Below are 72089 nucleotides of genomic sequence, written 5' to 3' on the forward strand. Positions count from 1 at the left end.
TTTTTTTTCCTGACTAGCATTTTGTTATTACCTCACCGTCTACTTGAAACAAATTGTATGCAGTTTTCCATTCCTGTAGCATACGGCTGCTGCCTACGAGCGCTTGAGCACTTCGTGTGCCTTGGCGGACAGCCACAGGCGACACTGAAGAATGGTTTCCTGGATGAGTAGTAGAGAATCTTGCTTTTATCCATTTTTCTACTTGAATTCAACTTTTAAGGCGGGCCCGGGTTAGATCTTTTTTTCTTTGTTCCCTCCTCCCTCCCTTCTCTGCCCTCCCTCTCTTACTTCCTGTTTCTTTGTTGCGATCTCCCCTTAGTTGGTAACTGATGCCTTCAGTATTCCTAGAGGTTCTTGTCAAGCCCTGATAATGGAACACTCATGCAGACAACACCAGGTGTTCCTAGCTTTTGCCTTCTCCTGAATCCTCCCCTGTTTTTCAAGTTATTTTGAGTAGGGACCCATTCGTCCTTTTGCTTTGCACTTCTGGCTGTAGAGAATTCCTCAAAGCAGAAAATGTGTTGGTGTATAAGCCTCATCACTCATGTTGAGACCTCGTGTGGATTTCTGTTTTGGAAAAATAACAGCTTTTACTTAGCGATAATTGAGATGAGGGCTGGGTGTAATTTCCTGCTGCAAAGGAGGGGGTTGGGGAAAGGAGCAGATGCTTTGAGAATGTAGACTGAGGCAGTGATAGCAAGAGGTGGTGGGGACCCTCTGGAGAGAGAGGTGGATGACAGACAGGAGGGAACTGAGGAGTATCGGGGCCAGGGAACGTGCTGTCTCAAGACCTCTAGAGCACAGGAGGCAGGGACAAGAGTGGAGCCTCTTACCCATCTGAGGCCCCTCAATTCCTCTGTGCCCCAGCTCCCTCTTCTACTTCCAACCCTTTCCTCTCAGGAAGCCACGAGTGGGCTGGGTGGCAAGGCAACTGGCTGAGTTGTGTAGGAGAAGCAGCTGGAAGAGGTGAGCCATCTACAGCTGACATCGTCCCCTTTCTGTTTAGGGCCTCTGTGGCCATCTACGTGTCTAGGCGCTCCGCACAGACTGCAGTCTCACCCAACTGCTGTTCCGTCGTTTGATCAATTGGTTGAATTTATTGACCTACCATCGGGTTACTTATTTTTGCCTAACATTACATGGCCTAAATACTTGTGTTCTGAACCTATTGCTGATTTATAGAGTATTAGTCTACTGTATTCCCAAGGGCAAGTAAGAGATCATGTTTTTGATGAGCATCTAAATATTTTGCATTCTAGAAATCCAAAAAGAGATGAGAGAAACGTATGTGTAATATATACATGTTTGTATATGAAATATACACATGGGTATATATGTATATATTTGCAAACACATGTATATATATTCACACAATATGTGTATATATATATATACACATACACACAAATATGCATATATTACATATAATGTTTAAATGGAAACTTGACATCCATTACTTATTATGGAGCTTATTAAATTATGTATGAAAATGAATGGAATATCACATTTTCAGTATTTATATATAGTAGTGGAAGTCTTTAAACACCAAATCTTACTGTTGATTAAGAAATTGAATTAAGTGCCGTCTTAATGGCAAATTAATATAAATTTGCTATCATATGTTTTGTTGCCATTTGGGAAAATTATACTATCAACCAGTGTTAAATAGAAAAGCTCCAAATCAATTATAAATTGAGAACTAATAGCAAAGGCTGAATGTGCTCTGCATAATATTTAAAAATGCCTTGATTCTAATTAAGTCTCTTCTATCAGACATCCCTCGCCCTTAATGCCTCTTTCAGAAGACAGTCTGTTATGACGAGGATGTGAAGTCAGGAAGAAACACAGCCACTGTAGGCGCGATGAGCCTTAGTCTACTCCTTCCAGGCTGGTGTCGGCCACTCCGGGCAGCTGGGGCCTGGCTGAGGCCCCGGCTGGCAGCCCCTCTGCTGCTGCTGCTGGTGGGGGCTGCCTGCTGGGCTCGGGTCCAGGCATCCCAGCTGGGACTTGCTCACCTGCTGGGGCGGTTGGAGCAGGACCATGTGCCTCCATCACCTTGAGGGAGGCCTCGGCTGGGGACTGTGGGGCCTGATCAGAAGCTTCTGCCTCTGGCTGCTGGGGCAGCTGATCAGCCTGCGCTCCAGCGCAGGGACCCTTGCCTTGGGCCTCTGCTCCCGACTCTGCAGGGGGACTACTGGCCCCAGAGGGAGATTCTGCCTCATTGCCTCCTTCAGCCTCAGCCTGGGGACTTGGGGGAGCCAGGGGACTCTCTGAATGGCATAAAGGGCTCAGAGGGGGTTGCTCCGGCTCCTTGAGGGCCGTGTCACCATCCCCTTGAGGAGAGCCGAATTCTGGCTGGAGTTCTTTGGACCGGTCGAGGGTCGACTCTGGACGATGAATGATCATGAAGGCTGCAGCCAGATTTTTCACAGCATCATGAACTCTGTTGGCTTCCTCGGCATCAGCCTCTTCCCCCACAGAGACAGCTGACTCAGGCTCTTCGTCGGAGGTGTACTGACTTTGGTCATCCTTTTCAGGCATTTTCGCTTCACGAATTTTTTTGTAGAGTTCATTTCTCTCTTCTTGTAAAGCTCGACAGAGATTCTCTAGCCTCCCAATTTTCATCACGAAGCACTCATATTCTTTAGCTCTCAATGCTTTCTGTGATTTGAAAACACACACACATAAAAAGACATGAAAAGCAACAGTGTCAGGATGCCCTCTGGAGATGAGCAAAACCGTTTCTCCAGGAATTTGTCTACCAAGCTCTGGGGCCCGGCCACAGAGCGGTGGCTGCACAGACACTTGATCACAGACATCACTTGTCTTTTTGTATTGTATGTGAGACTCTGGTAGAATTTTAATCACTATATTCTTTTCCTTAGGAAAGAAAGATGGCAAAGCTTCTCTCTGCTTCAGTCCAGGGCCTCTAAAATCGTAAAGTAGATGAATTTTCTGCTTCTAAGACTTAGGAGGCGTAAGCAAAAGCTTGTGGCAAAATGAATGAGATGGACTGAGACTTGGCCGTCAGCAATGCCGTATCCATTCTATAGATAAACTGCTATGTGCTAATCCAGCAACTGTTCAATTTATGTTGAGGAATGATAAGCACATCTCTTTGGAATTGATTGCAATTTGGGCTGAATTGTTAGAACAGTCATCATAACCAGAGAAACTCACCACACGCTAATTCATGAGGCCGGCTGCTCAAAGTCTTCCATTCTCCTTTTCTCTAGAAGTGCCAGTTTGTGCGTGAAATTGTCCCTAGTCATCTTACTCCTACACCCCACCTTTGTGCTACTCTGTCCCCTTCAAGACTTTTTTCACTTGTGTACATGGAGAGACCTTCACCTGTAAGCCCTGCCTCTCAGGTCAAGAGCCGTGAATCTTTGCCTTTATGGTCTCAAAACCTGCTCAGAACCTGATGCAATACCCGTATTTAAATGCCTGTTGGAGGATTTAAACAATCTCTCTCCATATCTGTCTATAAAATAGCACATACCCTGGGTGCTTGGGCTGGTGGCTTCTCTCAGTGGGTTCAAATCAACTAATTCATTCATCCTGCACCTGTTATGTGCCAGGCACCAGGGAAATTCAAAGACACTCATCTTTAAGGAATTCACAGTCTGGCAGGCGTGGTGCTGCGTTGGTGACAGCTTTGAAATCGACAAGGAGGCATGGACTTAGGGTCACAGGGCTCTTTAAGAGCCTGGACCCGATTCTAAATTACTTTTGCTCTGATAGTTTCTATTACAATTTCAAATATTACAGCCCAGAAAAACTCAGCTCTTTTTCAAAGGCAATGATTTGTACTATTAGGTTATAGTTATTTTCTAGGGATGAGTATTTTGACTGGACGGGGCAGAGAAGCAGAGGGAGAGGCTCCTCACCTCTTCGATCATGTCCAGCAAGGCTTTGTTGCAGTTCTCGAACCGGGCTTTCCACGTGGCCGTGTCCTTTTCCAGCTTCTTCATCTTCTTAGTCGTCTACAGAAATTAGAGTGTTTTAATATTAATCCTGAAGAGTTCATCTAGCAAAGAAGCGATTAGTTCCATATGTGACATCAAGAAAAGCCCTTTGGTTAGCAGCTGCTGAAGCAAACACAAGCTGGATGTCAAGGGACGGAGACGGAGTGGGAGAGTCACGATTTATTTCGGAATCATCTAGGTCTGTGGTCAACAGCCTTATTTGCACTGGAGCCAATTCAGGAAAAAGGAAACCATTTAGGGCCACGCTGTTTTGTCATTGCCATTTCTTTCATTTAGAATAAAAATAGCTTTACTGAGTCCCAAGAATAAGCCTGCAATTTAGATTATTTACTTTATTGAATAGAAGACTATCAGTGAGAAGGTTGGCCTGGGTTTTTAGCTCGTCAAGTGTTGGTAATATCCGGGCACATCTGAGAAGGAGCCACACCAAGGCAGCTTGCTATTTGCTGTCCTGAAGTGTGTAGAGTGCAGTGCGGTTCACAGAATGTGATTACACGCATTATTCATTTCATCCTTGAAAGAGTCCCACAAGGGCCTCAAGTTCTGGTCTCACCTCCACTTCATAAATGGGGGAACTGAGGCTCAGAGAGGTGGAGTAATATTCAGGTGAGTTAGCAGCAGAGCGGGACTGCAGTCACTTCATTCCATTTAATGCAACGTGTGCAGAGTGTCTGCTGGTCATCAGGCTGGGGCTGGGAGTGGGGGATACAGAACTGAATGACAGGCAGCCTGTCTTTTTTGAACCTGAAACTGCTCACGTTCCTGGTTGTAGGATCTCCTCTCTGCTCGGATGAAGTGCAGGATAAGGCGTGTAATCGGGCACAGTTTCTTGGAGGAACCACAGCCGGCACTTGCTGCTGAGTGCCAAGCCGCCTGAGGCTGGGCACCCTCGGAGGCCAGAGGCTGGGCGCTAGAGGGAAGCTAGATGAGCCTCAAGTGGTTTTACATTTTGATCATTTCTTAACCATGTTAGTAGTCTATAAACTTTTTAAGGTCATTAACCCCTTTAAGAATTTGATGAAATCTATGGGATCTCACTCAGAGAAATGCAAATATGCATATCAAAGTTTTTTGCTAATTCTCGGGTCCACCACCAAAAGTCTATAAATGAACCCCAGATTAGGAGCTCCTGATCTTAACCTTTAAGATTAAAATTTCTCTTTAAGATTTGTGGAGAACAGATTGGTAGTTACTGGAGGGAAAGGAGATGGGGGAGGGCTAAAGGGGTAAAGGGACACATATGTACAGTGACAGATGGCAACTAGACTTTTGATGGTGAACACGATGTAGTCTATGCAGAAGTCAAAATATAACGATGTACACCTGATGTTTATATAATGTTATAAACTAATGTGACCTCAATAAAAATAAAAAATAGCAAAAAAAGATTTATTCTATCTTAAAACTACGTGATTTCGAAATAAACACATTTCTCTTGCTCTAATATTTATTCCTATCTTAAAACTCTATAATTAAAAAATTTTAAACAATAGATCAACCCATCCTGGGGTGGGAAAGGTGTAACTGTTAACAAGTGTTGGCCTACTTAAGTTTGCTCACTGATTGTGAAATTCATCATATTTTTTATGAAAATGTTTTGAAAAAGATGTTTTCTACACTTAAATATGATTAATGCCAGTGCTTGTTCAGAAACATAATTCTAATGCTGATTTTGTTTTGGGAAAACGCTGAATTGAATAAGATTTAAACATTACATCCCACAATAACATTAGCACCTTATATTTGTAAAAGACTTTAAAAAAGTTTTAAACCCATTTAAAATATATAAATTTCTTCAAACTTCACACTCTTGTGAAGGAGGGAAGGGAAACAGCATCTTGATTTATAGATAAGAAAAATGAAATTGAAGGAAGTTAAGTGAATTGTCCAGCATGACTTGACCAGTAAGAACACACCCAGAATTTGAATTCAGGCTTCCATCTTCTCATTCAAGGCTCTGTCAATTATATCATACTACGTATCTTCTCTTCTAGGAAGGATGCTATGAAATGGTATTTTCTACTCTAATATTCTACTCTTGCATATTTATATGAAAGCTTTTTTTATCTTTAGAAGATTAGATATTTTTTGATTTCAGTATAAACAACATAATGTTAAATTTAGCTCTTTTTTTAGCTATCCGTGGACTAGAAGAAGAAAATATTCTTCCTCAGAGTGAAAATATATGCTAGTGTTTTTGAGCTTTTCTTTAGATTAATTCACCAGATACTTACAAATAAAAAAATACAACCCAAATCTCATTTGCACCTATAAATGTTTCATTACTTCATGAAATGCACTGGAATATCTTAGTGAGAGACAAATGAACCCAAAGGAGGATTGTCTGTCAAAATAGAAAATGTCAATATTCCGTCGGGGAGAAGGAATACTCACTTTATCCATTTCCTGTTTGAAAGTGGCAAATACCTCATTGCTTTTTGTCAGTGTGCTCTGGAACTCTTCAAACCTTCCGGAGTAGAGAGTAAGCTGTAAACAAAGGAGAGAGTGGATCTATTTTAGGGCTGCTTTCAGAATGCTTTCAGAACAAAACATTGTTCACTATTTGAGAAGAAAAAATGATTTAGGGGAATTTTCAGTGCAACATTCATAATATGTTCAGTTCTTTTATTTACGCGAGATCAACCTAGGTCAGTATGACAGAAGTACTTCTTTAAAGAAAAATAATAAAATATGTCATCATCATTTCATTATATCATAACTTTTACCAACAAACATTCATTGAGCTCTGAACACATGCATGGACTCCATGTACAAAAGTATTGAACACATGGTCCTGCTTTTGAGAGACCTGTGCTCCTGATGGAAAGGCATCCCATAGACAATTTGACTAGGGGACAGTGAGAACAAGTCGCCATGGCGGGTAATCACGTGAGCCGTGTTTTTGTGGAGAAGGTGAGCCCTGACCTTGGTCTTGAAGGAAGTGAGAATGTAGACAAATGAAAAGAAGTGATGATGGAAATGTGGGCCAGACGGGGACTAGGGCCACTGCCATTACGTGGCTTGTGCTTCTCCAGGCAATTGCCATTCCCATTTCAGATACTGTGGTCTTGTATATTTATGAATACAGTGCTCTAGCCAATAGCAGTTACATGCCCCTTTTTATCAAAATCAGCTTATTATACCAATTTTCTACAGGTGGAAATAATGAGTCTTGAAGAAGGAATGCCTTTTTCTAATTTGCACAGAAAAACATCATATGGGTGAGCATTGGCAAGTGTGTGGCTCACTATGGGCATATAGAGAAGAGCCTTTGTATCTCCACATCCTTAATTCCAAGAGTTACGTTTGGGGTGGGAATAGGGCAGGACAGGGAAGGAAAGTGTGTAACTACTTGATTGTTAGTGACAGTAATACAATAATAAAATCTTGCTTTTAAAAATAATTTTAGGGGGCTGGCCCAGTGGCGTAGTGGGTAAGATCACCAGGGGTTCACGGGATCGCAGGTTCGGGTCCTGGGAACAGATCTATGCATTGCTCATCAAGCCATGCTGTGGTGGCGTCCCATATATAAAGTACAGGAAGACTGGCACAGATGTTAGCTCAGGGCCAATCTTCCTCACCAAAAAAAAAAATAATAATAATAAATAAAAAATAAAAATAATTCTAGGATAGCATCTTTTGAGTGAACAGAGATTTGATACAGATGATCCAAGTTAGGAAAGCCTCCATTTTATTTTGTTTTATTTTTTATTTATTTACTTATTTATTTTTTAGGAAGATTGGCCCTGAACTAACATCTGTTGTCAATCTTCCTCTTTTTTTCCTTTTTTTCTCCTCAAAGCCCCAGTAGATAGTTGTACATCCTTCTAGTTGTTCTATGTGGGACGCCGCCTCAGCATGGCTTGACAAGTGGTGCGTAGGTCAGCGCCCAGGGTCCGAACTGGTGAACCCCCGCCCACCTGCCAAAGCAGAGTATGCGAACTTAACTGCTACGCCACCGGCTGGCCCCTAAGCCTCCATTTTAAAATGCGTCTTTGGTACCCTTGAGTGTCTGGAACAGCCCAAGTCCTCAAATGGGCACAAAAACTTCTTCTGTATGAAGAAACTAACTTGCAGCATCCAGCAACAAACAAGAACCTGAGGCTGCCCTTGGTAGACCGGGATGGTTGGGTTATAGGCCAGAAGGAAGGCACAAACGGCTAGCTGGTTGTAGCTGTGAGACTGTCATTTCAAAAGCAGAGAAGAGGGCAGTAGGCTGGAGACTTCCCAGTCTTGGGAGATAGGAGTTAGAGGGAGTGTGTGTGTGTCAAACTCAGAAAATTTGCTTATCTAGAATGGCTCATTCTCAAATAATTCAGAATAGCAGAGGTGTTACTGTAGCAAGTAAGAATAACAAAATGATAACATAAAACCTTTCCATAGGTTTCAGATTTTCCAAAAACAAGTCAAACAACGGCTGATCATCATTTTGAAATCACTCAGTGTCATGAGTGTGTGACAGAGCTTGGGGCAACTTGGTGGCCTAAAATTTGTTTCTCATGATTCCTTGGCATCCAGATTAAAGAAGACTGGGTGAAGGGCTCAGAGAATTTATGGCCAGGAAGGTACCCCAGGGTTTTACACACACGCATGCCCACGCGCGCACACACGGTACATAAGACAATACCTACTCTTGCTATGTGCGATGCACTCCAGACATGTTCCATTTCATTCTCTTTCATTTTTTTCAGAGTACTGTCTGGGAGCCACTGAATTGATTTCAGGGTTCCACGTATAGTTCAAGCCTCTCAATTCGAGAGGCTCTACCCTAGGTAAACTCCCGTGGGCCTGGCTACCTAGACCGCACATGATCCAGTGGCCTAGGGTGGGAACAACTACTCCCAGCTGATCCTCTCTACCTTCTATCACCAAATATGTTCATTTGCATTCTTGGCCAAATGCTCCTCTTAAATACTTTTTCTTACTTCCTCCCTTTTTCCAACTTCTCCGTAATTCCAGCGGAGTTACATGGGGGTCGCAGACACTACGGTCTCCTGAGCTGGAGTTCAAGGCTGCAGACAGGAGGGGGCAGGAGTGTGCGCATGTGCACTCTGTCTCACAGATGCGACCTTGACAGTGTCCGTGAGAGCAAACACACCTTCCCCACCTGCCCTCTCCCCTTTCTTTGGGCAAAATGTTCTTTTTGGCATATCACCTGGGTAGATTTTGTTTCCCTTCCTTATGTTCTCTTGTGACATGGAGAAGACAGACACACCCAGAGTGCCAAGAAGTAATGTCTAACTTCATTACCACCTCTTCTGGCCTTTTCCTAGTGATTGTTTTTTTTTTCCCTCAACTTTTTTTCTTTTTTTAAATTTTTGTGGTAAAATGTACATAACATAAAATTTACCATCTTAACCATTTAAATGTACAGTTCAGTAGTGTTAAACGTGTTCACATTGTTGTGCAACCAATCTCCAGAACTTTTTCCTCTTGCAAAGCTGAAACTCTGTGCCAGTTAAACGACTCCCCATTTCCCCTTTTAGTGACTGTTTTTAATATTCTGCTTTTCTTCCTATTTGACCTCTTCATCATGGGTGGCAAACCTGTATGGATTATACTTTTCTAGGTAACCAACGCTAACACTTTCTGCTTATCCTAACTAAAATTGTACACTTCCTGTTTACTTCATGGATACTTGTTGGTAATATTTTCCTTCTCACTCTTATGCTGATGTGATGGATGTTTGGTTTGATGTGTCATGTTCTGGCTCTCACTTTAGTATTTCAGAGAAGCATGGAAAGGACATCCAGAGTTGTCCACAGTACTCCTGCCAGAGGCAGCAATAGAAACAGATTATTCTAGGGTGAGTACTGACAACAATTGCCCCAACTTTTCACTTTTAAATTGGCTGAGTGACACACACGTTACACACACACTCTTTTCGTAGGTCACCGAATTTTAATCTCAAACATTCATCACATATAGGAAACAGAAGCATACCCAGGAATTGTCTTAGCAAACTTGTGAGATTTGGTTTGGGAACAAGTCCACTTATAAGAGGAGTTGCAGAGGAATCTCCTCTCACCCTACATAGATAAGGTGAGGACTTGTGAGTTTAAAGACTATGGTTACCCATCTTTCACAATTTACTCACTGGTCTTTCCCCTTGGACAGTCTTTTGTGTCTGCATTGCTGCGTTGTGTTTGTATTGCTGCCTTTTCACGTCTACTGCCATCTTTGTCCTTACCGATCCAATGAACACTCTATTTGTAGTGAAAACTGTATCCCATTGATCATCTCTGACATTTACTCTGTTGCCTTGGTTTGTGTAATTGAAAGCCAGACATCTCTTCCCTAAGTGAGAATCATGCCCCAAATTGGCAAGCTGTTGTCTTATGACTGAAAGGTGACTTCTGTCTAGGAAAACACAATCTTGATATTTCCTTTGCTGAGACCATGGAAATGGAGACTAGGCCTTCCTGACCCTTTAAAGACATTGTAAAACCAAGTAAGTGTTTGAATGCTATGCAAAATAATCTGTGATAGACCATTTTTCAGGGTTTAAAAGTTTTAAAAATATAATTTTGATACTTTTCAAGAGGAACTTGTTTCAACATTATTATACATAGGGATTCAGGGCCTTTATATTCTTTTGATGATTAAGTAGTCACTGGAGTTTTGAAAGTGTCCTGAAGACAAAAGAGATAGAAAAAGGAGAGTCTTTGCAGATAGAGCTGCATGCCACAGGAAACCAGGCAGGGGAGGAGAAGGCAGGGTTCACTCAGCTGAGGGCTTCTTCAGCTATGGAAGTTCTCTGCGTCCATGAACTAGAGCTGAACAGTCTTGAAATCATCTTTTCCAGTGGTTCTTAAACTTTTCTTGCAACTAAAGCCTCTTTTTGTGTCATAAATCTCTATATGGACCCTCGCCTATAAAACATTAATATTAGCTCATACACTAATTGTTAGCATTTCTATTAGTATTATTATCATTAGATTGTGAGTTTAATTAGGCAGGACTATTTTTTTTTTGCAGGGAAAGATTCGCTCTGAGCTAACATCTGTTGCCAATATTCCTCTTTTTTTTTTTCCTCCCCAAAGCCCCATGCATGGTTGTATATCCTAGTTGTAAGTCTTTCTAGTTCTTCTATGTGAGCTGCCACCACAGCATGGCAACTGACAGACAAGTGGTGTGGTTCCGCGACCGGGAAACAAACCCAGACCACCTAAGCAGTGAGACCGCTGAACTTTAACCACTAGGCCATCAGGGCTGGCTCTAATTAGGCAGGATTTTGACTCTCTCACTGATGCTGTATCTCCAACATCTAGCACCATGCCTAGCACTTAGAGGTGCTTAGTCAATTTTGGTTGAGTTAATTATGCTTACAATGGGCCAGGCACTGACCTAAGTGCTTTGCATGCACAGCTTGAAAATGAACTGCGTGTATTACGTATTCATTAACTAGTTTTCCTTTTATAAACTTAATCAAACGTATGAATAATTGCCATTCATAGCCGCTGAGTGAGAGCTGATGCAATGCCAAAAACAGCCACATTTTAGAAAGTAGCTACTGCCTTATGTGCTGTTACGTTTTGGAAATCCTGAAAAGTAATGGGGCTCCCAAAGGTCGGAGGACTCCAACCTGGATCATTGATCATTACAGCATCCGTGTGTTACAGACAAGGACATTTAGGTCTGGGAGGTTTAGGTGAGTTGCACAGTCAGACAGCTTCTCAGCAAAAGAGCCAGGATTCTGACCCTGGTCTCTGGACTCAGTCCAGGATCAAGGGATGAACGAGGAACATTGACAAGTCTAGAAGCCCTGGGAGGTGCTTTTTCAAATTTGAGGAGGCATAGGTGGGAAAGTGAGTCCTACCTTTCTGTTTTATTTCACAGGTCATTAGAGGCCTAGATTCTGATGCCAGCTGAACGACTCACTCTCAGCCGGGATTCTATTGGTATTAATCTATTCTTCTCAAGTTTGTTATCTCCGTGTAGCATAGAGGAGTAGAGATTGCTTGTAACAGATGATGTGAATGATGGGGAGCTGCTACTGCTGCCACCGGCCCCACACCATGAATGTGGTGGCTTCTGTGACTGCCTAAAGGATGACCCTGAGTTTGTAACTCCAGAATCTAATCTTTCAACTCCGGGTCCTTCGAGTCTATTAATGGTAAAAAACATTATGGTTCCAAGTTCCATGTAGTCAGTATTTTAAAATGATTTTGATACATTATGTTGCTGGGAGGAAACATTTGGTGCACATATTGGAAAAGGATGCTTTAGCAAGGTTGGATATGAAAATGTTATCTGTGTTTTTATCTATGCAGTGGTAGAATATGTGATTTTAAGTTTCTTATTTCCCTTATTTGCTCTTTTTAAATGAACAAGTATTCATTGACCTTGTTCATTCATACAATGAACAAGTATTTTTTTCTTTTACAATGAACGGGAATTCAGCAGTCAGCGCATAAACATTTACAAGTGAATTACACAAATCTTAAATTAATGCTGCCCAGCTCAGAAGGCTTCTGATTTCCTCCCCTGTTGTGAATTTGCTCTGTGACTTTACAGTCCCTTCAGCACTTGGGTGGAAGGGGAGCCAGAGCCCCTCAGCCACCTTCCATGGCAGGATGGCTCTCCTGGAACCTGACAGGGAAGTTTGCCAGGAGGAGCAGAGCCCCAAGGGCATGGGAAAGACGGACTGCTCTAGCTTTCCTCCAGAAGCAGCTGTTGCTATTTTTGAGTCTGAATTGCTGTTATTTTTGAGTCTAAAATATGAATTCCCATAGTCTAATCAATACACACACATGACATCAAGAAGCCAAATCAAAATGGCTCCTGCCTTTCCGCCATTTCTAGTCATTCGCCACTGACAAGGCCAACCTCTGATAGCACAGAAACTTGGGCACTGACTCTATTTTTCTAATTTCCTTTTATTATAAATAATACCAGACAAGTAAGGACATTTTCCATCTTGACAGTTATAGATGGTGCACCCAAAGAGTTTACCTTTTATTCTCACCTCACGAGGGTAATGCGGGAGGTGAGAGAGAGGACGTAGGACATCAGCCTACTCTGATGGACCATCTTGGTGCCCTCACTTGTATGTCAACAAACCTTTTGACTGGAGGTTGTTGGTGCAGAGCATTTATTTTTCTCAGATATAACACTGTGTTGTTATTTTTACTTAAAAATAATTAATATGAAGTTATTCTTCATTTCTAACTCCTGTCCCCCGTCGCCTGCCACATATGAGGTCTGTGCAGACTACCTTAGGTTCACAGCCTCTTGACTCGGGAACAGCAAGGAGAGCGCACCCCATGCACTGTTGTCCCCCCACTTCACCTGAGCCTGCAGGACGGTCTCTTGTTCCTTCAGCACTTTGGCCTGAAGTTTCCACTCTGCTGCCTGGCTCAGCAACTGTGAGAGAGAGAATGCATGGAAAGACTGTCAGATTGTCTTGTAAATTACCATTTGGTTGTAACTTACATATACAACTTAATAACTAGCTAATTAACACCCTTAAGTAATTTTTTGGGAACTTTGTAAAGAATCTAAGCAAGCTGAGAAAACAACTAGTCTTAAAAGTTGGATTCTCAATGAAAAATTAAGGTTCTAATGGAAAAAAAAGGGGAAAACAGTCTCCAACTCAAGCATGAATCACACAAAATTCAACCTCCCACCAAATTCTGGAATCTTCTCTAGCAATCTTGCCCAACATCATTCAGCCTCTGCTTGAACATTTCCAGAACATTCCCACCTGGGGCATTGTTGTGAGCAACTGTTCCTTTATAGTAAGCCCAAAGTTATTCTTCTAGACCACTGTTCTCCACCCGTAGCATGCATCAGAATCTCCTAGAGATCATGTAAGAATGCAGGTCCCTCTCAGAGAATATGAGTTAGAAAGTATAGGGTGTGTGGAATCAGTACTTATAGCAAATACCCAGGATGCCAGGACGGTTTGGATATTGGTGGTCCATGGTTTACATTTTGAGAAACACTGGCTTAGAAATTAGACCTATTGTTCTAAATCCTATATAAAGTTTACAAAATAAGTCTCATCTCTCTTCCATAAGGCAGCTCTTCAAATACAACCAAGGCCCTCATATCAAACATGGTCAGAACTGGGAGCTGATGGGTCCAATTGGAAAAGTTGTTCTAGACATAAAAACGACACACGTACATAAAAAACGTTATTTTAACTTAAGATATATGTTCACTTATTTATCACTTTTGATGTAGGGCTGTGGTCTCTGTTGGGGTATGGATCTTTTGATTGGAATTCAGAGTTTTGTTTTGTTTTTACAATAATCATATCCATAATGTGTCATATAAGGATGTGCATATATTTTTTCTTTTTAAAACAATAGTGCTAGAACCTAAAGTCCTAAAGATATTTGTGAAGTCTCTTGATTGGATAATTCTCTAGAGTTTTACACCTTTCTGTCTTCTATAGCTACTCACATTGAGTTTGACAATCGTGTTTTGCTATTTTCCTGCATCTAGTCTTTCAAAGCATTAAGCATAGTTTTCATAGAAATACCTTTCTTTTCATACATATTTCATCAGTTTATGTATCATTCTGTTGATGTACATGATACAAAAACAAGGATAACTGCAAACAAAAGGTTTGCGAGCCAAGGGCTGATTCTTGGTCAGCTCCAGCTGACCTAACTGGGGTTCCATGTGAGGACATCCCCGAGTGGCTGACTAGCAGCAGGATTCAACATGCTGGGGGCATCTGTCAGGGCGTCTACAGAGAGAGTGGTGAACATCCGGGATTAATCTGGTTAGTCAGGCAGGTGGCCGTCAGTTAAGAAGTTTCTGTTGTATTTGAAGATAGGCTGATCTAAATTTTCTCCTTTTTTTTTATCCTCATTGTAAAGAAATGTCCGTAAGGTCCATGTATTACTTTTGTAACCAGAACAGAAAACAATACAATCATTCTTTTTAAAACTTGAAGGCATCTTTTTTCTTATCCAAGTTTATCTTTTGCACTTGGCTTGGCCTCTCCATTTGTAAAATAGGTTCTCTCTGTTCTTCTAGGCCTCCCAGTAAGAATGAAGATTAATTATTATAGAAAAGCACTTGACTTGGTGTACGAAGGGTTTGGGGCAGCTACGGGGTAGAAGACTGCAGGGCCCCCTCCGGCCATGTGAGCTGTGTGGTGGCAGCGACCATGGCCTCTGCTTCCCCACACAGGCTGAGGAGCCCTACTGTGATGGGTGGTCCCTGATCGAGGGGGAGGCAGGTGGCTGCCACTTCTGCTCGAGGTGAAGAAATCCCCCAGCTCTAACTTGATATTTCATCACTTTCAAAGAGAAACGTCAGAGCTGGAACCCAGGTAGGTGGCCAGCTTGGAAGAACTGAGGAGGCTACCTTTCTTTGACTCAAATCTGCTATCTTTTGCTAAACCAGAGTAGGAAAATAGGGAGCATGCTAGTTTCTTGCTAGAGCTGGATCACTCCGCGTCTGCCCCCCAGTCTCCCTCATGTGAATCTCTGTCTAGCTGTTCCTCTGTCCTGTCTCATATATTATGTACCAAAGGTACTGATACTCCGCAGGAAGCATATTTTACCTGAGGGCAATTACACCAACAGGGGAATATCTATTTTCTTAGATTCTGAATAACAATTAAATACTTTATTTCTTACTTTGAGAGCTAGGTTGTACATGGATTGAATAAATTAATCTTTTTATTAAGAGCACATGGACTTCTGACTTGAAATTATCCAATGTCCACCAGGTTGTGTTCTCCAAAATTCGTGCTTTTTTGCCACGTTTGAAAATGGAAGTTATTTTTAAATCACTATTCTAACAAATTAGGGTGATTCTAGTCTGATTTTAGGTAAATGCAGATCTCGTGATCAGATGTTAAATGGCCAAATTGAAATAATTGGTCCATTGACTATGTCTTAATTCTCTGTCTCCCCAGCAACAGGCACACACTTCCACTTGTGGCTCTGAAACACGCCTCTGAGTGTGCTGTCCTGTCAGAGCTTGGGTTTGGGATACACTGGGATGTCGAGGTGTGTTGGAAGTGTGACCAACACGTCTTGGTCACTTAGCAGTATATGACCTTAAACAAGGTGCATATCCTCTTTGAGCCTCAATTCTCTCATCTGTAGAATGGCCCTACAGCTGTTGTGGAGTATTTGGAGTTAATGAGATGTCAGTAAAAGCCACCACTCAGTTTCTTAAACTAAAACCTCAGGAGTCATCCTTGACTCCTCCTTCTCCTTACTGTCACCATCTTCAGTCCAGAGCCTCGCCTGTTGGTTGTACATTGCTAATATAACTTTTATCCATGTCCAGCTGTCCTTCTCCACTGCCACCTCCCTAATCCAAGCCATCATTATATCTCATCCAGATTGCTGAGGAGCCTCCCCACTATCTTCTTGCTTTCTGGCCCCTCTTTAGTTCATTTTCCACCCACGGGCCAAATTCATCTTTTACAGATGCAAAGCAGATCATGTCATTTCCTTTGCTAAAAGTACCCAGTATCTTCCCATGGTGTCTCCAATAAAATCCAAAAGCCTATACAGTTACACAATTGGGCCCGCGCTGACCTCTCCAACTTCATTCTGAACTTCCTCCCACTGGGTCAATGTGCTCTTGCTTCCCTGACCTTTTCCTGTTTCTGGAGGACGCCAAGCTGGTTCTAGCACCAGGCCTTTGTCACTGCTGCAGACACTGCTGCTGGAGCCCTCCTCTCTGGGTCCTTCTCGTCAGGCAGGGCTCGGCTCAAGCATCCTCCCCTCCAGGAGGCCATCCTGTCACCCAGTCTAAAGTAGATCCCCTCCTTCTGCCTCTTGTCATTTCCTCCTCATTTCCCCTAATGATTAGCAGCACTAATCATTATCTGAAGTTATCCTTCCTCATTTGTTTGCTGGTTTATAGCCTGTCTCTGCCCACTTAGACGCTAGTCTCCAGGCTGGGACATGGCCTTCTCGGTCTTGTTCACCTCTATACCCCAGCAACTAGGATGGTGTTTAGCATAAGACAGGTGCTTGAAAAAGTTTGTTGAATGGATGCATGATTATGTTATGTACAAAATAGTGTAGGTACTGTGGCTTCTACTGGGCTGGCCAATGTAGTTCCCCACGGGAGCTCAGGCTCCCTCTCCATCAGTCTAGTGCTCTAGGACCATTATCAAAATCAACTTTCTCAGGGGCTCTCTGACCCCGAGGCAGACTGGACAAGCACACTGACTTAAGCGATAAGTACATATTCCTTCTCTCGTTTGTGTCGCTCCTCTGCGTCCTTCATCATTTCTTGCGCCTGCTCCAGTTTTGCGTCCACCAGCTTCTGCTGCAGTTCTCTGTGTTTAAATATTTTGTCCAGATGCTAAGGAAAAAACAAAGGGCGTGCATCAAGCTTGACTTATCATTGGTACCAAAAGATGTAAAATCAAGAAGTGTTATTCACATAAACACACATTCTCCAGGTTTTAAGAAAGAAAAAAAGAGGAGAATTAATGCATTGGCATTACTGGTGGCTTTCTATAAAAGCCATAAATTGGTGGAGCCCCCATCATTTTGCACCACACAAAAGTGGCTGCAAAAGATAGAGGTGCCAGAGCTCAGCAGTGTGAACTCCGAAAGGAACCAGCATTGTTTCTCTAAATTTGGTAACTATTAGATATGATGCTAGCTATTACGCTAGATAACACAGATAATGATGGATATTGCAAGGGCTGCAGCACTAACACTTGGCATTTTGGCTCCTTCTATGAATAAAAAACCACTTTTTCTTTTTTTGGTGAGGAAGATTGGCTCTGAGCTAACATCTGTTGCCAATCTTCCTCTTTTTGCTGAGGAAGATTGGCCCTGGGCTAACATCCATGCCCATCTTCCTCTACTTTGTATGTGGGACGCCTGCCACAGCATGGCTTGATGAGCGGTGCATAGGTCCACGCCCAGGATCTGAACCTGTGAACCCCAGGCCCTAAAGAGGAGCTCGTGAACTTAACCACTACGCCACCAGGGTGGCCCCTAAAAAACCACTTTCAATCCCAACATTAATACAATTTATCATGGAATTTATCATGGAATTCTCCTCCACATTCTTGCCTCAAGTGTTGTGAGGAAGCTCTAGGGTGCCAGCACGTGGCCCTAGGTCTGGGACTGAGGCGGGAGCCCCCTGCCTTCAACTCTGTCACTCTGGTGGGAAAGGCCAAGCGTCATGGGTCACAGAAGAATTGATATGCAAATGTGCTACTGTCTCCTCCGCATCTTGGATTTCTCTATTGCTTGGTGAAGAGAAGCTTCCAACTCTGCCTGAACATGGAGAACTTCTCGGTCATTTGAGGTCCCACTGGCAGGAGGACATGTAGAGCTCTACCCTTGGGCCTTACATACAACCCATCCCAGACACATACAACTGGTCTACCAGGCCATTCCCATCTGAGATCTCTCTGGAGAGTACCGATATTTTTTTTTAGCTCCTTCCCTTTTGCTTTCACTTGAACCTCCACTCTGGAGAGGGACTGATCTTTGTGACAAGAGGCAGTCACGGCATGGCATCCTGGCTCACTGTGAGGAGTTTCTTGATTTACCAAACTGCCCCTACCATGTGCTGCTGGCTTCGTTTTCTCTTGATCAAATGTCAGCGTGTTGCCAACAGAGTCACTTTGACGATGTTTTGTTACATTTTAAGGCAGAGATTTAAAATGTGGGTGGGATGGGGAAAGGAATATGATATATTAAAATCCTGAGGGGAATCTGGAGTCTTAAAAACATGTTAAATATTAAAATACAACTTTGGAATAATAAATGATCCTTATAGTCCTCCTAATGTAAAGTATTGAAAGTAAAACCCTTTTGGTTTCTATGCCAGTGGGTAAGGGATTTAATTTTGTAGGCTCTGCTTCCCATCCATAAAATGTGGATGATGTTATTATCTAGTGCATAAGAGTTTTGAGACAATTAAATGACATAGTGTATGTAAAGTATAGTACTTAGCACATTGTCTGGCACAAACTAAGCACTGAACAAATAATAACATTATTATTACAATTATTACACTATTAATACTATTATTAAATTGTTGGGTATATAGAATACAGACCCATAATTTAGATGACATGGGGATTCTTAAGAGGAAGTGTGTGAGATATTTTTTGGCTCTAAAGAGAGGGTTTTATAAAGGCTGAGAAATGCTGTTTTCAAGGCTAACTGGGCTCATGGCCTGCCACTTTCTTTTTTTATTATTGTAATTTTCTTTTTATTGAGGTCATATGATTTATAACATTGTATAAATTTCAGGTGCACATTATTATATTTCAGCTTCTGTATAGAGTACATCGTGTTCACCACCAATAGTCTAGTTGCCATCTGTCACCATACATATGTGCCCCTCTACCCTTTTTGCCCTCCTCCCACCCCCTTCCCCTCTGGTAACTGCCTATCAGTTCCCCTTATCTGTGTGTTTATTTGTTTATCTTCCACGTATGAGTGAGATCATACAGTAATTGTCTTTCTCTGTCTGACTTATTTCACTTAGCATAATACCCTCAAGGTCTGTCCATGATGTAGCAAGTGGCACGATTTTGTCTTTTTTATGGCTGAGTAATATTCCACTGTGTATATATACCACATCTTCTTTACCCATTCATCCATTGATGGGCACTTTCCATTTATTGCCTTTGCTTTGCAGTGATTCCAGTTTTGAAGAAATTTCATATGGATTTCAGCCAGATATTTGGCAATAGATGTGTTTTTATTTTGGCTAGTAAAAGAAATCCAATCCCAAATATGAATCATGTGAGAAGGCTGGCCATAACTTCCTTATTAGCCAAGTTCCCCACCTTCACAACCCCAGATCCAGATCTACCTACAGTGCTTCTAGGCAGTTTGGTGTGGTTCTCACCTCCTCTCTGAGCTCGTACTGATCAATGATGCTCTTCAGTTTCTCTGCAAGTTCTGTGTTCTCCTGACACAGCTTCATATTTCGCTCACTCTGCTGCTCAATCTGGGCCTGGATATCTGTCAGGGTGCTCTGGAAATGATTCGTGATCTCCTTCCTTTTCTCCTCCTCCTCGCGTGCCCGCTGAAGGGTTTCCTCCTGTGGATAAAAAGCAAAATATTTTGTTATGCTGGTTTGCATGCACCCTGGGTTCCTAGAACTCAGGGTTAGGTCAATGAAAGGAGATGAGTGTGTAGGGTAAGGAGGATGTTTTTCCTCAGTTGTCCAGAGTTCACGTTGCTCAGCCCCAAAATACATGTCTGAGCAAAGGTCTCAGCTGTGAATACACAGTCACTTCGAGCAGGTGTGGTGAGGGCCTTGAATTTGATAGTTGGTGATGAATAGGCTTGTTTCAAAGATGACTGGACTCCTGCTTAGTGAATAAACTGCAGCGATTTCTAACAAACATGCAATTGCACAGTTTTGATCTCTTGGCTGTGGCCTGGAGAAAAGGTCACCGGGTTTTACTGATTGATGAGACAGATTATGAGTTTCCTTGGTTTAGTACAGAAAGAAGAACAATAGATCTTAGACTCCTCTGTAAAAATTTATGGCATATTAACCACATAATTGTATTATTCAAGTTTTGTAAATCTAAGTGATCACAATGTAAACTTTTTCTTAGTAAGAAAAAACTTTCATCAAAGAGCTTAAAAAGGAAACTAGCTGTAGATCAATTACAGTGATTCAAGAATGTAAAAGGAAATCTTTGAAAATAAGCTGGATATTTTATTTCTGAAAGAACAATTATCCCACATGTCACACAGGATTATTGAAACGTTCAATGTAAATTTTGAATCTGAAAGCAATAGTGAGTTTCAAATTTCTTTAACTCTAAAATGAAACATTTAATTTTCCCCTCTTCCACTTTGTTAACATTCAGAATTGGAAATTAACTTTTACATCATTTCTGTTTCTTTTCTCCTAAATCAGAACTCTCCCTTCACTGCTAACCACTAATAATGTATCCAGATTTTCCCCATATCTATATTGAGAATTGTTTGCTTTGTGATTATTCCTCTCATTCTTTTAGAATAAAAGGGTTTAATCTTGCCACATCATACCAAAGATAGAGACACTGCTGACAAGTGGTACAGACATTTTAGGATTCCTTTCAGTTCTGATTAATTATTATTATAAAAGCTTGCTTCATTGTTGGCAAGTAAAATTATACTGTGTTTAGTTGCCTACCATGATCAAATTATGTGACATGATTTTTAAAAAGAAATAATGATTTAAACATAAGTAATTGCACAAATCTTTATTATGACAGTAGAATAACGTGATCAAAATAAAAACTGATGCTGAAAATATGTGCTCTGGAAATATTTTAATTTATCATTAGGTATCCTCTTTCCACTACAATAGTAACATAATTTTCTAACTCTAATATAACTTCTGATATCAGAATCATAATTTATTCGTGGTATAAACATTTACTGAGTGGCAATTTCTTAGGGATATTATAGAAGATATCTGTACTTGCTAAACTGAAGAAATTAACTGAGATGTTATTTCCTTGAACTTTGTAAGCTAACACTTGCTATACGTATTTTACTAAAAATGATTATGACCATCTGTTAAGTGCCACTGAATATACACATGATAGTGATTGTCTCCTTATTGATCCTGATTAGCTTAGAATTCAACAAGCTCCTAGTGGTAGATCTACAGACCATGAACTGAATGCCATTTGCATTTATAACTATTCCAACTATAAATGAAAGAGTAGATGAAAGAACCATCCCATGCTACCCAGCAAGTCTGAGTTTTTCACTAGCAACTGGCTAAAGAAGGTATGGATGCATTAAACATATGTGAAACCATCATAGCACCCAAACTTGGCCCACAGAATGGCAGCTTGCATTTGACATTACATTGTTCTTCAATGAGAGAAAGATAAATCCAGCAAAATCTTATAAAATTTGTGTCCATTGATAAAGAATTTACAATCATTTGGATGATGTCTGAGACAAAATTTTCTTTATCAAGCATATTATTCAAAGTAAAAATTAATAATGCAAATAATTGAGGGACAAAGTCTGAAATAACTAAGAAAACAAAATTTGCAAGCATCATTATGCATCTTAGAACTGGTGCTGTGCCTGGCACATAATCCATAGGTACTCAGTAAATGTTTATTTAATGAATCAATTACATTAATTTACATATAAACATATGAGTAACTTGGACTAGGTGATTCCTATATTCCTTTCCACATTAAAATTCTGTGATATTCTGATAACAGATCCTACTTCTTTATTAAAATCTTGTTCCCTGAGACACTTACCCATTTCTTACTGGGCAGTTCTTTTTCAGTATAATTTGAAGCTCAGATTTAGTGCTTCAAATATGTATAGTATTTTGTTGAAATAAGCCCATGTCTCAGACTTTCATTGGTCTTTTTCTAAACTGTCCTAAATTGTGAGGTTTTGTGGGATTTTTTTTGACTTATTGAAAAATCAAATTTAATAAAGAACAGTAAAAGTTAAAATTTATGGTAGTGGAAAGGGTGTTGGTATGCATTCTCTTTCTATATCTTCCCAAGCTCCTAGCACGTGGATTTTTGAATCAGATGTACTTAGACTGTTTCACTAGTATGGCCAAGGAAGCTTATACCATGCTGACCCTTCTGCAAATAACAACTATAAACTCTGGCCAAAATGCAAGAAACAACTAATTGAAGACATTGGAGAGTCAACAAAATCAGGCAGATTCTGGAGGGAAGTTGACACCTGTAAAAAATAATGGTATGTTGTAAGTTTCCCATTTTTTGATAGCTTTTAGCTTGAGGGAGGACTGCAATTGGCAGCTGCACAGGATGGGTAAAACTCTCATAGAAACCTACCATCGTTCTGGTCTGAAGAACAAAAGCACAGAGTTCTGGGCAACTATAGCTACTGGAAGGTGAGGGAGATTCTCTGGAAAGTCAAAGAGAGAACGAGAGAGAGAGCCCTAAATTCTGTGAATAAACTCTGCCCAAATCTTTGGTTGACCCTGAATCACACATGTGCAGGGCAGACTCAAAGTAGTCTAACTAAGGAAAAAAGAAGTGAACTGAAATTTGAGCTGCTGCCCAAAAGAGAGTTTGCAGCTTGATTCTAACCAAGTTAATTGCCTTCCTAAGAAAAAAAAAAGAATCAGCATTCTTCGAGGAGTATATTAGAATCCATCTTCTCCACAACACAACATCCAGGATACAATCTACGATCACTTGACATATGGAGAACAAGACCCATTCTCAAAAGAAAAGATAATCAGAGGAGGTCTACTCCGTAATGACATAGATGTGGAATCAGCAGACAAGAATTTTAAAACAGGTGTCATAACTATGCTCATTGATATAAAGGAAAATACTATCTCAATGAATGAAAGGATAGGAAATCTCAGGAGAGAAAAATAATCTGTAAATAAGAATCAAAGGGAAATTCTGGACTTAAAAGTTACAAAACATGAAATTTAAAAATCACTGGATGGACTTAGAACAGAATAGAGATGACAGAGGAAAGAGTCAATGATGGTGAAGATAGACCAATAAAATGATCTAATGTGAAGATAAAAGAGAAAAATGATTGGTGAAGAACATGAAGAGAGACTCAAGGACCTGTGAGACAATATCCAAAGGTCTAACACAAATCCAGTTAGAATCTTAGAAGGAAAGGAGAGAGAGGGAATGGAACAGAAAAAATATTTGAAGAAATAATGGCTGAAACTTCCCCAAATTTGGTGAAAGACATAAATTACAAATACAAGAAGCTCAGAAAATTCCGAAGTAGGATAAATATGAAGAAAACCACACCTGCGCATAAAGCAGTCAGAGTTCTAAGAACCAAAGATCAATAGAGAAACCTTGAAAGTCACCAGAGATAAATGACATCACATACAGGGGTACAATAATTCAAATTATTGTTGATTTTCATCAGAAATTATGAAGGCCAGAACACAGAATCTATAAAAGACTGAGAGAAAGAAAGAAAAGAAAAAAAACCTTTATCAACTCAGAATTCTATATCCAATGAATATAGTCTTCAATAACAAAAGCAAAAGAAAGACATTTTAAATATGAAAAGCAAATAAGAGAATTGATTTCCAGCAGACCTGTACTATAAGAAATATTGAAGTGATTCTTCAGGCTGAAGGGAATGACACCAAACAGAAAAACTTGAAGCTTCTGAAGGACTAAAATGCATCAGAAATGGTAAATATCTGGGTAAAAAAAAATAGTTTTTGCATTTGATTTTTAAAGAAATATTGTTTAAAGCAAAAATTATAACATTGTCTCATGGGCTTTGTAAATGTATGTAAGTGTGATACACATAACAGTTATAGGCTAAAGGTGGGGGAAGTAAATGGACCTATTTTAGCTGCAACGTTTCTACATATTATGTGAAATGGAACAGTATTGACTCCAGCTAGAGTGTGAAAAGTTAAGGATGTATATGGTAATCACAGAACAACCCCTATAAAGACCAAGAGGTATAATTAAAAATCCAAGAGATAAATTAAAATATAATTTTAAAAGCATTCAAATAATCCAAAGACAGGGGTAACAAATAGCAAATAAACAATAAAATGGTAGACATATATCCAACCACACTAATAATTACAAGATATGTTAATAGACTAGTACTCTAATTGAAAGGCAGATACTGTATGAATGAAAGTAAGCAAGGTCCAACTCTATACTGTCTATAAGAGATGCACTTTAACATAAAGACCCAGGTTGAAAATAAATGGACAGAAAGAAATGTACCATGCAAACAATGAGAGTAAGAAAGCTGGAGTGGCTATTTTGATATCAGATAATGTAGACATCAGAATAAAGATTATTACTGAAGAACATTTCATAGTGATAAAACAGTCAACTCATCAAGGAGACATAACAATCATAAATGTGTATATACCTAATATCAAGGCTTCAGAAAAATACATGAAGTAAAAATTGACATAACTAAAAGGAGAAGTCAACAATTCCACAACCACACTAGGAGATTTTTAACACCCATTTCTCAGCAATTGCCAGAACAAATGGACAAAAATTCAATAAAGACATAAATGATCTAGAGCTAACTGTTACTTATACATTACACCTCTCATCTGAAGAACAGACATTCTTTCCAAGTACATAGAGTATGTTCATCAAGATAGACCATATATGATGGGCTATAAAAATTAAACGACACTTCTAAATAATCCACGGGTGAAAGAAAAAATCAGAAGAGAAATTAAAAAATAGTTTGAATATAAATCCTAATTTTGACACTTAAAATATGCGTGACCTTGGACAACTGATTTGGATTGCTGAGTCTCAGTTTCTTCACCAATGAAATGGAGATATTAACTCTCACAGGGTTGTTGTGAAGATTAAATAAAATAACATCTGTAAAGCACTTAGCACAACTCCTGGAATAATAAGGATTCTTAATTTCAGTTCATAACTGTAAGCCAGGACTGAGAGTGTGTGGCTATATCTACAGGGTCTCCTGACGCTTCCACCATTCTGTCCTTGAACGCTACCCCAAGAGACCCAGCCACATCATCCCATTCGTTAAACCTCTTTGTTGATAAATCTTCCCACTCGATTTAATTTTTGTCTCTTTGCTATACAACACTACCGAAAGCAGGAAATTTATATAAACACAGAGAGCTATTACTTGAATACATATCTTGAGTTGAGGATGGTGCTCTCATCCCAGGCCCCCATCTGACCTGGGTTTTGATTGTCCCTAGTGCAAAGATTGAAGAGATGCCGGAAGCTCATCTCCTACAACTCATAATTTGAGAGTTAGAGTTCATCAGTTCAATAGATATCAAAAACCAGTTCTATATGAGGAGCCATTGTCCTCTTCTATTTTTCTTCCTAACTCCGTTGTACAAACTCAGCAATGATCTTAATCTCTCTGTTTCTTAAAGTATCTCCTTTTAAACACATGTAATAACAATTATCTCACAGGAATATTGGTGTCTAATTAATTCTTGTTTGTCAAAAGCTTTAGGATCTTCAGCTGGAAAGGGGATTGTGAACACATGCAGGGTTATCTTGGAGAGCCCTGCGTCTTGCTTATTGAACGGAGCTAGTGTCTGTGTGTAATCAAATTAACCACACTGCTAGAGGCTCACGCTGTAATTAATGAAGCCCATGCAGACTGAATGAAGTGATCAGTCTATTATTTTTAGATTGAATAATTAAATCTGAAGAGCTTCAGTGTTTTTTCAAGTAGCTTCTTTTTTCAGCTGACTATTAACATTTTGGCTCTCAATCTTGCTTTATCGTGTAAATTAGCTTTGTGTCAATTTATTTCATGTCCTGCAGATTTCATTATCATATAAAAAATGTTGAACTTTTCCAAGTTTGTATTTTAAAGAACAGAAGTAAGGCCTACCTTAAAAGACAAAACAAAACACACTCAACATAAGAAAAAGGTGAGGGGCTGGCCAGATGGGGCAGCGACTAAGTTCACACCTTCCGCTTCCTCAGCCCAGGGTTCACCGGTTCAGATCCTAGGCGCAGACCATCAAGCGGTGATGAAGGCGAAGGTGGTGACAAAGGTGATGCCATGGGAAGGCGATGTTCCACATAAAAGAACTAGAAGGACCTACAACTAGGATATACAACTATGTACTGGGGCTTTGGGGAGAAAAAAGAAAAAAAATAGAGGAAGATTGGTAACAGATATTAGCTCAGGGCCAATCTTCCTCAAAAAAAAAATGAGAGAGGGAAAAAAAAACATAAAGGTGAGAGGGGAGGGGATGGCACATATTTTACTGAGAGCCTGCTCTGTGTCAGGTATTAACTGGCACCTTACATTTGTGACCTCATTTAATTTTTCCTGGACCACACAATGAAGTTGGTACAATCTCCATTTTACGGATGAGAGAACAGGCTCGGGAGGTAAAATAATTTATGGAAGGTCATAGGTGAGCACGTGGCTGGGCTAGTATTTGAACCCAAGTCTTTCTGGTTCTAAAGCTCATGCTCTTCCCACGGGTAGCAGAAGCATGTGTCTATGCAGCAGGCAAGAAAGAGTGTTATGCAGACACACGTGGTAGCACACACCTTCAGCGTCTTGTTGTGTCTCTGCAGCTCCCGGCACAGACTCTCCAGTTTGCTCCGGGCGAGGACAGCTCTGCTGTGTTCACCTTGTAACTGGTCCTTTTCTTTCTGGATCTGTACCTGTTTCTTTTGTAGGAGTTTTAGCTTCTTTTGCTCAGTGCGATGTTCATCGAGCTAGACATGAGGTGCAAACAGGAAAGAACACGGCAGGAATCTCTTTTGAGTTGATAGAAAAGGAACAAAACCAGAAATGCCTAAAGATCACTGTCTGATTGTTTGGAAACATTTTGCTATTATCACTGTCCCTCGGGAATCAAATGAACCCACAAATGTTATCTTTGAAATAGTTGTAGATACGGTTTTTAAGGCATAACTTTTATAGGTTTTTCCTTATCATCCTTACTGTTATTGATCTCTTCCTACTTTGAGCTTCTTTTTGGTGGTCTATAAATAGTTTTTCTCTCTTGAGTCTATCTAATGATGCCAGCCAATATAGAAAGGCATGGGTCAGCATCTGTAAATTGCCAGAATTCCCGATAACGCCTTGCCTTGGGGCAGTGATCAACAGTGTGTCTCCTTGGTTTACAGTTAGTCCTCCCAATTCTTTCTCAAAACAAGTTTATAGCAACTATTTTAAAAAATAGGAAAGAGAAAAGCAGGCTCCTGGTAAGTAGAAGATGAAGTCCTCTTTATAATTTTGGGCTATGAGTGTGAGAAAGTGTCACTGACTAGGTGCCTCAAGAAACTCAAAGGTGGGTTTGGAAGTAATTAACTGTTTTTCCAAGTTGCTTCTTTTGCCTTTCTATGTTAGGGAGATGTAACCACCAGCCATCCTGAAACTGACCAAGCCTCACCACAAGAGCTATGCCCATGACCTTTGCTTTATTTTTAATGCAAAGGTCTCTCCAGGAGGAGCTTAGGCCTCATTATGGGGAAGCATGTTCTGCAACTGAGCCTGTGCAAGTGAACACTCGCCTCTCCCTTTTGAATATTCATTACCGAACCAAAATAAAAGTTCCTGCTTCCCTTTGTTCGGGGATGCCACGACTTTGGAAATGATTCCTTGTGGCCTCCTATTTGCTGCAAATACACTTTACTTTATGAGACAACTTCCACTGGCGTAGAGTCTTATTTAACTCACCAGGAGGCGAGCCCACTTGGTTCTGGAACAAAAGGGGAAGAGAAAGTACCCCCAACTACCTAGCATTGACAATTTTTCACCAAAGCTTCAGAAATGACCACTGCACAACTCAACAGCATAAATGGCAAGTATCTGTAACATGCCCTGCAACCCCCGATCCCAGGCAACTTCCGTGCTTTTGGTGAATAAATCATGATGCTTTTGTCTGCTGAGCACAGGTGGGACCTCTTCTTACCGTCCTCCAGCAGCCACAACTGAAGTACCCGAGACAGCATGGAAAATGAAACCGGTGCACCACCAGGCTTTCCATCCCGGGATGTTAAAGTTCTGGAGTAGGGTTGCGCAATAAAATGTAGGACACCTAGTTACGTCTGAATTTCAAATAAATAAGGAATAATTTTTTACTAAAAGCATTTCCAAAGTATTCCATGGGACATACTCCTACTAAAAAAATGTGTTTACCTGAAATGTAAAGTTAACTGGGCATTCTGTATTTTTTAGTTGCAAAATTTGGCAACATTTTTATGGAATTCTAGTCGGGGTGGGGGAGTTTGGGGATCAGAAGCCGTCAGAAGCGAGCATACTCTAGGGGTGTGGTCTCAGCCTGTCAATCACTGCGGCCATAGCATGCTGGCAACCCTCTGTCCAGGGCCATTTCCTCTCTGGACCCAGTTCCCTGAGTGCCTGAATGGTGCCTAAGCGGGGTAGGTGCTTGTATTAATAACAATCTTGTTGGCTCCTGAGGAGGAAGAGCCCTGGGGAGCCCTGGGCCCCAGGTGTTCCTGGTGCCTCGCAGAGCCTGATGCAAATGGAGACACACGCCACAGGAGCCCTGATACCTGTCTCAGTTTCCCTGCCTTGAAAAAGCCTTTGTTCTTTCTGAACTAGATGAATGGGACTGTCATCCTGTCCTCAGTTCATGTCTTATTTGACTCCCTTCCTCCCTCCTTCCTCCCACGCTGATATATCCATTATAATAACCCTTGCCACACTAAGCTGGGGATATTCACACACCATATTCTGACATCATACTTATGGGCAGTTTTTACTTATGAGTGAGAATTAGCATCAGGAAAAACTAGGCCCATATTACTATAAATATTGATTGAAAGTGACATCTTTCTTGAGGTTCAATTGGAAAATCAATGATATTTTATTATATAATTCTCATGCTAACTTGCTCATAGGATAGATGAGGTTTTTACACCTTTCATTTTGCACCATAGTTAGTAGAGAGAGGTGAAACTTTTGTGCTTATATTTGGACTTTAAATGACCTATTGTCCTTTGTTCAAATTTATATATTGTTATTATTGTTATTGCCATTACAGTTTAGACTTTACCTTTTGAAGATTAAATCACATGTCAGTGTTCCTCAGCCTTAGCACTATTGACATATTGGGTCAGATAATTCTCTGTTGTGGGGGCCTGTCCTGTGCAATCTAGGTTGTTTAGCAGCATCCCTGGCCATGACCCTCTAGATGCTGGTAGCACCCCCAATGGTGACATCCAAAAGCTCTCCAGATAGACATTGCCTATCGTCCCATCGTGGGTCAAAGTGCCCCTGTTTGGGGAACACTGCCCTGTGTGGATTCATCTGAGCATCAGGAGGAGGATACCCCACATGTGTTTCATAAGTTGGAAGAGATGATTTCTGCTTGTTCATCAACCATTTAATGTCCTAGTTTTACAGCAAGATCATCCACATTTGAAATTTAGCTACATCTATCTTGCTTTGCTCTAAATAAAAACTCAACTCTCTGACAATTTTTTTTTTAGAGTGTGGCTAATTTTGCTCAAGTACTTCAGATGTATGTGAATGCATATTGGATTTCTTAATGAATGAAAGCAAGCATATTGCCACTGAATCAACTCCAGTCAAATGCTGGCGTTGTGATTTAACAATGCACTTAGATACGGTTCTTCAGTACAATTGTAATAGGCATAGAGCACTTTTACCTGCAATTTCTATTGTTCTCCCTTTCTTTTTTGTTATTAAGTTAAAAGAGTAAAATTAATGCCAAGTACAAATTTAGACTAGTATTAGTGATGTTGTAACTACATTAAAATTGAGGAAATTTGCAAAAAATATTTCTCCCAGGCCATTTCTTAATTTAATCATGAGGTATTCTTATTTATTAATGAATTTACCCTTATTTATTAGTGAATACAATAGTAGATAATACTACAGGATTCAGAATCTGTCAAGGTAAGTGAGCTAGAGTGGCAGTTTGATTCACAGCTTTGAATTTGATGATTTATTCTTTGTTAACACTTATATTTCAAACACTTTCTATATTAATATCCAAATCAACGAGCAGGGAAATAGATTTTAGTCTCCAAGTAAAAGATGGAAATCCTTCATAATTTTTCCTTTCCGAAGAGGAAATGTAATGGGTTTTTTGGGTCAGTTTTCTCCAATTCATTTTTTTCTAAAATGATCTTGTGGGTTTTAAAGTTTATTATGGGACATGAAACAAATGCCCAAGTATAGCAATGAGGAGAATCTTTGGAACAATACCCTCTGTGGGGGTGACTTCTTGGCTAGGAGGGGGAGTAGGTGCAGACAGTTTCCAGAGACCAAGGTGAACAGCCCGGGCTCCTGGGCAGACTGGAGAAGTGATTCTCCTCCCATGTACTGCTGTGGGCCTCAGCATGGTGAATGGCTTCCTGTGCTAGTCTAGAATGCTACCCAGTCTGGCCAATTACAGAATATGGCACTAGAAACTAAACATGAATGGCCTAGATATGAGTAGATAAATTGAAGGGGCAAAAGGAAAATGATGTGGAAAATATTGAAAAGAGCAAGGATGGACAGGTGAAAATGGGGGCCATATTTTTGGTAAAAATATTACTATTCTTATTATTTGCTGAGGAAGATTCACCATGAGCTAACATCTGTTGCCAACCTTCCTCTTCTTTTTGCTTGAGGAAGATTAGCCCTGAGCTAACATCTGTGACAATCGTCCCCTATTTTATAAGTGGGTTGCCGCCTCAGCATGGCTGCTGAGTGGTGTAGGTCTGCGCCCGGGATCTGAACCTGCCAACCTGGGCTGCTGATGTGGAGTGTGCCAAACTTAACCACTATGCCACCAGGCCAGCCCCCGAAAAATATTATTTTTGTTGACACCTAACATTTTATGGCATTGAAATTGTTCATAGATGGTTAATAGCTGATATTAAACAAGTTGCAATAAAATTGGTCCACTGATACTTTATAAATTTCTGCCATTCTTTTGGAAAGTAACAAGGCCATTAAAAAAAAAAAAAGCATTCATACTTGTTTGATTTAGTAATCCCATTTCTGGAACTTTTTCATAAAATCATAAAAAAGAAGAAGGAACAAATCTAATGAAGATAATGTTCACTGCAGCAATATTTGGTAAAGCAAATAGTCAAAAGAATCTAAACGTCCCCAAATTAGAGAACCAGTAGATATGGCCACTTAATGAGAAATGACATAGCTTTTAGAAAATGTAATTATGAAGACTATAAACTGCATGGGAAAATGTCTGTCACATGAGGCAAAAAACCAGATACCAAATTATATCTACCTTACCCTGGTAATTATAATAAAAGGTATCTGCACATATAGCACAACTGGAAAGGAAGATGGATAAATCAAAGTTTGTGTTTAGATTATGGGACTAGAGATGTTTTAACTTGTGTTGTGTATTCAGCATTTTTCTTATATCATCATGATGTGGTTTATGTGATTAAAAAATAATTTAAAAGTATCGTTGGCAGAGTTGAGCAATCAGCCAGTCTCTCTGGGTCTCAGAATCTCTCTGGGTCTATTGCATGACAATTCAGCATAAGAGGAGGCATGAATACAAAGGAAGAAAGGAAAGAACAAATAGGGATTACAGGACTAAAGTGATAAATAAATGGCAAGCAATAGGATATATTGGAGCATATGAGGAAGCCATTTGGTGTAAAACTAATTTGGCCTGAGCTTTTTTCTCCAAAAGGGCCTGTAGCCTTTGAACATGCATTGTATATCTGCTTTAAACAATTAACATGTCCCAAAGACAAGAACAAATGGCCTTAAGATAATGATGAAACTTCCTCCACATTGGCATTTCCTTAAGGATAAGCATTTCTTCCTAGGCTGGGATTTGATTGCTGTGCTCATCCTGTGACCACCCAACTCAAGACAACAGGCCTGCTACCTACCGCACCCATCGAGACCTGATACCTGCTGTGTCCATCAATCACTGTGCTGACAGGGCAATCTGACAGGGCAATCTCGTGACTATTGTAAAAGGGACATTGCAATTATATGTGATACATGCTCTTTGAGGGTATATGACTGCTCTGTACACCCCACATCTTTGGTGCCCTTCTTTCCTTGGGGAAGGTAGGCCCCGGGCTATATGATCCTCAAATTTGGCTCATAGTAAACTCACCCCAATTTTGATTGATAGATTGACTATGGATTATTTGTGTCAACAAAAGTCAGAGTGAAAAAGAAAACAAGTCACTCACTAAACTCTACTCCATCAATAGGGATAAGATGCAACCAGGGGCCTGACGGCTCTGTGGGCCTGAAGCTTATTCAGTTTTGGAGGCCCTCTTTTAAAAAAACACTAAATAAAAAACAAAATTAAGAAAAGAGAATTATGTCCAGGGCGTCCGAGGGGCCCATGCAAGTGGAAGACCCTGACTGGAAGCTCCTTTAGCTGCACGGTAAATCTGCCTTCGGGAGCAGTTCAACTACTGCTGGGAGGAATTGTTTTGCTGTGTATGTGGACTTAAGTTTCATTCTCCTGTCACTGCTTCTCCAAAAGAAATAAGTAAGTGAAAAAATTTTTTTAAAGAAAGAAAGCAAAAAGGAGGGAGAAGCACATTGCCTAGCTACACTTAGAGAGTGCCACAACCCAGCTGTGGGTCTCGTGCACCCCAGGGTAGTGCACAGACCTCAAATGTAGCTCCTTTATCAAGTTCTTGTGAGAGTTCATGGAAACCAGATATGCTGGCTTCACTGAACTTTCTCCTTTTTCCACCTGGCCCATGAAAAGAGGACTGGCAAGGAGACAATCCACTTCATGGATTCTCTGGCATCTGGGAGGGCTTCCCTTCCTCCAGTGGGGATTGAGAGTGATTGAGAGGGAGATTGCATGGGAAGGACCTAGAACTGAGCACAAAGCAACCACATCAAAGGCTTTGCCATTGTGGGGGAGGGGAGAAGAATGTAGAGCAAAGAGAAAAGGAAGGAAGGGAGGGAGGGTGGAAGGGAGGAAGGGAAGAATGGAGGGAGGAAGGAAGTTGTCAAGACCAAATGAGATTATGTCACCAACTGAGGGCTGGGATTAACTCAACCCTCTGTCTTCCTGAGTGGACGCCCTGAAAAACCTTGGGCACAAGAACTGCATGAAAGTTTGCCTTTATGTTGGGTGTGTTAACATTTTATTGCACAACCAGAAAGAACTTTTAAATATCCACAATTTTTAATTATCTATATTTCTCTCTTCCATCCCCCACATTATACACATAATTGGAGATGGAGAAGACTCCAATTCTATCCTCTTTCTTCCTTTTGCTGTTATTCCTCAGTTTTTCTGTTTCATTTTCCTTTGAAAAAAATTCTGCTTTTATGAATTCTAGCTTTGGTTTGTCTGAATTGACCCACCATGGTCTATAATGAGGTACCGGAAAAGCTAATAGCCTCCTTTCTTGGCTCTAACCAGAACCTGAATCTTTCTGACAAAAAGAGCTAATCAAAGATCTTACCAATTCAGCATACTTCTTGAATAAGAAATCAAGCTTTTCTTCAGGGGTTTGCAGCTTGTTCAGATTTTGCATTAGCAGGTTGGCTTCTTTGCCTTAAAAGAAAACAAAAACCATAAAGACATTTCTAAAAATAAATGTTGAACTTGAAGTCAGATGATATGGGCTAGAATCTTAGATTGTTCGCTCGCTAGTTAGTATCCAACCAAGGTTGGCCAAGCCACTTAACCTAGGTATAACAATAGAACCTCAGATATAATTTTCTTTTCCTCTGAGAAGGGATGACACCTACGTGACAGAGTAAGTGAGGACTGGCTGAGAAGTTTGTGAAAATGTGTGGTACAGTGTCAGGCTCATGGTAGATTCACAATAAATGTCTGCTGTAACAGGAGTCCCCAAATTTTCATCCCAAGAATCCATTCTTGTTACTTCTCCCCAGAGTCTAAATATTTGAAAGAATTTTGAGATTTTTGAAAATATGACACATGGAGTTGCTAGAATTCCAGCCCAAAGCGGAAGAATTTGACAGCTGTCTGCCCATCTTTTTGTCTGTTTTTTTTGTTTTTCTCCTTTTAGTACTTCTTTCCTCGTTTTTTTTATTTTTTTTATTTTTGGTGAGGAAGATTAGCCCTGAGCTAACATCTGTTGCCAATCCTGCTCTTTTTGCTGAGGAAGATTGGCCCTGGGCTACCATCTGTGCCCATCTTCCTCTAGTTTATACGTGGGATGCCTGCCACAGCATAGCTTGATTAGCGGTGCATAGGTCTGTGCCTGGGATCCGAACCTGCGAATCTCAGGCTGCCAACGTGGAGTGTGTGAACTTAACCACTACATCACTGGGCTGGCCCCCCCGTGCTCTTTTTTGGGGGAGAATAATTCACTTCTGTTCATGAGCCCCATCCGTGAGATTTGGGTGGGAATAACTCTGATCACATTTCCTATGAAGCAGAGAATAAAATCAATGTAGAGAGAAAAAACGGAGCCCAGACATGGAGGGCCTTTTCCACAGGCCTTTTTGTGTCTCTGTGAGAGAGTGTAACCTCCCTGGGCCTTCCTTTCTCCCACCCACGCCTTAATCTTCACCTCTCCTGACAACCTCTCTCTTTAATCAGAGCAGGGAGGTCAAGACACACTGTAAAGCCCATGTTTCCTGATATAAATTTGCTTAAGAATATTAACAATTTTGACAGTCTTTCCCCCAAACAGGCATTTTCCCTTTGCTGGAATATTGGCTTTCATCCTGGAGAGGCAGATATATCATGGAGTTAGGGTGTGGGATGTGAACTTCGGGATGTGGGACATACTTGGACAGTTGTGTATCGCTTACCAACAGGGAATCATTCTGAGAAATGTGTGGTTAGGTGATTTGGTCATTGTGTGAACATCACAGAGTGTACTTACACAAACCTAGATGGTACAGCCTACTACACACCTAGGCTATGTGGTACTAATCTCATGGGACCAGCGTCGTATATGTGGTGTGTCATCGATTAAAACATCGTTATTCAGTGCATGACTATACTAAAAAATTACTCCTTATTTATCTAAAATTCAAATTTCCCTTGCCATTCTGTATTTTTATTTGCTAAATTTGGTAACTCTAGTGGCATCAAGGAATTTTTGGTCTAGAAGGAACCTCAAAGAGCATCCAGACAACTGGTTAATTTTATAGATTAAGAATCTAAGGCCCAGAGAATCCCAGAGTTACATAATTAGCACTGGCAGAGCCGAGGCTTGAATCCAACGTTAGTCTACTTGCCCTAAATCACTCCACTCTCATGTGGAATTCTGATGCCAGGGGAACCTAGGGAAAAAAAAGGAAACTTTTTTTGAAAAAAATGACCTCATTCTAACAGCTGGTTTCCGTCTATCTTTGCCCAGCGAGTCAGTTCCGACTAGAGACAAGGCCTAAGACGGGAGAAGGTGGGGTGAGTGGTGTTCCCACCAGCTCTCCAATTACAGCCTGCAGCATAACGTGCGGCCTTTAAACTGATAATCACAGCTGCCCCACCCCCACTGGGACCGTGCCTTCCAGTTCTTTCTCCAGCACAAGAATGGGCTTGCATCCATCATCCTTGTCTTCAGTCTGTGGAAGGTGCACACATGAAGACTGCTGTCCTGAGTTAGAGGGTCATCTAGTGGAGACAAGAGACTGTACCGTTGATCAGATTTGGCCCAGGACCCAGCACCCTGGCCCATGGCAAGTGCTCAGTAAATGTTGGTAATAATGGAACAAAACTCAGCTGACTGGTGCACACTAGTATCACGTAATCAAATGAACACTGTCCTGAACACAATTTAGTGACGGACTAGATGAAAGACAGGTCTTACCCGCACCTGTGACATGTAATGTACGATGCCTCTCAGTGTGAGTGCCGACATAAAAAATTATTACAGGTCTCGTTTGGGGGAGATAGAAACACTTGAGAGAGTCCAGTGGGTCTCTTTTTCTCTCCACATTAAGTATCTTCTCTCCTTTTTGTTTTCTTTAACTGTGAGAAGAGGGTTTTTTTTAATCGTCACACTCATTGAGGTCTCTTTCTGCTCTCATATTCTATTATTTTGTTTAGATTAACGTTTAGATGCATGACTACCCTTCAAAAATGATTTCTCCCTTCAACAAAAAATCCGAGAAGTTGGAAACAGGCAGGTATGGAATCCATAGATTTGTGACATCAGAGGGCTTAGCGTGTAAACTTCCATTGGTTTTGCTAGGCTAGAGTGCTGTGTGGGGTTACTGTGGAAGAGGAGAATAGAAAGAGATTTGCTCATCTTCTAAGAAAAGCTGTAATTACAATTCCACGGAAATGGGGTCATTTGGTGATAGTGTCAGACACAAGAGGAAAAATCCACTTCATTCAGGGACATTTTATCAGGAGGGGATGACCTGCCTTCTTCCCAATGTGTCATTCTAAAGCAATGTGATTGTGCTTAGTCATAAGGAAAGCAAAGGACAGACCTGAAGTCTTAAAGCTGGGGAGTCACGTGGTGGGCATCTGGCCTCCACCCCACAAAATGCTCAGTTTGGTAGCAAGTCTACACGAAAGTAGAACCACCTGGACAGTAAGAACAACCACGTGACAGATGGCTGTGCCACTGGCACAGTCATAGACTGAGGGAGTATTCATTATAAAGGAATTATTTTTACATCAAAGAATTTAAAAACCTTAAGTGAAGACAATGAAATTAGCTATAGAAATGTAGACTAAGATTTTTCTTAAACCTTTACCATAGTAATAACTGTTTATACTGCTTGGTGATAAATTATGTAGATTTAATGAGTGTTCCAAACTATGCTTTTTTTCTTCCAAAATTACCTTTTAGAACTTTGGGGCTAAAATTTGGTCCTAGATACACGTGTCCCTCTCTTCACCCTTCCTGATTTCCATGGGTTGTGGCAGAAGCTTAAAGCAGGAAAAGATGGTGAATGTTGTGTTTCAAGCATTAGACCCAGATTCACATTTTAATGTTAATTTTGTTTTCTTTCTAATAATTTAAAAATAATGAGTGTGATACAAATAGTTCCTGAGCATCTATAGATATCTTTTAAGGGAAATAAGATTCATGTACCTAGAGGATAGGAAGGACAGTAGAGTTAAATTCACACTGAACGTGAGTTCTAGAACTGACTCTGCCATCAACTAGTTGAGTAACCCTTTTTTACAGATTTTTAAACCCTCTGAGCTTCAGTTTCCCTGTCTATACAATTAGTAGGTTGACTAAATGGATTCTGAGTTCAGCCTCTAAGATTTGATGATTCCATGACTGAAATAGCTTTAATCATTTTTAGCTTGATTTAACATTGTTTGGATGTTATATTTGTCTTCCTAAAATGTTTTTGTCCACTTTTTGAATTTATAAAGATTCTCTGACCCCTCCTGGTTATGGTTTTTGTTTGTTTCTCTTGGTTTTATTGACTCTGTCAGTTTTGAAAATACTACTTTCATGTATTTTCTCGTCGCATTGTTTTCCAATTGGCCAACATTTTATATCTCTTGTATTTTAGTGACCTTGGTGTGTGTATTTGGAAGTTTGGTCTCTCACTCTGTTGAGGGGTGGATCTGGACCTTTTATTAGGTCAGTTGATGATGTGTTTAAACTACTGGCAATTTCTCGGCTATAACTATAAAGAAAACTTTCTTAAAGAGAAAAAACTTGAAGAGTCTAATAATGAAGAGATTATTCTGGGAAAACAAAATAAAGCAAAATCTTATAATGAAAAAGAAAAATATCAGAAAGAGCAGTAAGATGCTGATCCATCCATTCTCGACTCTGGTCAGAAGAGAGAACAAATCATTTTGCTCTAGATGTTTTTCTCTCCCCTTCCATCTCCTTTTCTCACACCTCCTCTCCTTTCGGGATCTGGCCTAAGTTCTAGCTTCTCTAGGAATCTACTCATGAACCTTTTAGTCTCTGCTGACTCCTCTTTCCCCAGAATTCCTCTGGACTCCTGCCATCTCTTCCAGAAAATTCAGCACCTGTATCAAAGCAATAGATTATGTCCCTCTCAGAGTGAAACTAGAAATCAAGCTAGAATGGATGAAGCAGACCATCTGGGAAAGTGACCATTCTAAGGCAGAGTAAGTAACTGGCTGAAGACATTTCAGAAGACAAATGTCCTAGTCAAGATGCCCCTCAGAAGGCAGAACTGAAACTCACCTGTAACTAGAAAGACCAAACCCATTAACTGAGCTACAGTAAACACTTCTCAACAACAGCTCTATTGTTTTTATATGCCTTCTGTCCTGCAATATTAGTGACTTCAGTTCTGCCCCTTGCTTCCTTTATGACTAATCTCACAATCACGTCAACTAGTTGAGTAACCTTTATTGCAAACACTTAAACTCGAGGCTTCAATTTCTCTGTCTATAAAATTAATGGGTTGACTAGATGGAGTCTGAGCTCAAAATGGACCTGTGGATAGGCTTTGTTTTTCTCCCGGGGTATTCTATCAGTTCTCAACCTAAAAATCAGAAAGTATATTATATTTTACCATTGTTTTGTGCTTATGACTATGTGCTGCTTCGGCAGCCCATAGAATATTGGCAGAGACGTGATTAATAAGACACTTGTGAGCCTGGAGGATGGAGTGGGAAGCAAGGGGGATACTTTAGATGTTAACAGGATGTGTCATGGTGCTGTCTAATTCAGAATCTGTTTTTGTTTCTTTCAGTTCAGATGCAAAGGAGAAAGTGGCTCTACCAACTAAAGAGATTTTAAAATGCTCCCCCAAGTGCCCTGGTGTGTAGTGTGTTGATTGCAGGAGGATGTGCAGCCTCTAAAGGAGATAGAGGTCTTGATTGCTTGGGTTGTAGAGACATTTCCCAAATATTCAGAGAAGTGAAAGAAGGGTCTTTTAGTCCAACAAGTTTCAGAAATGTTATAAACTATGCCCATCACTACTGGAAATTTTCATTGTCGTATATATTTAAAGTCAGAGAATTTTGGCGATAAGGAAACTTTAACTTTGTCTGAAATCTCAAACAGCCCAAAGTGGACACTGTGGAAACTTTTGGGTTAGAGAGTCAGAATATTTCAGCATCTCAAAAATACCAATAAAGCAACTATTATCTGATAAACATACAATAATTAAAGACTCGTCTTTGATCAAGTATGTGAGCAAAGTCTAAGGCTATATCTTCAGGTACAGGTTGAATGACTTACTAAAATTCTACTGAAGGTCCATATAGGTTCTAAAAGAAGAACACAGATGCACTTCATATTTCCTCCAAAAGGGTAGAGGAAGCACTTTCTGAAGCATCAGAACCGTTGCTTCCAAAAGCTGTTTATGTCAAAATTACCCGGGGTGACTTGGCCCCACTCCAGACCTACCAATTCTGTGTTCAGGAAACAGCATTTTTGACAAATTCTGTACCTGATTCTAGTGCACACTTCAGTTTGAAAATCATTGGTCTAGACGATGGTGCAGTGTCATTTAATTGATAAACAGCCAAGAAGGCTGCTCAAGTCCCTTGCGGACAACTGAAATAATATTGTCATATTTTGATTAGCCTAAAAATGTTGTTTTAATTCATAACGTAGCTGAAATGGTACAGTGTTTAGAAGAATATGCTGATAGTATTCAGAGAAATGCCAAGGAAGGGTCAGCAGCTTACACACATGTAATTAGGTGGACCCACCTGGGTGCTCTGATACACAAACATTGGTTCTGATCAAACACATTCAATTGAAATTTGGTAACCTGTAGATAGTGGCAGAACTAAAGTTGTGGAGTTTTTTCTTTCTCTAAAATATTTTGATTATTGGTAATTATAAGGTTACCATAGATTTTGAAATAATTCAGGGAAGACAGAGTAGTGGTCATCTTGAACTTTACCTCTGCTTTCTTCATATCCATGCCCCCAATACAACACATACAGATTCCTATATAGAAGTAGTTTTAGAGTGATAAGCAAAAGAACTTTCCTGGTTAGGTACACTTGAAATCATTCATCTCTGCCATGTGATTTTGTATTGTCTTATGGAAAGTTTAACAATGACAAATGCAAAGGGATATTGCTGAGATGCTTTTGATAGAGAAGGAAAAATGGCTCTGTAAAACAGAGCAACTTCATTCTCTTTCCCAGAGTTCCAGAACACTAGAGTGATGCTAATCTTGCGATTTGGAATTTGGTATTAGTTGGGTTATTTTAATCTTTACGCTGGGTAGGTCAGGTGTGCTATTTGAATGTGCCTTTCAGCCCTTCTTGCAAGTATTGCCAGCAATGGGTTTTAAGCATCATAGTGATGTCCTATGTCAGCATAGACATACTTTTGGGTTTACAGATAACCTGTTACTGGAGTCTGAACCCAGTTCTCACTCCAGTACCTGTGATCCTTCACTCTGCCACACTGTCTTCCAGAAATGAGTAAGACGTGGTCACTGCCCTTGATAGATTCTCCATCCAGCTTGGGAAGTAGGCATGTAAATAAAAGATTACTGCAGAAAAATTAATGGAGAACTAAGGAAGGCGATGCTTCCTCTACCTGGGCATGTCAGAGAATGTATCACAGAGGTGGCATTTGTAGAGAGTGCTACAGGGAAATTCACCAAGGAAGGAAGACAGAGGGACTCTCATGTGTGCGGTAGCATGCTTTCACTCGTAGCTAGAGAACTAACTCTCTCACCCTCTTTCACAGCCATTTTTGGTGTAACCAATCCACCATGCTCTCCTAACAATTTTCATGTGCCTGTTCTCGCACTGCCCTATGTAACAATTAGTTTGCATGTTTGTTTCTCTCTCCATACCTAGAGTGCCTTAACCAAACGGTCTTGAAGATTTATTTATCTTTGTGCACCTAGCACAGTGCCTCATGAAGACTAGACATTAATGAATATTTTGCTGAACCAATTAACTAACCAGAGTAAAAATATTTTCTGTAATTTTTGGCATTCTATAATTGATACATTTCCTAAGTTTTGTTAAATAAAAGAATATATAGTAATGGAACATACTACTAAGTGATCTAATTGACAATCATTTTATATACAGAACCATCCCTATATTTATATTTTGTTTAAATCCAGATTCCACTAGCTTTGCTTTAAACAGTTTTCCTTTCATTCATTCACTCATTCACTCATCCTAATAACAAACGTTTATTGAGCATCTAGCATATGCCATCCACTGTTCTAGACACCAGGCATCCAGTGATATCCAAATATACACAGTCTCCGCTCTTGAGGTAAAAGAGCTGATGGGGAAGTCATGCATGAACCAAATAATCACAGAATTAAATGCACACTCTCAAATGCTGATAGACACTAGGAAGGGAAGATGCATGGTGCAATAGAAACAGAAAACAGGAAGACTTTATCTAAGGTTGGGCTAAAAAGATGCCATTTGAGTTGTGAGCTGAAAAATGAGTTAAGAGTCCAAAGGGCTGAACTGGGGAATGGGCAGGAATTTCTAGGTGGAGAAAATAGGAGGGACCCAGGCCCTGTGAGGGATGGAGCATGGCATGTTCAAAGAACTGAAAGAGAAGTTCAGAATGTCTAGCTGTTAGGCTGTAGTAGTGGTGGTGGTGACAGGGGCAGAGTGTCCAGGAAGGGGATGTTGTGGGTTAAAGTGATGGGACACAAAGCTGGAGAGATGCTTAAGGCCTGAAAGACCGTATTAAGAATTCTGGCCTTTGTCCTAAGAGCAATGGGAAGCCATTGAGGACAGAGGGTAGGTGCGTGACATGTTGAAAGTTCACTTTAGCTCTATCTAGGGGAAACGCCTGGGGACAAGTACAGTAAGAGAAGATGCAGGGAGATCCTGAAGGAAGCTATTGTAGTAATCCAAATATGACATGTGGCTTCTAGTAAAGGCTAGAGGAAGTGCCCCTTCTAGGAATAATTCAAAGAAAAGTCATATATTAGAACATAACTACTTGCCTAATCCTTTTAGGATTTTCTTTTCCAATTTTTGCTCTTTACTGCTGGCAGGCTCTTTGGCTGTGAGGGGCTCTCCAGAAGCCACGGGTTCTCTCTCCGTCTCTTCAGTGGCCTCCTCGCCATCCCCATCCTCATTGTCAGGTGGTTCTGGGTTCTCAGGCTGCTCCTGGGCCTTGGTGGGACCCCCTTTCCCTGCCGTGCTGGCAGTAGGCCCGTACGTGTTGATGATGTCTTCCAGTTGTCGATTCAACTCTTCAGAGATATCATGAGCTCCCTGCTCGGGCTGCACACCTGCCTCCTCCTCTGATGCTGGGAGTGGGGTTGAGGAAGCCTGATCATCTTGCTTCTCCAGGCCATTTTGAGCGGGTAATGATGAAATGTCCCCAGGAGGTGTCGATTGGGGGTCCCCCGGGAGTGGCACAGAGTGATTCGTCTCCATACCGGGAGTAGAATCTAGTGGAAGCCCAGCAGGTTTTATGTAGTTAACCTAGTTAAATGTAAATGGTAAGGATAGCCTCAAACGGATACCTACTAATTACAGTTTCTAACATAGAGTGAATGTACTTTCACAAACCATCAATATTGCAATTAAGTAGGTAGGAACAGTAGGAAGCCATTTTTCCAAATTGGGTCTTTTAGCATACTTTGGTGTTGGTCTTTTTGGTGGACATATTTGTCATTTTGCTTAGAATAGCCCATTTGTGTTGCAATTCTCATATAATTCTATGTTGATTTACAGTCATTGGAAGTACATGGATGTATACATTTAAAATGTTTAAATTTTAAATGTTGTTTTTTTCAAAGTTAAAACATTTAATGCAAAATCCATTGAACTTACTAAAATCATTCATAACAATAACATTCCTAAACTATTTTAATCTATAAATGAAGGTTTGATTAATATGAGTACATTGATGTAAATGAATTATTATACTGGTTACAGGAGATACTTTCTTGCTTTTCTGGTATTTTCCTTTTCCCAGATGAGTAACGTGTAATTATCAATCAGGAAAACACTATTCTTGAGGTTCAAACTAGCATCGTTTTTGAAATAAGACAGAAAATGAGGGAAGATATAAGTTAACACACAAACTAGTATGAAAACATGGTGATACTCATAATAATAATTCCTTGAATTTCTATAACATATTTTTTGTTCCAATATAAAAACTAACTTTCTTTTAGAAAAAAACATTACAACCTTCCCTTCTCAGTCAAGAAGCCCTAGGATAAGTTAATTTTTAAGAAATAGCAATGTTTAATGAACAGGGAGGGAATGAACTAGGGAAATAACCCAGATATAATATGGGCTCTTTGGAAATAGGGGATAAGGGACTAGCTGAGTCAAGGGTTCTAGAGTTTATGGCTATTGCCATTTCTAGGGTTGTAATAGATTTGGCTTAGGCCTTTAAGTTATGGTGCGTTTCATTTGTAAGTGATATTTAATGGTGATGCTGCTAATTAGCAGCATAAAAATATGACAGGGTTCTCATAATGCACAGGTTTTGCTGCTGTGTGGCTTGAGAGCGAAAACAAAAACACACTGTTCTGTGCACTGCACAGCTTCCTCCCCGCAGCCTCAGGGCAGCTGATGTCAAATGCTTGAACACCAAGAACAGAAAACTCAACATACAGACATTGCCACCCACTTGTGACCCCCAGCAAGGACTCATTAACTTAGAAGGAAGTGCTTTTTCTCTCGCCCATCTTAATTCACCACCTTTATTATCAAATGATGCAGTAGACAGCTTCACTGTCTCCATCACTGGAATCTCTTTATCCCGACACCTTCTTGTTGGGCACACTCATCTATATATAACTTAACGACTCCCCTGAACTCGGAGAGAGACACACGGCACCTGCTGTCCAGCCAGGAGTTATTTTAAGCTCTTCTAAAAGGAGCCCTGGCATTTAGCACTTCATCTTTGAAAATCAAAGGAAGAGAATACTTTTTAATACAAATTGAAAACAGCAAACATTTACTGGTTTAAATCCGGATGTGGGTTTTAAAGTGTTAGGAGGCTTCTTAGGATGAAATAAAATCTAAAGTTAACCAAACTTCAAAGCAAGGAATTTAAACTGATTGTCTAGAGGAGTTTTAGTGTCATTAGTCTAAATGCAAGTGTTTTGTTTGTATTTGATCTATTCTTCATTCATCAGAGGCCATAATCATTGATGTTTTTTCTACTAATTCCGTGGGTATCCTTTAAACTCATGTTCCACATTTGCTTTAAAATAGAATAACTGAGTTGTTATAAACCACAGGACAACTCAATTCCTAAAAGTAGCCTCAAGATAAATCAACAAGAGGAAAAAAACAAAATCCAACACCTCTGTTACTTTTAAATAGTCTCCTTCCACGTTGATTAATTTAGCAAGAAATTATTTCTAAATTTTATCTTCTATAAACTTTATTGCCTGTCTTTTTTGTCCTCTGAGAGAATTTTTCACGTGTACGGGCAGTCCCAGCAGATTATCACACACACGTCCCTTCCTGAGCAACACAGTTTAATTATAAATACAACAATGGAAAGTTCTTCAACAGTTCACTGGCAATCTCAAAGGTGCAAGTTTCGAACACCACAAACCGCACCCAACACCTTCTCACAGGGCTTGGGGGAGTGTTTGTCACACTTACCAGAAGGCAAGGAGCTGAGCAGAAAGAGAAAGGAGAGGCAAGAGGCAGCAAAAAGCTAGTCAAAGCAGCAGCAACAGCAGGAGACAGGCGGGCAGCTGTGTTCTTACAGGGGAGAGAGACCAAACACACACACACACACACACACACACACACGCACACACACACACACAGGCACCGAGGCCGCAGGAGAGCAGGGAGGGGGTGGGGAGGGTAGAGGCACATCCTATGACACAGCAAGAGAGAAATACACCCAAGCTTCTGTAGCAGTCTCCTGGGCAAATGTCTCAGAAAAGAGGAGCAGCTGATAGATCTTATCAGACTCCCCATGTTTCATCCTTTTGAAAATGTAAACTCTCAGTATACAGCCTCTTTGCTAGCACGATTTTTCACCATTGTTGTTCTTTTGGGCAGAGATCGGTTTTTCTTGTTTCTTGGTTCATTTCCAGTGTGGTTTCTGATTCATCTCCTTTTTTTCCCCTCTTACGCTAGCCTAATTAGGGTCAGGTTTCTTAAAGGAATCATGGAAAACAAAAAACAATGGCATAACAAAAAGGAGGTGCTAGAACTACTTTTATTCTGATGTCATTGTTTGGTTTGTTTGTAAAATTTGAAATAAAAATTTAGACGGTTATTTAGGCTGTGGGTTTCGTGTCATTTTCACGTTCATGGTAACTTGAGGGACCTCTGATCCCACGTCTTACTCAGGTGACTGCCTTCTAGTCTCAGGTACTGCCTTCCCATCTCAGGTAAGCCCTGGGAGAGGCAGTCTACTTTTTCTTCCTTAGTTGGAGGCTTTCCCACCGTCCACACCCAAGACTCCCCACCTCCAAGACTTGGGAGCTTTTCCAAGTCTTTCCCACTGTTTCCAAGCTCTCAACCTGCTCCTTAATTCTCCCCAGGAAAAGCACCTCCTCCTCATTCACCATAAAATGCCTCTTTCTCTTAACCTGCATCCATTCTCCTTTTCTTTCTGTTTCTGGAGAATGTGTTCCCATACTTTGCAAAGCAGATTCCTCCATCAGTGTCTGCTCTTGGGACAGGCTGGGCATTGTGACACCCCCCTTGTGGTAGGCAGAATAATGCTATCTGAAAGATTTCCACATCCTAGTCTCCTGAACCTGTGAATATGTTACTTTACATGGTGAAAGAGACTTTGCAGGTGTGATTAAGTTAGAGATATAAGGGATCATGAGATGGGGGGATTATCCAGAATTATCCGGGTGGGCTGAATGTAATCAGAAGGGTCCTTATAAAGGAAAGAGGAAAGCAGGAGGGTCAGAGTCAGAAAAGGAGAGTTGATGACTCCAAAAGAGGTCAGAGTGACGTGGGGCCACAAGCCAAGGAATGCGGGAAGTTTCTAGAAGCTGGGAAAGGCAAGGAAATGAATTCTTCTCAAGATCTTCCCAAAGAAATGCAGTTCTGCCGACATCGTGATTTTAGCCCAGTGAAACTCATTTTGGATTTCTGACTTCCACACTGTAAAATAATAAATTTGTGTTGTTTCTAAGCCACTATATTTGTGGTAAATTGTCACAGTAGCAAGGGGAAACGAAAATATTCCACCCCTGAACATTTTCCCAACCCTTTCTCCAAGTTCAGAGTAGGCATAAGTTATGTATAGATGAGTATACCCAACACGTAGAGGTCAGGATAAAGAAATTCCAGTGATGAAGAGAGTGAAGCTGTTTATTGCACCATTTGGTAATAAAGTTGGTGAATTAAAATGGGTGAGAGAAAAAGCATTTCCTTCCAAGTTAACGAGTCCTTGCTGAGGGCCGCAAGTACGTGGCATTCCATATTGGATTATAGCAAACCGACTCAGTCAGATTGCTAAGTAAATGCAAACAGTAGGTCAGCACTTCTCAAATTTAGGTAATATATAGATTCTTTCAACAAAATAACTAAGTGTTGAAATTAATTTAAAGAAAAGAAATTTCTCACCATGATTGGACTGAGTTATTATAGTATAATTTATACCAATATGTACTAATACCAAAATAAGTATAAACTTTTGATGCTTAAGTTATTATGCAATACAAATTTTTAAAAATATTATGTAATAAACCCTACAAAACCAATAAATACAATTCAAATTAACAACATTAGTTTTATGTGACAGATAATATTTAGCTGAATCCAAATTGCTACTTGTAACATGAATACGGTGCTGACTGTTGGCCATTTTGTGTTCATGGCACTCTTCCACAATGTGCTTTGTGAAGTGAATCAATTTCTTCACACTTGGTCTATTCAAATTATTCCATAAGTTTCGTTCATATGACCTGCCACGATCTCAACTGGACTTCCTCTGACACTAATGCACCATGTACTGCTCTTACTCATTTTCCTGTCATAATTAAAATAGTGCTCTTGGAGCTAACTCGATTATACACATATGATAATGAAGGCACCAAAATGGCAGAAATACATGGTGACACCAAAATGACAGCTACCCAGACAATCCAGAATAAGCTCATACATTTGTAATTACAAGTGTAATGAATACAAACGCACAAACCTGTGGCTCCCAAGAATCCATCTGTGGCCTGCTAGAGGCCCAAAGAACTGGAGTGGGTGATAAGAAAGACAAATTAATAGAGCTCAGTGCTTTATTATAAAATCAACCTTTGAGCTACTGTAAGGAATAAATATCTTTTTTTGAAAATATTTTAATTTTCATGAAAATATTAAAAGAAAATAGTTAAAAAGTCAAATGACAATAAAAAGCTTATCACAAGAAAAAATAACCCCTTGTCCTCTCTCCACCCCTTCCTCCAACCTTGTCATGCTCCCCAGAGGTAATAATATTGAACTATTGCAGGTATTTCTTCTTTAACTTACTTTCTTATTTGTAAATAAAGCGCCTACATTACTGTCTGTCAACTCATCAATTTTTGACATCACCTATTGTCTTCCCATGATAGATGAAGATTTAATTTATGTATCCCCCTTTTCCTGGCCTCATTTCTCAATAAAATTACATCTCAATTTTTAATTCATATTCTACGTTTTCATTATTGAAATAAAGTTCACTGCTAAATCAGGTAGAACACTGTGGTTATAGGTGCATTCCTTTGCAACTTTTTGTTTTTCCTGGAGTTAATGATTACCTTTTCTTTTCATTGGCTTAGTTTCGAGAATACTCTGTCTTCCCAAACTGCACAAGAGCTCTGTAAAATGCCTCTCTAAGCTGTTTTCCCCAAGATCAAATCTGTGAGATAATTTGCACATTCTAGTATTTGCTTGGAGATATTACCTCCACATATAAACACCCTCAGAGCTTGACTTCCTTCTCCAGTCTGGTTTGGTGACTTTCTCCACCTGCTGCCCAGCTGTGGTCCTAGCACTTCCCGTGCCGTGATCCTGGGAATTCCCTTTACCTCTCTCCTGTTTCCTCATTCCCATTCTTCCTCTTTTTTGGTTTACTTCCTTGCTTAGTGAAACATGTCCATTGGCTTCCTGAGAAAGCATTTATGGGAGACTTTGTGTGTCTCAAGTGCCTTTTTGCTACCCCTATACTTACTTGACTGATAGTTTGACTGGATGTAAACTTTTTACTAAAAGTAAAAAAAAAAAAAATTTTTTTTTAATTCCTGATCCTTTGTATGATCTATTTCTTTTTTCCTCTCTGGAAACTTTTTAGGATATTCTCTTTATCCCTGATATTCTGAAGTTTCCCAATGATAAAATTTGATGTGGGTCTTTATTCATTTATGGTGTTGGATACTTAATGGGTTTTTAAATCTGGAGACTCATGTCTTTCACCTCTTTCCCCCTTTATCAGTGTTCCTCACTCAGAGGAGGACAAGATCCTCTGGGCCTCATATCCCTGAGTCTGGAGCCTTTCTGGTTAAGCTTCTCCAGAGAAAAATCCTCAGATATCCTGAAAAGGTGGAGAGAGGTTACTTGACTTTGTGAGGTGAAATAGTGGATCCTTGAGTCTAACTGTTCATTCTCCTAATTAAAAAACAACAAAAACAGGGGGCCAGCCTGGTGGCATAGTGGGTAAGTTTGCACGCTCTGCTTCAGTGGCTCGGGGTTCGTGGGTTTGGATCCCGGGTGCAGACCGATGGACTGCTTGTCAAGCCATGCTGTGGCGGTGTCCCACATATAAAGTAGAGGAAGACAGGCACAGATGTTAGCCCAGGGCCAATCTTCCTCAGCAAAAAGAGGAGGATTGGCAACAGATGTTAGCTCAGGGCTAATCTTCTTCACAAAAAAACAAAACAAAACAAAACAAAAACCAATCCAACAAAAAATTAGTCATCAAACAATCCTGCCTTATTACTACTTTTGATAGTATCTCCACTTTCGGAGTATTAACCTCAAATTCCTTAATCTTTGTAGAGTCTACCAGGCAAATTAGCTAGCTTCTCACTCTCCTGCAGCCGTGCAGTCCCATTTCTGTCAAGCACATTTGTTCTGTTGGATCATTTACCATTACAGCCTTTGTTCTAGTTCTCATTCATTGTGGTTTGGGGTTTACAGATTCAATTCTTCTGGTTTCATTGATGTTAGAGTTTCTATTTCTGTTTCTCATTCTTCTTGTTTGCTAGTGAATTTTAGAGGAGAAAGAGGTCAAAAAGGTCTTTACAATCCCATCTTGGAGTCAGGCAGATCTGTCTAACCATTCTAGTGGTCCAGTGATGAAATGAACTATTCCTCAAAATAAGCAGCTCCAGTTTTAGAAATATCCAACAGAGTCTGGTTGTTCTTTCTTTTAGGGATACTGAAGAAGAAATTTATGCATGGGGGGAGGGGAGAATTAGATTAAATGACTCACTTAAGATCTCTTTCAAATATAAGCGTTTATGAATTCTCTACCTTTCTACCATGGGCTTAAGGGAAACAGAAATCATATAATAATTAAGACTCTAAGCTTGAAAATCAGGCAGCTCCTGTATGAATTCCAGATCTGTCTTTTACTTAGGCTGTGTGTTAATTTCTTCAGCTTCAATTTCCTACTCTGTAAAATAGGGAATACCTATTTTATATGGTTTTTATGAGGCTAACACAGTAAACATGGTATATATAATAACACATAATCTATGTTGACTAATTCCAATAATGATGTGTTTAAGTGAAGCCTGTGAAATGAGAATTAATATTTTCCACGCTGATAGCATTTGAAATTGATGCTGTCTTGAACCAAGTTTAAGTCTGATAACCTATTGTGTCATCTCTTGGTTATGGTATGTATACACTTGACCTGGGTTAGATCTGGCTTGGGGTGAGGAGCAAATCTTTGTACACTCTGTTCCTACTCAGCAGACATCACTTCTGTGTTTCTAGAATAGGGGAAAATGTGGGCTTGTAACCAAGCACAGATTATTTTCAATTAGTCTAAATACAAGCCATGCAGCAAATTACAATATTCGATGTCTAGGGTGACACCTCTTTAATCTGTACCAGTTGTGTGCGGTTGATCTCCAGAAGTGAAAAGTATGATTCACATCCTATAAAAAGAATTTGGTTTTATTACTTTCAAGCAAGAATTAGGCAAACAAAGTTTGTCTCTAGTGAATGGCAACGTGAACTAGCTTTCGTGAACAAATCATTTCGTGAACAGATTTGGCTCATGTCAATATTTTGCTCAAGGAAGGTCAGAATAAAGTCTGCCATGTTGCAGTAATATTGGACCCCTCATCTTTGAAAAGCCCCTCCCGACTGCATTGCCAAATGTAGTAGAGATCCAGGAGCATAGGACTGTGTTTCCTGGTTCATCCAGATGTGCCCACTGAAAGTAGAGTTGAGTTTTAGTGGCCCCCAAGGGCTACAGCAATGACATTCTCCTGGAACAGGCTTCCGTGTTCCAACCACTGAGCACTAGAAAGTGGGCTTGAAGACCACATGGCCGAAGCATGGAGACGTTTCTCTCCTTGGTCTTGTCTAGCATCAGCGGTTTGCCCAGCACAGTTCCAGGCTGCTCCTTTGGATAGGGGTTACTTGTTGCTTCAGATTGGCAGGAAAACCCTGCTGGCATATGAATACTCATAACATAACCCTGGGGGAGGAAGTGCCTGAACTCCAGGGACACAGTCACTTTTTTGTGGTGTCACGCTTCCTCTGGCTCATGTTCCCTACAGGAAACTTGGGAAATATGTCCCATTTGAAAGAACTCTGGTCACAAGATACCAAAATTAATGACAACAAGAAGGCAATGATGCAGATGGACTGAAATGTGAAATGCTGATGGTCCTGACTTTGAGGTTGCCAAGCCACCCATGGTTTTGGACAGGGACTCTCCCATCAGGTATGTTTCTTCCCACCTTCCCCTCTTCTCCTTTCTCCTTGTTCTGAGGTTTGATGGCTACTGTGTAGTCTGCAGAATCTTGGTGAGGGAAGAGACCTCACAGATCATCTTCCCACCTCCTTTGGACTCAGAGATCCTGTCCAGAGCCATCCTGACCTGTCCTCGGGTAGATGACATTTGATGAAAGAAATCTGCCTTTCTTAATAAGAAAGTACTACTTGCCAAGAGTTAAATAAAGGAATAAAGTCTCCCAAAATGATAGATCCATGATGTTTACCACACAAACACTGTGCCTCCTTTCAAAGTCTTGACAAAGGCATCTCTTTCAAATAGCCTGTCTTGGCTTTGCTAAGTAATGACTACAGGTTCATCTTTCTCTTCTCTGTTCAGTGTCAGAAGTTCTTTTGATTCTCCTCCCTAAGGGTAATGAGTCTTCTTTCCTCCACCTGAGTGTCGTGAGGCCCCTCTTTCCCCACTGAGCACAAAGCAATTCTCAGATGGGGTCTAAGGTTGAGCTTACGCTTAAAGGAAAGCCTAGCATTTTGATGTGTTAAAAAACAGTGGTGCGGTGATCGTGGACCACAGATGAAGACTCTCCATCCTCTCGAAGTGGACTGGTCTAGCTCTTGGGCTCTCTTCCAAACCTGAATATTAGCACCAAGAAAGGAGTAGTGACCTGCAGCCTCCACTTCTGAGATCGCAGAACTGGCATCTGTGAGGATGCAACGGCCTCAGACTCAAAATCAAGTGAAACCTGCCGTCTGCCAAACAGGCACCTACACAGCCACAGAGAACGAAGGGTGAAGAACGAGGTTGGAACCAAGTAGCTGTGATGCACGTCCTCTCTGAGATCCCCACTCAAAACAAAAGCAACCAGACAGAAGTGTTGAGCTTCATTGATGTTGGGTGAGCATCCTGGAACTCCTAGTCAAATAAAGAAAATAAGAAATTATTCTTACTTGTGTAAGAGAAAAGGTGCTGTGATGATAGAATCCCTCAAATTAAGTAGGAACATTGTCATTTTAGAACAGAATCAGAAATACCAATACAGACTTTAAAGGAAAGCTTTTTCAGGTTTGATACTGAAATAACCTAAGAACAATGGTACCCCATGTTGCACCCTATCGCCCAGTTCTTGGTCTTTCTATTTTTTCACTAAAAGAAGCTACGAATCCCTGGAGAAACATCTCAGTCAATGCTTAGCCTAGAAATATACAAGATAGCTTGGATCATCTTGTGCCAGGAAGCAAGACAGCTTTCAAAGACTGATAAAGTCATCAAAAATACATAGGAATCTGCCTAAAAGATGCTACCACTGGTCAAAGCTGTGACATTAAAAATTATAATAAATCCTCCAGTCAACTTAAATCCATTTAGTCTATTAAAAGCCATGATTCCCTAATGATGAACGAAAAGAAAAAAAATTGCATGACCTATCTGAGGAAAGATGAAGGGACCAGAATTTATTACTGCTGAGCCTTATTGTTTATTTGGCATTATTGGCTCATTTATTGTACGCATAAAGATTACAGAAATTAGCTAATCCTAAATATATCAGTTAGAAGGCATTTTCTGACACAAGGTGGGAATGTCGGTAGAAAGACGTGTGACTACAAGTCAGACAAATGCCATGGGAAGTATCCAGAACTCATCTGTATCAGTTTTTAAATGAAGCTGAGAATGAGAAAGAACGCACGATGTGCAAATGTCTTTACAGGTAAATACACTCCACGTTGCGGAAATGGCAAACCCTGCCACAAGGCACAAAAGCAGTCAATAAAACTGAAGCAGCAGGAAAAGAAGAGATCGAGAGGTGATGGTGGGGCCGTCAGCCAAGCCTGCTCACGCAACTTGAAACAAAGCTGCAAAAGGCAGCAGGACCGGACAAATCTTCAGACAAAAATAAATGGAAACAAAAGAGAAAAGGCTGAGGTGGCCAACCCAGAAACTACAAAAGGCGCCCCTGCAGACACCAGAGAAACTAACAATGAAGGGAGTCCAGCCGCTGAGGAAGCAAGTGAAAAAGAAGCCAAATCCAGTGAGTGTCATATGCCAAGTCTCAGCAGTGGTCCTCGTACGTCTCTTCTTGTTAATCCAGAGGTATTTGTATCAATTCTTTTATAAATGCAAATTTTTGGTAGCTCTAGGAGGACATTTGAAAGGAAAAAAATCCCACGCCTTATTCTATTGTTTTATTTTTTTACATATTTAGGTGGGTGCTTTTTTTAGTGCAAATCTTTTTTTAAAAGTGAATGATTATCTCTTGTGTCAACTTAACATTCCATAGGCAGCAAGAGAGCAGTTTTAATAGCCTACAATAGGAAGTGTATCAGTAAAGAGCAACTTGAAGTCACAGTCTTGTATTCAATATCACAAATATTTTAAATGACTTAACTTTTTTACCCAGTTTTTAAGTAGAATTGTTCCCACAGATGGCTGCTCCCTGTTCTTAGCTCTTCTATTAGAACTGTGCCATCTTTGGTAGTGGTACTCTAATGGCCCTTATTACTTTATTAATGTGTTGGGAAAGACTGGAAATTTTTGAGCATGTAGTGTGTATGTATTAAATTGTAAGATGGAGGAAAGTTAGGTCTAACAGCTTATTAATATTTTTAAATATTGGTATTTGAGATCCTCTATTTAAGAACAGTTAGCCCACAAATTTTAAGGTAGAAAGTCACTGGAAAATTTGCTATGGATGATAACTCGTGAATTTTTAAGTTTTCAGGATTTGTATTAAGAATTATTTACAAATGGTTTCATAACATCTATGGGCTGATCATGGAACAAAAATTTCTATTATGAAAAAAAAATTTTTTTTGTTCGTTTTTATGTTTTTTGTTTTTGCTGAGGAAGACTGGCCCTGGGCTAACATCTGTGCCCATCTTCCTCTACTTTTATATGGGACGCCACCACAGCATGGCTTGATAAGCAGTGTGTTAGGTCCCTGCCCAGGATCTGAACCTGCGAACACTGGGCCACCGAAGTGGAGTACGAGAACTTAACCGCTACACCACTGGGCCAGCCCCAAATGGAAAGACATCTATATATTTTATGATGCCATCAACTTATATATCTTTAGAGTCAAAGAGACATTTACATAACCTAAGAATCCCAAACACATCAAATGGATCATCCTGGATAGGAGCTGCACATTTCTTTAGGTAGATGGAAGAATGAGGTATTGTGTATAATGCAAATCCAGGAAAGTGGGCTGGGTGATAACTTCTATCCGAGTTGAGGAATTATTAACATAATAACTGTTCGTAGAATTGTGCGTTTATCCTCAGGTCTTGGGAAGGATCCAGGTCCTCTATCTGTCTCTAATAGTAAACAACTTCAATTAATTAGGAAGGGAACTGTCTTCCTCAATAAATATGCATCTTTTAATTCCAAGGAGATTTAGAATTAAGTATAGAAAAATTTAAAAGAATCAAAATGATTTATTAATATGAGTGTCAGGTAGGGAATTATAAAATCTACCTGGCATTTCATCAAACTTCTGATCTATTTGATCTATTTTGCTATATCCCCACTAGACTGTGAGTTTCTTGGGAACAAAGGTGGTGTCTTTTATCCCAGCATTCTCAACACAGTGCCTGGCCCAGAGTCAGTGCTCAGCAAAATTTTAGGAATGAATAAATGAGGTCCTGAAGGTTGTAGAGAGATTTTGTTCTCACAGCATCTGCTTCCAAAGAGATCAGAGAAGTCTGTCTCTTTACAGTACTTCTGAGCTGCTGTCATTTTGGGGGCTCTGTCCTGCAGCCATTTCAGAATGTGGTAGAAACAGAGGAAAGGATTTCTCCGATGCTTCTGATGTTTAGTCCGGGGCATGTTTACAGATGGGAAGGGTCAAACTTCAAGGATGCTCGAGAGACTGCAGCTCTTGACATCCTCTCTGAAAGGATGCGCTGTACAGAGATCTGCCCTCCAGCAACTTTGCTTGAATGCCACGTGGTTGAGGCATGGAGACAGTTTTCCTTTGAGACCCTGGCTAAGCATCTGTTATCGGGTGTAACAGATGATAAATTTCAAACCACTTCCTCATGACAACCCTTCAAATCTGTGAAAACCATATCCGTTTTACCTACTGATTCCTCCTTTCTTCAATTGTTCCTTGTTTGACACAGTCTCCTGACCCTTCCTCCACCAGGTTTTCCTCTTGTAGTCTGTCCATGTTTCTCCTGCATATTGTCTCAAAGATCCAGAAACGAGCACCACATGTGGGCTGCGGCCTGACCAAAGCAGAGAGCAGTGGACCCTTGCTGCCCTCCTTCTGGGCACTGCACATCCATTGCTGCCAAGATGTCATCATCTGCTTGGCAGCCTTATCATGTTCTTGACTCTCACAGACAACTCAAGTCCCTGTGTTTTATGTTGTTGTTTTTAATGTGATATGTTTTAAATATGATTATCTAATTCCGTACTTGCATATTTTGAATTAAGTTGCTACTTTTTTTTTTTTTTTGGTGAGGGTTTGGCTATGAGCTAACATCTATTGCCAATCTTCTTCTTTTCACTGAGGAAGATTGGCCCTGAGCTAATATCTGTGCCCATCCTCCTCCGTTTTATATATGGGACACCGCCGCAGCATGGCTTGATGAGCGGTGCATAGGTCTGCGCCTGGGATCCAAACCCATGAACCCTGGGCCACCGGAGTGGAGCGTACGAACTCAACCACTATGCCACTGGGCCAGCCCCCTAAGTTGTTATTTTGAACCTAAGGATTTAACTTGTATCACTACTAAACTGATAGGTTTGTCTAATTATTCCAACTTATTTTGACATTTTGAAATGGTGATTCTACCATTAAATGTTTTACATTCCAAGCTTTTGCCATCTATATTTTTTTATAAGCCTATTGCCACATTTCATCCAAGTACTGATAAAAGTACTGAATAAGATAAGCTGAGGGAAGAGCCCCTAGCGCACCACTAGTGCTCAACAAATATTTATGAATTCAATCATGAATTTGACAGAGGGAAGAGGAGATCATTGTAGTTATTGTCTCTAGTACTGTACTCAGGCAAGATTGTGCCATTTCAATTATCCTCATAAAAGAGTGTAATATACTTTTCCAAGGGATGGTTTTCTTGACTTTCTAGAAGTTTCCAGGACAATCTTACTATTCCCATTCATTCTTTTTTCCTCTCATTGATTCTTGTGCAACACAAGATCCAGTATTGATAACACATGATATTTGTAACATATTCTATCAGATATCTAATGCTGCATAAGAAACCACCCCAAAACCTAGGGATCTAAAACAATGACAATTTATTTATCACATTTCTGTTGGTAGGCTAGTCACTTCTCCTGCTGGAGTCACCTGGACTTACTCATGTGGTTGCATACAGCTGATGGATCATCAGGGTGCTGGGCTCAGCTAGGACAACTGGTGGCTGGGTTTCTCCTTCCATGTGGTCTGTCATCTTCTGGTAGGCTAGTTCAGGCTTCTTCACATGGCAGTGGCTGCATTTCAGTAGGAGAAAGACCTATGTGCAAGCCTGGATCAAGTCTCTGCTTGAATCACGTTTGCTTACGTCTCATTGGTCAAAACAAGTCACATGACCACATCCAGAGTCAGTGAGGAAGAGGAGGAGCCAAGGGTGGATAGCAGGAAGTGAGATTTATTGGGGGACGTTAATGTAGCATTCAGCACCAACACTTGCAAATGTTTACAGCACTTTTAGGATTTAGTATATCATGGCTTGTAATTTATGTTTCCTTACATTGAGCTTTAGTGAGAATCTGTATTGCTATGAAACTTTACTTAGCATGTTATATAAGAGGACGTTTATGAAAAAGAACTGGGTATTGGGTAAGTATAAAAAAACTGAAATTAAAAATGTTCAGCTTAAGTAGAGTTCATACAAATCTGCTAATATTTGAAGAATATTTTCCATTAGCTTTTGTCTTGATGAATATCTCAAAATGTCCACCCTCCTGTGCCCATGCTCTATTCATGGAGGGTTAAATAAAATGTATTACACTTCCTTTTATTCTTTGGGAATCTGAACAAGTGACTTTTTAAAGGCAATATTGAGTTTATTTTAAAAATTTTAATTCTTCAAAATATAGGAATTATCAAAGCCTAAGAAATAATTATATCATTTTATCTGTATAAATGTCTTAAAAACATTTTTGATAAATTGGTTTTGTCCAGGTGTGTTTTAAGACAAACTTGTTCCTGACTAGACAGAAAACATAGGTCTGGGAATCAAGAGTAGAAGTCGGGGGGCGCACTGACACCTGGGCTCTATTGCACTCAAGATTTTAGAATCTAAGTGAGCAATGCTACCATGGGACTACAATGGTTTGGTGAAAATTAAAGCTGACTTTGATACCTGGCTACTTGGAGCTCTAGACGCTATTGAACAAAGAGGCAAATAGGCAGAGGAAGGGGGCCTGGTGGTTGTTAAGAGGTTGTTTGGAGTCACTGATTCTGGCTATCAGGGGCATGTAAGGTTGCTGCCGTGTAACGGGGACAGAGAGAAGTACGGATGGAACCTAAGTTATACATCTGCCCGGCTGCAAAAATTAATGAAGACCGCTGCATGGCTCTATTGGAAGGACCCCCAAAGCCAAACCCTGACCAACCAAGATGCTGTCTGAAAGCAAAGGGAAGATGAAGGAGATAGTGGAAAAGGGATGTCACACACCCCACACATCATAAATATCTTGTGAAAAGTTACAAATACGACTACTCTAGCCTCTACTAGTATTTACTTCTTTGTTTTGCTATGTATTTCAAGTAATCTCTTTTCTCTCTTTCCCACCAGGCTTTTGTATATGGATTGTGTTTGTGGTTTGCTTTACAATTTAGTCCACAGTTACATTGTATAAAGATGGGATTTTATCATCACATGAGGAGGAATAAGTAACACCAAGAGGTCATCAATTTGAAGCCGAATGTAGAAACTATTGAGATTTTGGGTCATTTCTCTTTGGGAAGATGAGTGCATGTTTTACTCTATAATGGGTCATTGTATTATATTAGGCAGGAGCATTTGTTTTAATATGTAAATGTTTATTTTAACACAAAGAATGAGTGGTGCATATAGATATCAGGAAACCCAAGTGGTAGACAGCAGTGAATGCTTGCCATTTTGTTGGCTGCCCAACGTCCGAATCTTCTTTCCATTTCAAACCTCATTCACCAATGAATAAGTCTTGGTGGGCTCTGCTTACCCTTGTTAAGGTAAAGGGGGCATACGTTCGATTTCCTACTCCACAGCCGGAAGTGAGCACATGACCTAGACTTGTCCAAATGCACTCCCAACTAGAACTTTGAATCTGGGGAGTTATGCAACGGTGCAGGGAACAGAGATTATTTCCTGGGGTGGTGGTAGAGAATTTCCAGCAGTCCCAGTGCTACTGCAAGAGATTTTAGCAGCATAATCTTAATCAGAGTATTTCTGAGCTGAGACTCTTCTGTTTAGATTTCCTTGATTCCTTACCATTTCCCAAACTTGGTTCTCCATATTTCTTGGATTCAGTAGGCTAGCTGTAAATTTCCTTTCTGTTTAAATATGCCAGAATCAGTTTCTATCACTTGCAACAAGATCTCTGAGCAATACAACACATTAAAAATAATTTCTGTTCCTTCCTTGAAAACTGTAACAACGAGAAGCCACCTTATAGGCTGCCGTCCACAGGATGGTTCTGAGAAGTCCTCTGTGGAAGTGACATTTGAACTGAAAGCCAGATGATCAGACAGAATTAGACGTTCAAAGCACCAGGGCAGAGGGTCCAGGCAGAGGAAGAGCTGAGCCCCTGACATTTCCCGTCCTTGGCTAGGGGCCTGCGCCTTCGCCTTCCTAACCCAGGCTCCGTGCTCCTCCAATCTTTTTTCTTGTCAGATCAGGGAAACTGACAATCTCCTTGGAGTAAAAACATCCTTTATTAGAGATGCGTGACTTTCCATGGGGCAGTCTTGAACATTATTAAACAGAATACTTAGTGTCTCAGGCTAAAGCATTTGCATCTGGGTTCCTCCAGCCATGCCAGAGCTACCCAAAGGGAAACAATTAGGTTCTTGATCTTGACAGGCTCATTCAAGTGATACCTCCCAAAACAGAAGGTATCCATCCTAAATACAAATTCCCACTTCTGCAATTCAGTCTCTCAGATGCAAATTTCTGGCAGTTTAAGTATCACCGTTCTGTCTCTCCTTCCAATTATGAAGCCTTCACACCAAGCTCAGACCACCTCGCTACCCAATGAAGAAAGGTTTAAATTATTAGAAGGGACATTTATGTGTCTTTTTTCGGGAAATTTTACTATCATTGCCCTGAAAACCAAAATGCTATTCTGTTTCACTACGAGACATTGTCAAGCCTTATTACATTTGTTTATAAGTACAAATATATAATAATTGATGAAATCATGATTGAAATAACAGATAATCTAGAGCTAAGGCAAGAACACAAGTTTTCCAGCTTCCAGAAGAGCTTCTAGCCCTGTGCCCCCTCTGCCTGCCCTGCATCCTGTGTTGTCAAGGTCAGGTCTCTGAACAGTACAGCACACAGTACCCACCACAGAGCTTTGTAGGTGCACATTAAATGGTCATTTCTTTTCCTTCTGGTTGACAACGTGGCCCCAGTGCTTTTTGCAATCTTGATCAGTAGAAGCTGGAGAAAATTTTTAAAAAGTAGCAAGCATTTAGTCTTGCTGAAATAGAGGCTCTGCTTGTCTTTGAGCCATACTATTCTTTTATTTTGCATAAAACCTCCTGAATGGACAACTGAGTTATAGAAATGTACATCGAGCATCTGCGGGCAGATCTATCCACAGGAGGACATTGCTGCAGAACACTTTGTCTGGTGATGCAAACTGTACGGTGTTCTCAAGCCCAGGCCACGCCTCTGGGACTTTGCTATTTGAATATCATTTTGGGGAATGTCTAGGGTTATGATTTAGTCTGTTGCTGAAAACCCTCTTGCGTGACCTTGTGAAGCTGCATATGCTTTTCCTTAAGTGGATGGTGGTGGTTTTGTTTTTACATGGGATGCCCTGAGCTGGAGAAAACTGAAGGAAGGACACCCAGAAAGAATTTTGACCTCATGATGGAGCACGATCAAAGAGAACAGGATGGGGTTTGTTGCAGCTGCCCCTGGACTGGACTGTTTGTGTCCCATATGTCACATGGGTTAGGACATAATCCAGGAGGAGTAACGCTGCGCTACTGTGTTTTGGTGTCATTGCTCTGATGGGGTCGTGATGCAAGGTCACACTCCTGTGAAGGAGGGCTGGACTTTGCTGCAAGGGAGATATTTCTTCTTCAGTCATCTGTGAGCAAGAGGAGCCAATCTCAGCACCCTAGAGTTGAGGAAACATAGAAATCTTTCTCTCTCAACTGGTCTGAAGTGACCTGGACTCTTAGGCACAGTGATATTGAGAGCATTCCTGGGGTTGGAATAACCTGACCCGTACTAGGTTCAGGCTGGCTGGGGGTATCCTATAAGGACCGTGAAGGCAAGTTTAGACTTAACTGTGAGGGCAGCCACCTCTAGTAGCATTTGTAAGATACCTTTCCATTGGGTACCTTGCATCGGAAAATCTACAGTACAGTTTTGTTAAATGCCACAGTCTGAACGTAGCCGCATCATGGAGAGTTGAGGGAAGAGTCTGTCCCACAGGCCAGCTGGGTGTTAGCAGTGATCCAGGGAGTGTAGCTGCTCCTGCATCATGGTGCTCTCAGAACACGTATCAGGAGAAGAGAAAGGGAAAGAGTGCCTTGACCAAGAGTTTGGGCCAGGAGGACCGCATGTAGGGTCTGTTGTAGAGGATGTATGAGAAAGGGCTCAGTGGTGCTTTCAGAAACAGCTGAGGGCAGTTTGACATGGGAAAGTTCATGCTGGGAAGGTAAATTGTGGATATCAACAGAGCTGCAATCTTATTTTTAGAAGATAATGTTGTGTGGCAGGCAGCCCTAGTATTCATTGGTAAGATTTTTCCTCCACAAAACGGGACTTCAAACTTTACAATGACTTTATCTGGAACAATACTAAGTAGTTTTTTTTTTCTTTTTAACTTGTAACTGGCATGAAAGAGAGTAAATTATGAGTAAAATTCATGATATTTGCATTCTTTGGATGAAGTCTGCATCCATGTAATTATTTGTTTGTCATACTTCTCACTGAGAATATTACTTACATGAATGAAGGAATAAAGAAACAACTATTTGAATATAAATTTCATACAAATAGAATATTTATAGCATCCCAGAAAAGTTCAAGTTTCAGCTTCTCTTTAAGCAGAATATATTACGAAAACTGAAAAGCAAGGATGGATATTCAGGCAAGTGAGTTGGAAATTCTTTATGAGAATAAAATAATTGATAGAATAAAAAGCTTATACTGACATTAATAAAATGTATGTGGGTAAGTTTTTTAAAAATCACAATTCCTTTAGTGTAACTTTAGAAATAAGCCATTTAATCAAGAGAATTACAATGGATGCTATTTTAGACACAGAGAATTTACAGAGAGAATTTGGATTATGAAATTAAGGTTATAGACCAAAAAGAAACAGAATGTATAAAAGGTATAGGCTTAAATAAATAGAAAGGAATTTGAAAACTAAATTATATAATGTAATGATAATAGTAAAATCTCTTTCAGCTGAAATAATATGTGAAAAATGACAGGAAAAAATGTATTTGGTAAGAATATATAGAGAAGAATGCAAGAATCTTATTAGAAAATTTCCACTTCTAGCTATGGCAGAGTAGCTTGTATCAGATCAATTCCTTCCCCTGACAAGAACAATGAGAAAAGATAGTAAAATGTATTAAATTAAAAAAAAAAAAAACCCACAGCTTTTGGAAGCATCAGAGAACAACTAAGCCTGTTAAGATTAATGGCATAAGATCCTGGAGACGAGAGCAATGCACTGTAAACCTGACTTTCTTCGTTGGTTATCCTGTCAAGTCATTTTCTCATATGTAAGTGGCAGGGATGAGAGGATAAGCAGAAAGAAAAGACGTGGAACTTTTGGTAGGCTCACCAAGCTGGGGAGGCAGAAGTTGGAGTTCGGTGTGACCCAGGTAGCTGAGACTTGAGGGGTCAAGACTCTGGAGAAAAGGGAATTGCAGAGAAATCAGCCTGATCTTCTGCAATTCTTTTTTCCCCTCAGGCTACAGGCATACCCATTTTACTGTGCTTCACTTGATTGCACTCCGCAGATATTGCGTTTTTTACAAGACCCTCCACCAGCAAAAAGATTACTACTGGCTGAAGGCTCAGATGATGGTTAGCACTTTTTTAGCAAGAATCTATTTTTTAATTAAAGTATATATATTGCTTTTTTAGACATAATGCTATTGCACACTTCATAGACAACAGTATAGTGTAAACGTAACTTTTATATGCACTGGGAAACCAAAAAATGTGTGTGACTTCCTTTATTGTGACAAATGCTTCATTGCAGTGGTCTGGAACTGAACCTGCAGCATCTCCAGGGTATGCCTGTATTGGATAAGCTGCACAGGGTGAGAACACAAGTAACAAAGCAGAAAGTGGAAGCTAAGATGCTAGACAGAACTTGAGGTAGTTTCGCGGTGTTTGAGAGAGACAAAAAGTGGATTCAGACATTTCCAAAGACCTCTTGGATTTTAATCATCTCAATCTTTGATTGGGTCAAGGTGATCTGTAACTTGTCTGTCTTCTGGAAGCAAAAAAAATCCTCTCTAAAGGAAGATATAATCAGGAACCCTTATAATTCATCAGACACAATGACTGGCATTCAATGAAATATTACCAGGCATCCCGGGAGACAGGAGAAAATGGCCCAAAACAGCAAATAACAGCAAACCCTTGGGTGATCTCTATATTGGAGTCATCAGACAAAGGCTTTTAAATAATTATGATTAATAAATTTAAGAAAATAGATAAAAAGAGAATTTTACCTGTAAAAATGGTCCAATGGAAATTCTAGAGTTGATAAACACAAATATTAAAATTAAGATCTCATCAGGTGAGTTTAACAGTGGATTAGAGAGGGCAGAGGAGAGGATTATTAAACTGCTAAGTAGAAAGTATGAAATTAAACAGATGAAAAATACAAACAAGAACAAGACATATATGACAAGTGGTGAGAAGTTCTTGCCTGTGTGTAATTGGCGCCCTGGAAGGAGAAGAGGGAGAGGATGGGGGATAAGCAATAACTGAAGAGATACTGGCTGAGAATTTTCCAAAACTGATGCAAGACATCAAGCCGAAGATTCAAGAATCTCTATAAAACCCAACCATCTCTAAGCACATCATTGTAAAATTGCTTAAAATCAAAGATGAAGAGAAAATCTTAAAAGCATCCAGAGGACAAAACACATTACTTTCAAGGAGAAACAAAGTGATGAACACTAGATCACAATGGGGTGATACTTTTAACATGCCACAGGAAAAATAACTGCCAGCTTAGAGTTCTATAAGCAGTGAAAATATCCTTCAAAAATTAAGGTACGATAAAGACATTTTTTCACACAAACAAAATCTGAGAGTATTTGTTGCAAGTACACCCACATTAAAATTGATTGATATAGGGGCTGGCCTGGTGGCATAGCGGTTAAGTTCGTGTGCTCCGCTTCCGTGGTCTGGGGTACGCAGGTTGGGATCCCAGGTGTGGACCAATGCACTGCTTGTCAAGCCATGCCGTGGCAGGAGTCCCATATAAAGTAGAGAAAGATAGGCACAGATGTTAGCCCAGGGCCAATCTTCCTCAACAACAACAACAACAAAAATTGATGTAGAGATACTCTCAAATATTAATTTACATTAATGAATAGACTAAAATGATGAATTCACCAAAGGTAGTTAACTTTTTTTGGAGCTTAAGAAAGTGTAGCTTTTTTCAGGATTTATTAGGTCACCTTTCTCCCTTTTTAAAAGGAACAACAAAGGAACAACAAATAAATCTTTTGAATGAGTACTTCACATTAATTAATGAGTGACAATGTGGGCCAGTTTTTTTTAAATTTGTAGAATTTTGACAAACAATTGTAATAGGAAATGATGGGCAAATTTAGAAAGGTTTAGCAATACACAATCACTAAAATGGTGATTACATGGGTAAAAAGTCAAAGATTATCAGTTTAAAAAATACATTTCTACTACTTTACAAATATTGTACTTATAGCCATAAGAGAGAACTGAAATATTTTATAATTTGTGGATATTTTTAAATACAATGTTTTCTGTCTTTTGTTTTAAAGTTTCTCAAAATGATTAAAATCTAATTGATATTAAATAACTAAATCTTTTAAATAGATGTTAGTGCCTGGTTACCAACTTCCCTTTCTCCCCATTTAAATAAAAGTTATTGAGGTAACACCTTTAACTGGTAATTAAGTCTATGTGTTTTCCAAAATATTGTATAATACATATGTTCTAATTTACCAATTCAGGAGTATAAAATTAAATCACATCTCAGTTAACATTAAAATTATAACAATTCTGAGCACTTATCTACTTTCTCTTTAGGTTTCTGCTCCCAAAGAATTTCTGGAAGCCTGTAACCTGCAAGTTTCAGTCCTGGAGAAAGACAACTGTTGCCGTGAACTCAGTTTCCTTTCTTAACTTGCTTTTGTCACCTAAAATCCAAATTCTTGGACTTGGGTTGGAGATGAGGTGCTGGTAATCTGAGGAAAATTTTTCTCATATTCCTGTTTTAGTAAGAATGTGGAAGGGCTGGCCCCCTGGGTTAGCGGTTAAATGTGCGCGCTCTGCTACTGGCGACCCAGCTTCGGACCCGGGTGCGCACCAACGCACTACTTGTCAGGCCGTGCTGAGGCGGCGTCCCACATACAGCAACTAGAAGGATGTGCAACTATGACATACAACTATCTACTGGGGGGCTTTGGGGAAAAAAAAAGGTGGAGGATTGGCAATGGATGTTGGCTCAGAGCCGGTCTTCCTCAGCAAAAAGAGGAGGATTAGCATGGATGTTAGCTCAGGGCTGATCTTCCTCGGGGGGAAAAAAAAAAGAATGTGGAAGAACCTTAGCTCCAAATGTTTCCACTTCTTCTGGAAATCATACAGGGCAATATGGAAAGTGCAGAAACGCTCTGCATCTGACCAGATGGAATTAAAGTATAAAGAGAGGACATCACCACAAAGCCTGCAGACATTAAAAAGATAATAGGGAACGCTACCAAAAAGCTCCATGCACACAAATTTGACAACTTAGGTGAAATGGACCAATTCTTTGAGATTCAGAAACTACCAAAACTTACCCAAGATGAAATAGGTAACCTGAACAGTCCTATAACTATTATAGATATTGAATTTGAGGTTTAAAACCTTCTGAAAAAGAGATCTCCAATCTCATATTGTTTCACTGGCAAATGTCACTGAATATTTAAAGAAATAGCACCAATTCTACAAAATCTTTTCTCAAAAATCAAAGAAGAGATAACACCTCTCAATGCATTTTATGAGATCAGCATTACCCTGATACCAACACCACAGATGGTACCGAAAAAAGAGAAAAAAAAGGAGAAAACTACAGACCAATATCTTGCATGAATATAGATGCAAAAATTCTCCACAAAATAGTAGCAAATTGAATCCAGTAATATATAAAAAGAATAATACACCATAACCAAGTGAGGTTTATCCTGGGAATGAAAGACTGGTACAGTATTTGAAAACCTATCAGCCTAATCCACCATATTAACAATTTAAAGAAAAAACATATGACTATATCAATTGATACAGAAGAAACATTTGACAAAATTAAATACCCATTCACAATAAAAACCTGTTTGTGAATGTTTATAGAATTCTTCATAAAGGCAAAGTACTGGAAAGAATCCAAGTGTCTTTCAGTGGGTGAATGGATAAATAAACACTGGTACATACATGTACATAATGGAATACTCCTCAGCAACAAAAAGAAACCAATTATTACTATGTGCAAGAACTTAGATGGCTCTCAAAGGCATTATGCTGAGTGAATGAATCCAGTCTCAAGAGTTTATATACTATACGATTCCAATGATACAACATACTCTAAATGACAAAACTTAGTGGCAGATAACAGATCAAAGTTGCCAGGGATTAAGGGTGTGGGAGGGTATGACTGTAAAGAAATAGAACAGAGTAGATTTTTGGGGTGATGGAATTGTTCTATATATTGATTGTGGTGGTGGTTACACAAATATGTGTTAATATTTGTGGAATTTTACATATTGAGACTTTACATACCCCCCCAAAGTTCAATTTTACTGTATAATAATCTTTAAAATAATAATAATAAAAACACAGTATAGCTACACATTCAGCAAGGAAAATTAATCTTTAAGAAACAGATAAATCATACAAACTCCATACTGTATGGAAATATGGCCCAAAGCAATTGAGATCAGCAAAATCTTCATGGGAATCCTTGATAAAGTATTGACTTTATAGGGAAGAATGAGCAGTGTGAAGAGGACCTAGTTGTAGAAGATACTAGAAATTACCATCAATATTCATTTTCTAAAGGAGAGGGCACTACTCTGAGTGAGCAGGACAGAGAACAAATAGGAATAATTACCGAGGGAGACGTAGAATATGTCACAGAACATGCAGAGACGGGGGGACAACAGTGGCAGATCTCAGAAAGCACCACTTTCTAAAAGGGAAGAGATGGGTTTGTTTCTCTTGGTAACCAGAGCCAGTGGTTCCTTCTTCCACCCACACTTCATTGGTCAAAACCAGTCAGGTGGCCTTAACTTCCAGGGGAAGTACAAGTCCAAAATGGGCACAAATGACCATCACAGTTCACCTCCCTGGTAATTAATTCAGGCCACTTTCCTTCTTGCATGCAAAACACACTCAGCCTCTCTCTGAGGATGACATCCCCAAAGCACACCCAGTCATGGTATCAAATTCAAACTCCGGTATCTCTGGTGTGGGGTTGTTTCTTCATTAGGGGGTGGTTCACAGGGATCTCTGTGTCAAATCCAAGTGGGGCTCCTCTTAATCTGGAAACCTATGAATGAAATGTCAACATATCTGCCTCCTACTCCAAACTACAATGGCAGACTCAGGACAGGGTAATGCAGAAGCTCTCCAAGTAAGAAAAGGAAATGAAGGGAGATACTCTGAAGACAGTGGCCCAAAGCTATATATACAAGAAAAAGAATTTGAGCAGAGTATGGTTTCCCTCATAAAATTTTATGTATGAAAATTTATTAATAATGCATTCCTAATGCACTGAAGTAAAAATAGATCAAGATTTCTGGTGGTCAGTATGGCAATATGTAGCAAAGGCTTTAAAAATATTCATTCCCCAGGATTTAGTATTTTTGCTTCTAATAGTGTATCCTGAGTAAGTTATCAGAGGATGTAGAAATATTTACAGCCACAAGAACGTTCATTGCAGACTTATTTATAATAACAAAAATTGAAAACAACTGAAATACTACGCACAGGATAAAAATAAAATTATTACACATTTATGAATAGGAATGTTTTTCAGCTCTTAAGGACTATTTAATGACATGGGGACATGCTCACGATATAAGGTCAAGGGGAAAGGTGAATTAAAAATTGTTCTTCTATGGGGCCTGCCCTGTGGCCTAGTGGTGAAGTTTGGCATGGTCTGCTTCAGCGGCACGGGTTCGCTTCCTGGGTGTGGACCTATGGCACTCGCCAGCGGTCATGCTGTGGTGGCGACCCACATACAAAATAGAGGAAGATTGGCACAGATGTTAGCTCAGGGCGAATGTTCCTCAGCAAAAAGAAAAAAAAAAATTGTCCTTGTACTTTGAAGGCATTATGCTAGGTGAAATAAGTCAGAGGGAGAAAGACAAATACCGTATGATCTCACTTCTATGTGGATTCTAAAAAAACAAAACAAAACAAAAAAACAAAGCTCATAGACATAGAGAAGAGAAGAACAGGTGGTTGCCAGAGGCGAGGGGTGGGCAAAATGGGTGAAGGAGGTCAAAAGGTACAAACTTTTACTTATAAAATAAATAAGTCATGGGGATGTAATATGCAGCATGGTGACTATAGTTAATAATACTATATTGCATTTTGGAAAGTTCTCAACACAAGAAAAAACTTTGTAACTATGTATGGTGACAGATGTTAACTAGACTTATTATAGTGATCATTTCACAACGTATACAAATATTGAATCATTGTGTCGTATGCCTGAAATGAATATGATGTTATATGTCAATTATACCTCGATTAAAATAATTGTCCTTGTAGAATGAAATATACATTCATATATATGTGAATGCTTATGTACACATACACACACAAAGGAAAAAGATGTAAGGAAAAATACTTCACTGCAACTAGTAGTCATTTCTTTATTTTTATTTATTTATTTTTTTAAAGATTTTATTTATTTATTTTTTCCTCCCAAAGCCCCAGTAGATAGTTGCATGTCATAGCTGCACATCCCTCCAGTTGCTATATGTGGGACGCGGCCTCAGCATGGCCGGAGAAGCGGTGTGTTGGTGCGCACCTGGGATCTGAACCCGGGCCGCCAGCGGAGCGCGAGCACTTAACCGCTAAGCCACAGGGCCGGCCCAGTAGTCATTTCTTTATGATTGGTGGGATTATGGATAATTTTAAGTTTTCCTGTATTTTTCTCCAATGAAAGTATGTTATTTTATGAAAAATCTCCTAAATTATAAAAAAGTCAAGTTGTAACATCAGAAGGAGAAAGCATATGTAGGATTAGAATGGGAAGGAATCTTACAACGAGTAAAATACCCTACTTCCTGTAATCCTTTACAGTATACGAGCCCTTTCACAAACATCCACTCCTTTGATCGTTGCAATATCCCAGAGAAGGAACCTGGGGAGGCGTTTCTTTTTCTGCTTAACAGATGCCCAAGTCAACTTCAGAGTGGTTGAATGACCATTCTGAATGAATGAGTAGCAGATCCAGAGGCAGAACTTCAGTCTAGAGGTTTTTACACCATCCTCTTCTTTGACAGCCACTGGTAGTGTCTACTCAGAATCCACTCTCAGTATTATGTGGGGAGGAACGTGCCCAGCTGAAATCTACATTCCCAGCCTCCCTTGTACCTTAGCTTGTCAAATAAGACATAACCATGTGAAACCATTAAGGAGTATTACTGTGGGCAGGGAATTTTCTAAGCTACTATCTCGTTTATTCTTCACACCAACCTAGACGTGAGAACTATTATGGTTCCTCCTAAAGGAAGACAAATCTGTGGCAGAGATTAATCATCTTGCCCAAGGCCCCGCCGCTATGAGTTGGTGGAGGCGGGATTCTCACCCAGCAGTTTGGCTCCAGAGACTGTATCTCATTTTGCCACCATGCTGTCTAAGCAGACGTCACTGGGTGGGACTTCCACGAAAGTTCTTCCGCCCTTTCCTGCCTTCTCTTTCTTCCCGCCTAAAACAGACGTATTGCTTAGAGCTACAGTGGCCATATTCCATCTCTGAGGCAACTGTGAAGATGGAAGCCATGTGCTTGGAGTGGCAGAGCAGAGAGGTAAATGGAACAGGGTCCCCGTTGATATCCTGGACCTGCCTACTAGTCCTAAAAGGCTGACCTCCAGACTGCTATGTATTTTAAGACACTGCTGTGTAGATCTTCTATTGTATCCAATGGATTGAATCCCAACTGATACACAGCCTCTCAGTGTGGGAGCATCCCAGGGCTCAGTCACTGGATCTCCTTTCTTTTCTATCTATATTCTACAGACTTTGACATTTATGCCTGCAGTCCACACCACTCGCTTGAACTCCAGATTCATATATCCAACTGCCTAGTGACATCTCTACTTGGCCATATTTAATGGACATATACAATTCAAAATGTCCAGAACATATCCCTTAATATTCCCCTCCAAAAAAGTTCCTCCTCCAGTCTTCTCCACTGTAGAAAATGGCAACTCCATCCTTCTAGTTACTTGGACCCAAAACTTTGGAGTCATTCTGGACCCCTCTCTTTCTTTCCCTTCCCACGTCTGATTCAGCACCAAGTCCTACCAGTTCTGTCTTCAGAATTCAACCACTTCTCATCATCTTCATTGCCACCACCCTGCTCCAATCACCATCACCTTTCCCCTGAATTAAGCTAATCTCTGACTTGTCTGCCTGCTTCCCTTTTGCCCTCTTCCATCTGCTTTCTTTTTTTTTTAATAAAAGGGAACAATGTAAATTTATTTATTTATTTTAATTTTATTTATTTATTTTTTTCCCCAAAGCCCCAGTAGATAGTTGTATGTCATAGCTGCACATCCTTCTAGTTGCTGTATGTGGGACGTGGCCTCAGCACGGCTGGACAAGCAGTGCGTCGGTGTGCACCTGGGATCCGAAACCGGGCTGCCAGCAGCGGAGCGCATGCACTTAACCGCTAAGCCATGGGGCCGGCCCTCCATCTGCTTTCAACGCGGCAGTCAGTGTGATCTGGTTCAAATGTAAATCCCGTCACGTCACTCTTATGCTTAAAACCCTCCAGCGATTGCCCATCTCCTCAAAGTAAAAGCCAAAGCCTGAACAATGACCTCTAAGGTGCTTTGTAACCTGGCCTCCGTGACCTCTGACCTCATCCATCTCTCCCTAGTTTACTCTGCTTCAGCTACATTCCCCTCCTTGTTTTTCAACCAGCACCCCAACATACTACCTGAGGGCTTCTGCATTTGCTGTTTCCTCTGTCTTAAAACCTGTTTTCCCAGATATCAGTAAGGAGAGATCCTTCACTTTCTTCAGTTCTTCATACAAAAGATACCTTAGTAGCAAGCGCCTCCCTGTCACCCCTCTAAAGCATCAGTGCCCCCCACCTCAGCTTTATATCTCCATGGTTTGTTTTGGTTTACTCTTTAGGACTCATCTAACATACTGTGTATTTTCCTTATTTACTCTGTTCTATGTCTGTTCCTTTAGTCCCTGTGTTCCATGGGGGCAGGATTTTTACCAGTTCCCCCTGCTCATCGAAGAGTGAGTGTCCCAGGACAGAGACTCTGGGGGCAATCACTTTTTTGATGTCTGCTTCCCTAAATCCCTTTATCTCTTCTGGACCTCTCCTCGTTTTCAAATACTAAGTCAGGATATCTGTGAGAGATCAGGAGTAATTTCAATTGTCTTTTTCAGTAAGAAGCTTCATTTTGGGACTATGACTTTCTTTCGCTTAAAGACACAGGAAATCATTTTCTCAGGGTTGACGATTCTGGTCAGCACAGGATGAAGCAAGGATTTGGATTGGTGTGTGGTTCGGGCTTCTTTGTTTGCAAGGAACCTCTGGAGATTTATTATTGTGACCCCAAGAGAAAATGTTTGTTTACTTTTTTTTTATTTATATAACAATAAGGACACATATGGACTTGAGCTGGGGTGAATGAGAAAGTCACCAAGAATCTGAGGCACGGTCGTTTGCGTCTCAGCATCTTCTCTCTGTGCATCTGTTCCATTTTCCTCTCCAGGCTTACTTACCAACTTCCGCTGCTGACTCATAATTTCTGTTTTCTCTTCAGTTTGCACTGGCCTTTGTCTGTCTCAGGGCTTCCTTTCACATCTGTGCCCATCCCCCATTTCTGACTGACTCTGTTTCTCAAAATTGGTCCACTCTAGTTTCTAAGAGGGGACAGTCCATGTCCAGTCTGGTGCCTTCAGGGTTTGGAAAAGGTCCCAGAAACCAAAATATGCCTGCAGGAGCTTTGAGCAGAGAAGGTAAATGGAAGACACCCTCCTCACCATTGTCATCTTCATACAAATGGGTTCTATTCAGATTATTGTTTATTTCACTGTTATGACTCCACTTTTGACCTTGAAAAATACTCTGGGACACTGACATTGATTTATGATTCCCGTCTTTGATCGCCTTCTCCTACACCACAGGTGAAACACGCAGCCTTAATGCCTGAGTTTGCCTTTGGTTTTGGAAACCCCTACCCAAAGCTTTGAGGAGGTTGTCCTTCACCTGCTTTCCAAGCTCGAGGGACAGAGAGTAGTCTCTGTTTTGAGGAGCGTTATTCCATGTATATTTATTTTTGCACAGTAACTAGCTCAGGATCA

General features: G+C 40.3%; 1 protein-coding gene across 1 annotated transcript; it reads right to left on the reverse strand.

Annotated features, from left to right (window-relative positions):
• Positions 1 to 1869: 1869 nt before the first annotated feature.
• On the reverse strand, positions 1870 to 42644 carry TXLNB (taxilin beta). The gene is made up of 9 exons (XM_004442095.3): positions 42206 to 42644; positions 33829 to 33920; positions 26959 to 27129; positions 19806 to 20000; positions 17163 to 17282; positions 13281 to 13355; positions 6384 to 6476; positions 3891 to 3986; positions 1870 to 2661 (listed from the first exon to the last, which is right to left on the reverse strand). The coding sequence occupies exons 1-9, from the start codon at positions 42642 to 42644 to the stop codon at positions 1870 to 1872; spliced, it is 2073 nt and encodes a 690-aa protein (XP_004442152.2).
• Positions 42645 to 72089: the final 29445 nt, after the last annotated feature.

The sequence above is a fragment of the Ceratotherium simum genome, chromosome 38 (genome assembly GCF_057802395.1).
Source record: "Ceratotherium simum simum isolate JZ-2026a chromosome 38, ASM5780239v1, whole genome shotgun sequence".
NCBI classification, from domain to species: Eukaryota; Metazoa; Chordata; class Mammalia; order Perissodactyla; family Rhinocerotidae; genus Ceratotherium; species Ceratotherium simum.

What these genes read in the sequence shown, in the direction of transcription:
- TXLNB (XM_004442095.3), bottom strand. Translation starts at nt 42,644, where the DNA reads ATGGAGACGAATCACTCTGTGCCACTCCCGGGGGACCCCCAATCGACA. An exon ending in TCAAGAAGTATGCTGAATTG is followed by an intron (nt 27,130 to 33,828) that starts GTAAGATCTTTG and finishes CCTCATGTCTAG; the next exon opens with CTCGATGAACATCGCACTGA. An exon ending in ACAAACGAGAGAAGGAATAT is followed by an intron (nt 13,356 to 17,162) that starts GTACTTATCGCT and finishes TCTCTCTCACAG; the next exon opens with TTGCTGAGCCAGGCAGCAGA.